At 44.6% G+C, this 72,089-nt stretch overlaps 1 protein-coding gene across 1 annotated transcript; it reads right to left on the reverse strand.

Moving 5' to 3' along the window:
• Positions 1-4,610: 4,610 nt before the first annotated feature.
• LOC138283353 (T-cell surface glycoprotein CD3 delta chain-like) lies at positions 4,611-53,017 on the reverse strand. Its single transcript, XM_069221339.1, has 6 exons — positions 52,638-53,017; positions 34,122-34,136; positions 32,624-32,812; positions 30,347-30,484; positions 29,722-29,765; positions 4,611-5,028 (listed from the first exon to the last, which is right to left on the reverse strand). The coding sequence occupies exons 1-6, from the start codon at positions 52,690-52,692 to the stop codon at positions 4,963-4,965; spliced, it is 507 nt and encodes a 168-aa protein (XP_069077440.1). The 5' UTR covers positions 52,693-53,017; the 3' UTR covers positions 4,611-4,962.
• Positions 53,018-72,089: the final 19,072 nt, after the last annotated feature.

Consider the following 72,089-nt stretch of genomic DNA (forward strand, 5'->3'; position numbering starts at 1 on the left):
TGTAGTGTTCTCCCTTAGCTGAAATTGCATTAGATGGAATAATAGGCACACTATCAGGACCAGTGACCATAGTATGATCTGCCTCTTTGGAAGTCTGCCCCCCAATATGATGAAGGCAACGACTGTGGGGAATAGTTCCAACTATTTGTTCTATTAGTTCTTTTGACCTTGCCCGCATACCATGAGACCGGCCAGTGAAGTGCTGTCCATGCTGAGCCGCAGACTGCCCTGAAACCCTCATTCCCTGCTGCATCTGTGAAAAGTTTGATTTGCCTTCCGGAGACCCTGGGTTCCCTCCAGATTAACATGCCACTAAAGCTGCTCAGGAAACCCAGCCACTGCTGACTCCTTGGGTGAGGCGTACCATATGGTACTTCTCTTTGAGACTCTTGCTTAACCTCGCTAAATGCCTGGTGAATGCCATGCCTGCAGGGATCACAATATTTGTGAAACTGAGGCTGCCCAGGAACTGCTGGGGTTCACCTAGCGTTACCTTTTTCTTTGGCAGCATGGCTTCAATGTCCCACCATAGCTCTTCTACCTTGGGTTGGGAAAGCCTGCACACACCCTCTATTGTGCCCAGTTCCATGCCTAGGAATGATATGCATGTGGAAGGGCCTTCCATTTTTTTCTCTGCCAATGGTACCCTCAGTTCCTTAGCTAGCATCATAAAAGCCTGCAGCAGCTCCTCACACTCACTGGTGCCCACACTCTCAATGAATAGGCAGTCATCTTCTTAAGGGGTGCACCCCGCCCCCCTTGTGAACACCTTGTCAACAGGACCCATGCATGAAGGTGCTAAAGGTCTCAAAATATGCAAATGAGATGGTGCAGCCCATTGGCAAACATTTCTTATTAAAAAAAAATAGCCATCTACATGAAACCCCAACAGATGATAGCTATCTGGGTGCACCAGCAGGAGGCGGAAGGTAGACTCAATATCAATCCTTGCTAACAACTCACCCTTTCCTAATGATTTATTGGATCCACCACGTTCATCCACCGTTGCGCAGGACACAGAGCAGCTACCTGGGTCAAGCCCATCATTCACAAAACCTCCCTGTGGGTATGATAGGTGATGAATCAGTCTGAATTTCCATTCTTCTTTCTTTCGAACCACTCCAAGGGGGGATACTACAACTTTTTTTTAGGGTAGAACCCAAAAATGGGACTGCCACCCTTCCCAAACAGAGCGCCTTCACTACCTTCTGCCTAGCCACTGCTGGGTTGTCTCTGACTGATTTCAGGTTCTTGTACATGCAGTGACCTTGAGGGCCATTGTAAGGGATGGTGAATCCTACCATAAATTCTTCAGCCAATAGTTGCCCCTCTTTCTTTCTTGGGTACTCACTGAGTAAGTATAACAGCTGTCCCTCCACAATTACTGCAGCTATGTCTACATTTGTAGGCCTGCCCCCACTTGCATTCATCCATGTCGTATTGCCAACATACTGTCAAGCGGCGCAAAACCCTTTCTGCTTGCTTTTTCCCCCAGAGGGACAAAATTATGCCCCCACGTGTTCACGCCCTCCCTAGCTGCCACCATGTGATTAGTGAAACCCTCAACGTCCTGTGGTCCCACTCAATGACTGACTACGTCTGCATTTTTTTACGGAACCCTTCGTCAGAGCATATCCATGCATTGCCTTGGTACTTCATCTGTGCACATGGACTCTCTGCTCCTGAAGGAATAGCGCCGCTGCACTCTCAGGGAATTTTTCCTATCTAGGGTTCAGAATGTCCATAGCCAGTTTTCTATAGATCTCTCAACCCTCAGCTACCGCTTCTCTCTTCCATCCTCCTCTTTCTTGTCATGCGTGGTTAAGTCTAACTCAGCCTGTTGCACCTTGAGGAGGGAGAATATATCTATGAACTCTTTTCTCCAGATCCTTTCTTTCACAGTCAGTGGGATGAGGCTTGCAAGGCGTGTTTCCCTGGCCATTATGGGCAGGTCCCCAAGGGATGGTCTAATGTATTCACTCAATGGCTACCCTTACTCCTTCCCCTGGGTTGCCCCACCTACCCAGGCCTTTGTGGGGTCGGTCCCCTTTGAGGGGGGTCATCCTGAACCGCAGCCTGTCCATCTTTCCTGCTGTCTTCCTTAGCTTAGTCCTGTTTGCCCCCAGGTGCCTTGTTATTTGCACTTGACACCCCCGACTCTGCCCCTGTTTGCCTGCTCATACCTGATGCCTACTCAGTGGCGGGCCCTCCGGCGACCTGGCCCTGCCAGGTAACCATACCTGGCCACCAGAATGGTCATCATCAATGCTCCTTTCACTTATTCCTTCGCTTTCCAGAGGGGTAAGCGGGTCGTCCCCCTGATTTGCCTTGTGGTATGAACCCACGTTGGAGGGTTGGGTCCTCGCTATATTTCTACCCCGTTTGGGACCCCGGGCCTCTGTACGCTTGACATGGGGCGCACTGGGGGAGCACTGTTCGTATTGCCCGAGTTGTTTGCTTCCTGCTCCTTTGTCTTGCCCATTCCTCTATCTTTTAGCCAAGCCCTGCTCAGGTAGCCTCAGATCCTTTTTATTGCCCACACCTATGCGTTGTCTGGCCAGAAGCTCCCTTTCTCTCAATAATAGCTCCTCCAGTTCGTCATCCAATGCTGGTTCTGGGTTGTTTCTCTCTCTGGCCTTTCCCATTTGCCCTCAAACTGTTGTTGCCTCGCAATCATCCCTGTAACGTGCGGGGAGCTTTTTTTCACTCTTCCCATGCCGCTGGCTTGCTCAGGTCAGCCACCATACCGCTGATGCTTGGTGAGGGCAAGAGCACGAGCCTTTCTTAAAAGCACCCCTGCTGCAGCTCTTCTCTGCTAGGAGAATGTCCAAAGCCAGCGGGGTTTGTGAGCTGCTCCGGTGAAAAGTGAATGTGGTCCCGTGACCCTCTGACCTGCAGTCAAGTGCTCTGCCACAGAGCTATAACCCGCTATGGTGCTGTCTGCCAGTATGTGTCAGCTTTCACAATAGCCAAGGAGTGAATTTAAGTTGTAAGAATTGTTTTTATTTTTATTATCACCTCATGGGAGTGCCGGGGGGCAGGTATTAGTCCCTGTACGTGTCCTTAATATTTGTTTGCCCAACAATGCAGTCCCCTCCATGCTGTGCTGTCACTTTAAAGCACCAACTACACCGAGGGAGTCAGCCTCTGGTCCCGCCTTACACCCTTCGGTTCACCTCCGTGATGCTGGCAGCCTGCACGCTGCCAAAGCCCTTTGCATGATGTTACTCCTCCGACAATGGTGTAATCCTGGGTCGTCGGTGCACTGCAGACGGTAGTATCCGCGCTCCTAGCTCCACTTCTCCCCGGCTCTTCCCGTGCCCTTCTTGGCCTCGCTTTGCCGCCGCTCACCTGAGGCCCCAATGGCATGCAGCATCCTGGCTGGACCTGGCCGCAGGCGGTCCGGGTTCCTCAACCCTGCTGCAATCTCAGCTGCAGGTGCTCCTTTGTTGATGGCACCTTCACTCCCTTTGCTCACAAACTGCCTTGGAGCTCATTCCATGGCACTGCTTCCACTGCGAGGTCCGGTCTTGGCGCGTCATTGAAACCACTGAGGTGCTGTCTCAATGCTGGAGGTCGCTTATTTTGGGGGTTGCCGTCCTGCACCCCCTTTTAAACTCACGGTGTCCGTTGCCTCCGCACCTGATTGGCAGTTTTAAAACATGCCAGCCAATCAGTGCGCCTTTCCTTCCCAGGCTTGGGCCTCCCGTGGCCAGCTGGTCACGCCCTCGAGACGCATTTGCCGTGGACCCTAAACTGGTTCGATGGGCTGACCGGTCCACAAACCTTATATCGACATTTATGTTCTCCCTTTGTTGAACCATCAGACCTACATTAAAATTGTGTGTGAGTGAGTTAAAACTTTTTACTGTTGTGACCCTACCAAAAGCTTAAAAATAGGAGAGTCGAACAACAGACCATGCTTTTCTATCAACGTGTTTTGGAGCTTGAAGATGGTCCCTGCGGGTTCAGGTGCCTTCCCCAGGACTACAGGTATCTCACATGAGGTACTGTGATACAGTTCCTGGTTAATAGGGTACGGTGTTCCAGTGCATCCAATATATCTCTTTTTTCATAAGATGGGGCAAGCAAGTTGAAAAGGCCATGGGCATGTTCTGCTTTTGAGTTTGTGTCATCCCAATAGCATGAATTACTTCTGGTGTATTGAGTGCTATTGGGATGATACAGACTCCAAAAGAGAAACGTGCTCATTCATTGTCTGTTCAGAATTGGTACCCAGTGATAAGTGGGTTACACCCAGACTGCACACGGGGCGGGGTGCAATCCAAGCTTCAGCCCTGCAGATGTTTGAAAGGTTAAGGGTCACCACCAGTTGGAATCCTTGTAAAATAGCTCAGAGAGTAAGTACCTCGACAGCAGAGCTCTGGTTGCAATCCTACTGAGAAATTCCCAAAAAGTTAACCCCCACCCCCCCACTGTAGATGTAGGCATACTGCGAATGAGACAAATAATAGACCTGCATGCATCGTCGGACACAAATTTGCATCCTTCTGTGGTTCATAAAATTAGTTATTAGAAGTGCTTCATGCTGAAGTCTCTGTCAATAAGCATTAACAATATAATATTTAACTTTTGTTATTTATTGCTATCAAAGCAAGCTCTTAGATTTCCAAATTGCACAGAAATGAATAAATATATATTTTTCGTTAACTCAGGCCTTTGCCAAGTTCACTGACATTCAAGGTCGCTCAGTAATAAGGTTCGGCACACTCCTTGACGCCCACTTTAAGGGCCTTTGACAAACAATGGCCCCCAGTTTGAGGACCTCAGATATTTCGAATGCACTTTTACACATTAGGTACTCTTATGTCATGTGAAGTTTCTAACAGCTGCAGAACAAGTTTCTGAAGGGTGAATAGTGGACGGGGTGAGTAACTGCGGCCATCTTGAGACAAGCCTCTTCCACGCACGTGTGGGATGACGTCAGCCTGCACCGTCGCTTTATTTCCGGCGGGGCCTACTAGCAGTGATGTGACTATAGGCGCTTTCTTCACGGTCTCTCAGTGGCTACCAGAGAAAAACACCAAGAGAATATGTGAATAGCTGACCGTAGGTAATATGTCAAACTGTGAAAATCAAGGCAGGGTCAACGACCTCCGCATCAGTTTGCCTACCTTCGCAACTCCATTCAAACAAACTGGATACTATGTTGAAATAAAAAAAAAAAATACACAAAGGAATATATGCAAGATTAAAGTTGGGGTGCAGGAGTTCGTGTTTATAGATGTGCAAGGATAAAAGAACAAGCATTTGCAATACAATGGGTCTCACGTTTGCTCGAGTTACAGCTATTAGCGTTGTAAATTCCTAACTGGACTTTTCTTGCCTCTTAAAATGAGAATGAAAAGTAAAACATTAGGTGACATTAGCAAGCGGATTCAAAGCTCCATGGACGCCATGAGCGCGAAGGAGAGTCACAAAAGAAAAAAGGAGTTCGCTCACTGTCAATCATATCGCACTTCTGCAATTATCCATGGGGTCAGTCTGCAAGGTGGTAACAAAACCTCCCCAGGGAGGGACAAAAGGAAAGCATTTACCAATAATATCAAACAATTTTTTAAAGGATGGCCCACAAACAAGTGAAAGTGATGGGCGTGAGGTGGGGTTAAGAGCCCACAAGACTTACAACAGGTGAAAGCGCTTGCGTACTCGACCTAAAAATGGGGTGGAGCAAAGGGGATGCTAGGATACAGAGCCTCCATTGATGCGTAAGGGTTATGATGACCAGATATTGAAAAAACGGGACATTCAATGGATATTCAATTAGGACTGCAATTTGGCAGCATCTTTGGAGGCAGAAAATGAAAACTGACACTAATGATGTCTCAATATTGGTAAGTTTGTCGTAATCACACTAGGAAAATGAATAATACTTGAATCACAGCATCACATGCGACACTTACATTTTTTCCTTGTGATCTGAGAACACTCAAGTGTTACCATTGTTGAGTAAAACTAATTAGCGCAATGATGACATAACAAGAAGTGATGTCACATGATATTTGGCAAGGGATGACATTACAGGAAGTCAGTTAAGTGAAATGCTCCAAATGCTCAAAATATTTTTTCAACAATATACAAATACTCAATCTGTCACAAAGCACATAAATAAATGAAAATGACTCTAAGACCTTGATTTTTAGCTGGATTTAATAGTACTTACCACATTCCAGGATAGCGCATAAATTTACTAACGCGTCTGAACACAAGTTAATGTTACATGCAACAATGATCACATGTGCTAAATATCAGACGTCAGTGGTCCATGTACATCACATATTCCTTGTACTGTATATCACATGATAGTTACCACATGCAAAAAATAACACATGTGGTAAATAAAACTCAATTACAAGTATCTGAGTTCATGGAAAACCATCAGAACCTATCACCTAAAATACCTGCAGTCAAAAGCATGTGGTTAAAGTTCCTGAAAATGTAGAGAATTAAGGAAAAGTTGGAACAACAATACCAAAAAACCCAACAACACAACAATGCACAAAAAACAGAGCCCGCACAGTTTGAGCTGAAACGACTCCTACACATTTCCACAGGACCAGAATTAAATAAATCACCATAACTGCAGCAGCTCACAATTCCACTCTGCAATACATCACTGTGGGTACAGCACTCCTAGGTGGACCTTCTGGAGAGAACTGTACTCATCACAATAAATAGGTCATCTTGTATGTCAACTTATCCTTTGTTACAGTATGACATTATTTCTGTATGTCATTAGGTTCTTCAACATTGTTCTAAAGTGAGATGTAAGCCCTCCAATTGTGAAGGGTGTTGGGAGTATTGGAATTTCGGTCCATGTTTTTTTTTTATGTTGGTGAACGTTTGTTGGACATGGCTCACTATACACACATTCTCTAGGGTCAACATGACAATGATGACAGGCACTCACTTTCACAAAACAGAGTCATATACACAGCCACAGCATCACTACTCCTCTCATGTCCATATGTTGGGTTCTATTAACCTCTTAAACACAACTGATATCTTTAGCTGATCAGACGGTTGAGGATTCTCCCCACCTCCTTCACAATTAACTCCTGTCCCAGACCCATTATTGCTACTGCCTGGGGGGGCGCCAAGAGCCTGGCAGCAAGATGGATGCCACACCACGAGGTTCTGTTGGCCATCAAATTAATCCGACATTGATCCGCCATGACTGGGGGTACATCAACACCCTGCGGACCTGAGGCTATGACATGACATTGCTGAAATCGGCTGTGCAATTTGGTTGCCCTGGGACGGCGACTGCCCCTCGCCTGCTTCGGGCCAGTGTCATGCACCAGGTGCGGCCTGATGCCCCAGCTGCTGCGGCTTTAAGCACACTGCTTTGGATGGGCTCCTGATTCCTCTGGGCCTAGACGTGTCGGCCCCCGGGGATGTGCTGCCACCCTGGAAATCTCAGTCGACCTGGCCTGCAGCTGCTGTGCTTTGGGCTGGAGACAGGAGACTCTCGGGGGACACTGGTTTGCCTGCTAGGGACTACTGACCCCATCTTCTGCTTGGAGGGCCCCCACTTTTAAGTGATTGTGCCCCTTGGCCTTGAACATGCAGACAGAGGAGAATAACCTCTCCAGCCCCCAGTTTTGAGCCTACTCACAAGTCCTACCAGATAGGAGTAGGGTGTGTGAGTAGGATCATATCCATGAGGAACAAGGTCAAGACTGATTTGCATATGGCTGGGTCCAAACTGGGGTGGTGTGGTGAGCAAAAAAACAATGGATTAAACCCAGATCTTTGTGACTGGGGGTGAATGTTTGATTTGCTCTGCATTCCGTCAATCATCTGTTCTTTTTGCATTTGTCGCCCCAAGTAGGAAGGGTATGCCCAGACGTGGGTCCCGTGCTCACTGCGCCACTGGATTCAAGCTAGCCTAGCTGATGAAGGGTGATACCCTGCAACCGGTCCTAGGATGCTTGTTTCCGGTCCCGGGAGGACCTGGCTCAGCAGTTCGGGCTGGACTGTTCCCATGAGGAACAGGGTCAAGACTGATTTGCATATGGCTGGGTCCAAACTGGGGTGGCGCGGTGAGCAAAAAAAACAATGGATTAAACCCAGATCTTTGTGACTGGGGTGAATGTTTGGTTTGCTCTGCATTCTGTCCATCATCTGTTCTTTTTGCATTTGTCGCCCCAAGTGGGAAGGGTATGCCCAGACGTGGGTCCTGTGCTCACTGCACCACTGGATTCAAGCTAGCCTAGCTGATGAAGGGTGATACCCTGAAACCAGTCCTAGGATGCTTGTTTCCGGTCCGGGGAGGACCGGGCTTGGCAGTTTGGGCTTGACTGTTCCCATGAGGAACAGGGTCAAGACTGATTTGCATATGGCTGGGTCCAAACTGGGGTGGCGTGGTGAGCAAAAAAACAATGGATTAAACCCAGATCTTTGTGACTGGGTGTGAATGTTTGATTTGCTCTGCATTCCGTCCATCATCTGTTCTTTTTGCATTTGTCGCCCCAAGTCGGAAAGCGTATGCCCAGACGTGGGTCCCGTGCTCACTGCACCTCTGGATTCAAGCTAGCCTAGCTGATGAAGGGTGATACTCTGAAACCGGTCCTAGGATGCTTGTTTCCGGTCCAAGGAGGACCTGGCTTGGCAGTTCTGGCTGGACTGTTACCATGAGGAACAGGGTCAAGACTGATTTGCATATGGCTGGGTCCAAACTGGGGCGGCGTGGTGAGCATAAAAACAATGGATTAAACCCAGATCTTTGTGACTGGGGGTGAATGTTTGATTTGCTCTGCATTCCGTCCATCATCTGTTCTTTTTGCATTTGTCACCCCAAGTGGGAAAGGTATGCCCAGACGTGGGTCCCGTGCTCACTGCACCTCTGGATTCAAGCTAGCCTAGCTGATGAAGGGTGATACTCTGAAACCGGTCCTAGGATGCTTGTTTCCGGTCCAAGGAGGACCTGGCTTGGCAGTTCGGGCTGGACTGTTACCACGAGGAACAGGGTCAAGACTGATTTGCATATGGCTGGTTCCAAACTGGGGTGGCGTGGTGAGCAAAAAAAATGGATTAAACCCACATCTTTGTGACTGGGTGTGAATGTTTGATTTGCTCTGCATTCCGTCCATCATCTGTTCTTTTTGCATTTGTCACCCCAAGTGGGAAAGGTATGCCCAGACGTGGGTCCCGTGCTCACTGCACCTCTGGATTCAAGCTAGCCTAGCTGATGAAGGGTGATACTCTGAAACCGGTCCTAGGATGCTTGTTTCCGGTCCAAGGAGGACCTGGCTTGGCAGTTCTGGCTGGACTGTTACCACGAGGAACAGGGTCAAGACTGATTTGCATATGGCTGGGTCCAAACTGGGGTGGCGTGGTGAGCATAAAAACGATGGATTAAACCCAGATCTTTGTGACTGGGGGTGAATGTTTGATTTGCTCTGCATTCCGTCCATCATCTGTTCTTTTTGCATTTTTCACCCCAAGTGGGAAGGGTATGCCCAGACATGGGTCCCGTGCTCACTGCGCCACTGGATTCAAGCTAGCCTAGTTGATGAAGGGTGATACCCTGAAACCGATCCTAGGATGCTTGTTTCCGTTCCAGGGAGGACCTGTCTTGGCAGTTCGGGCTGGACTGTTCTCATGAGGAACAGGATCAAGACTGATTTGCATATGGCTGGGTCCAAACTGGGGTGGCGTGGTGAGCAAAAAAACAATGGATTAAACCCAGATGTTTGTGACTGGGGGTGAATGTTTGATTTGCTCTGCATTCCATCCATCATCTGTTCTTTTTGCATAGGATCATAACTGGACCTCCTCCTGGTGCACCAGTGTGACCCATTGTTGCTCGACTCCTCAATAATAGGGACCGGGGTATGTGGGCTTGCTTACCTCCCGGTTCATGCTAAGAGAGGCACTTAAAGTTGTAATTGGAGGCGCTTGTATAGCAAAAGAGTCTGGGATACTTAAGGCATTACATGTGCAACTTGCCACACTAGAAATGCACACCTGCACTCTTTAGTTCCACTACTTCACAACACATAATCTGCAAATCTTCGCTGCCCTCAGGCAGCAACTTTTGGCCTGCAAAGAGGAAGCTCTACAGGAAACCCATTACTTCCATAAGGAGGTAGTCGTTAGGTGCTACAGCGGGGGCGACTGCTCTGGGAAGACGCTGGTGAGCCTGCTCCAAAAGTCATGGGCCAACACATATTTGACGGAGCTTGTTTATGACCAGCAAGTAAGTCATACAGGATCTGATGAGTTGGTTCAGATCATGACATTTTTCTGCTCTCATTTATACCATGCTTTTGTCAATCCCAAAGCGATGGATCTGGATGCCTACCCAGACAAGCTCCAGCTTCTCTGACTCGACCATGCACACCAGTATTATCTTGCTGTACCTTCATGATGGAAGACATACTACAGGTGATTCAAAGCCTCCCCAGGGATAAAGAATGGGGCCTGGATGGGCTCACTACATCATCCTACAAGGAATATGCCTGGCTTCTCATCCCATATCTACTTGCAATGTATGAGGACTCTTTTTCCTCAGGCCAGTTACTGCTGTCCCTATGGAAGTTGTCATCATAATTATATTGAAGCCTGACAAGGCTGCTAGTAGATGTGACTCATAAAGAGCGCTCTCAATGATAAATGTTGATAACAAGATACGTGCAAAACTGATTGCTAATCGCCTTCTGCCCATACTGCATGACATTGTCCGGCTGTATGAGTCGGGGTTTGTGCCAGGGTGCTCAGCCACCCACAACCTTAACACAATTTTCGCCCTCTTTCACACCATAGACCCCCAATTGGAAGGGGTTGCAGTGCTACCAGATTCCACTAAGGCATTTGATTCCCTAGAATAGTCATTTCTCTTTCACCTACTCCTGCTGCTCAGTATCAGTCCATGGTTTTTATGCTTGATCAGCCTACTCTACATCTCTCCAATGGTGCTTCCGCTTTAATGGGTTCACCTCTGCCCCGTTATTGGTTACAAGAAAGGTCAGGTAGAACTATCCTTTGTCCCCGATCTTATTTGTGCTAGCAATGGAGCCTCCAGCCACTCGGCTACACCAACATCATGCCCACAAGGGCCTGAACTTTACTGCCAGCCTGAATAAGCTGTTTCAGTGGGCCACTGAGCTGATTCAATATATGTGAATCTTGCTCAGCAAAGGTTTTGATGAGTTGTTTAGGGCAAGTTATGGCAGTACTATGAGCTGGCTGGAGGAGCGTATACCCGCCTAGGTCTAGATTACCTCTGTCTTTGGAGGGGAGGATCGCCATAGCCATAATGATTGTCCTGCCTAGGTTCCTTCACCTATTAAAAAATATCCTGATCCCGCTCACCTCACGATCCTTGAAACAATTCCGCTCTAATCAAGTCTCCCTTGTCTGGGTGGGTAATCAGCCGAATGTAGCTTGGGAAATGCTAGCATTACATTTCCAGCATGGCAGCCTTAATGCTCCCTACATGCATCTATATGCAAACTGCACACAAGCCCAATACCTACATTATTGGCTATATCCCACTAGCCACTTCACTACACCAGTCTTTCAGGCCCACACGCCAAGACTGACACAGTGGCCTGTGCTTGATGGGCCTGGAATGACCTGCGGAGGCGAGCCCAGCTTCACTGTCTTTATGCTTCCACCATATCACTTGCTCGAAATCCCATGCTTCTCCCGCTGATAGATGAGGGGACTTGTCAGCGGGCATTCAGACTGGGTCTTCTTAGGTTTGAGGATCTCTACCCAAATGAACAGTTTTTTTTTCCACCTACTGCACTTGACACCGTCCTCTATCACCACCTCCGTGCCACATTCCAAGCTCTACACGATACATTCCCTGCACTCCCCCATGCTGCATGCTTTACACCATTTTTTAACCAACCCCTCTCCTCGCAAACTGGTCACTCATCTGCATACTACAATCCTGGAGAAGGCACCGGTGTGCATGCCTGCAGCTTAGGCTGCCTGGGAATTGGACACAACCCCTCCTATCTCTGAGGCACAATGGGCTTACTGCTGCAGCCAACCTGCAGCCCTGTTGCCCAATTACAGACTACAACTCATCCACTTTAAATTCCTGCATAGACTCTATCGCACACTTGTTCAACTGTACCAAATGGGTCTGATTACAGATGCATGCTGCATGCAGTGTGCTGATCCACAGGCTACATTCCTCCGCCTTTCATGCCCTATTTTAGCAAACTGCTGGACTAACATTTACAGAAAGGTGACCCAGATCACTGGCCATCTCCCGCCGTGGACACCACAGTTGGCTCTTCTGGGCTATGTACAGGAGATTCTCCCAGAAGTTCCACACTTTACGACCCTGCTAATGCTCCTGGCTAAATGGAGGGTGGTCATTCATTTGGGCAGACAGACAGCACCTGAGGCTGTGGAGTGGCTCCATGACGCTGCATACTGCCAGGAGCAACTTATGAATTATTCGGAGCTTATGCCGGCACGATCCCATCCAACGCATATCTGGGGGCCCCTGGTGCTATATTTGGGTCAATGAGGAGAGGATGGGAAGCAAATTTGCCCGTCATAGGGACCATCCCTCTGTCTGACAGAGACCCTCATTAAGTCCCCTGAGGATTACACCAGACTTTCTGTCCTAACCCCTGGCCATGACCTACACAAGGTATTTGGTCTCTGATTTGTTGTCCAATTGTGATGCTTCATACCTTATGGTGTCCCTTGCCTTTTTTCTACTACAAGGAACTGTGACTTCATATGAGAGGCATGCATACTTCCTACATTTCTTTCCTCCCCTCCTTTGTTCCGGTGTTATTTCCTTGTTTGCTGATTTTTTTTGAAATGCCAATAAACAAACATTAAAACAAAACTTTACTGCCTAACCCCAGTGAAATCCCTGAAGGAAGATTTTGACAGGTTTTTGGTGTTGTTGGCCAAGTGATGCCAGAGATTTGCAATTGATTCTGTTTGTCAATTTTTTAAATATTTGACTCACTCAAAATGTTTGTTTGTGCACTTCCACACAGGAATGAAGTGTTGGTGTGGTTTGAGGCTATCCCAATGTGTTTTGAGTGCTGCTCCGGCTGTGTCTGCTCTCTACATATCATTTTTCTCACTCAAGGGCCGCCAATGCCCGAAAATGGTTAAGTTTTGTGTTTTTTCATGCACTATTTATTGAGTGTGATATTGATACTGAAAGAAGTAAATAACACATGTTCTGCATTTAACAAACACAATGTTGGATTGTCGTTGTTTGTTGCAATACTGATTAAGAAGGCCACAGAAAACAATCTCAGTCACTGTTATTTTACTGAACATACTGAAATCGGTATTCACCAAATGTGCTGTTTGGCGCATTTTACCACCACACCTAATCAAGGCCTAAGTAGATAAATATGTACAGGTGTTCATTGAACATATGGAAAATGATTTATGTAGAGGCCTCTAATATAGGCTTAGAGCCCACCATAGTGGGCTATACCAGCTATTTAAGGCCTGCTCCAGCGGTAAAGGCCCGAGACTAAGGCGAGGGCAGTTAACAAGGGAGCAGGATTTTAACTGCCGGTATAGCCCAGCTACAAAGGGCTATAAGACTATTAGAACATTCTGCCACTAGAGAGATTTCCATTGAAGACAGTGGAGCACTCCAGGCTTCTAATGGCTGATAGAAGCCTGAAGCATCAACATTCCAATGTTTGCTGTTGGTGTGAACAAAGGCCTCATGGAGTCCTAGGGGATTTCAGCCCCCTTGGGCTTCATGAGGCTTTTGTTTTACAAATTAAAACATTCTGCACTCTAGGGGCGAAATGTTCTAATAGCCTTATAGCCTGCTACACTGAGCTATAAGGCTATAGTATGCCCCTGAGAGAGCGTAGATTTATATAACATATATTAGAGTAGTATATCTATATTAATGTGTGATGATACTGCATAGAAAACTGTAATAATAGCAAACTCGCTTAAACATGCATCTGATTTGTGACTACGGTAAATGGCCTCCAATGTATACGCAAACTAATAATAATGAATAAAATGTTTATGTTAGATTCAATTAAGCTTATATTAATGTTCGTATTAATGAAACTGTATTAAAATTCCTCATAGGCCTTAAGTTAGCATAAGCTGCAGTTTAGTTACTCAGCTCTCATATTAAATGCATTTTTCCTGTTTTCCAGTGTGCTAACTCGCAAAGGGCCATGACCCTGCAAATGTTCTTTTTCTTCCAATTTGGAAGATGCATGTATCTTTGTAATTCCGTTCCCAACCGCATATTTGCCGCCTTAGTTTAAGTTTGTATACAAAATTGAAACAAATGTAGATTAATGTTATGTACAAGGTCACTTAAACCGGTGAACGACGAAAACTGCTGACCAAAGAACGTGCCAAGAGATGCCAAAAGATGAAGTAACCTCGGACGTGCCTTCTCCGGAGACATCAATTGTGAAGACTAATCAAAATGTCATGAATAATCATGGGTGACAATTGGGATTACCTAATGCTTAATTTGATAGGTTAAAGATATTGGGGTATAGTAAATGACCAATACAATTTTGGGGGACTGTACTATGAAAAGGGATAAAAACCCATGTCACAGAAGGGTCATTAGGAATTAGGTAGGGAATGCTATTGATTTTATCCAGAAACTCTGTCACTCTGTTCAGTGACTTGAGAATTATTAAAACCATCCTCATCCATAGACTGCCCATTTTTGCACTTCTCCTCCTTATGAGGGAAGTGTCCCCTATGCCTTTAGTTAAGTCCTGTTTGATGGTGTTTGACTGATGTCTTGAAGACGAAGACTGATTGTGGGTGCTGACCTAATCTTTGGAGGGTAATTATGACAATTCGATTTGAAATTTGTCTGTTTGCTTTTCCTTTCTAGGTACCAACTGCTCATTTTGTTAGAGACCATAGTTAGATGTTTTTCCAAATTGATGTTTTAAATTGTTTTGCATGAAGCCCAACATGCTGATGCTAATCTGTGGTTAGGACAGAAGTTCACTTAGACTGACGCAAATAGACCAATGACTGACATTATGCTATGCTGATTTGATACGCAAATGCCATTCTGCTGTATTCTGATCTATGTTTACGCCGTGCTATGTTCTAATGTTTGTGATTCTCTCGTTAATGAAATCTTATCACAGTTGCCATATTGTGACTATGCTATTTTGTTTCCTGGTATTGAGATTGACTCTTTTGCTCGTAGATTGTAGTCAATAGGGAATAAAATACATAAAATTCGAATACAGGTGCGGTTATTCATGACTGAAAGGTCATGGTTGCGTCGCTAAATTTTGATTAATGACTTTGACCAAAGTGAAATGTATTGTGATGATAAATATTGATGACATCATTGATATATTGATTGATATATTGATCAGCTATCTCGTCCTACGGTGTCTCTCAACTGGGTCAAAAGATTCATTGGCCTAAAACGAGTCCTAATGTGTAATAAATTAACATAAAAGGACGCGTTAGCAGTTCTAGTAGCAGAGCGACGGTTTGGCCCTTTTGGGCCCTAGGACGGAGAATCATTGTTTAAGTTGTTTTTCTGTGACAATGCAAATCGGAGGTATGATGGGTTTCTAAGTTCACCATGACTTTCCCGGGATCTCGGAGCCTGCCTAAGTGAGATGGGAATGTTCTCGGCGTCATAATGTGTGTTGTAGGGTTATTGCGCTTGCTCAGCTTATGCCTTTTGCAGGTGAGTGTGAAATTTGTGCGTATCTAGGCCAGGTAAATGTTGTTTTAGTAGGAGTAGGCGTACTCCGCAGTATGAGAGTAGGGAAGTCGGCGTACTTCATATGAGTGTGGCGCTTGATGCTCAAAATTATCCACGTGGTTGGTTGTTTTATGTACGGACCTGTCGTGGTCTAAGACTCCAGAGTATATTGACAAGTGTAGGAGACACTTGGGTTTATGTTGTAATCTGTGCGGTTTAATAGGTCAATCGGGTGTGGTTGACAAGTCGAGATTGAGTCGAAATGTATGTGTGAAACCTTCGATGGAGATTTGGCAAGTTCTAAAGTGCACTAGGATGAGCCATTGACAAGTCGAGAGTAGAATTTGTGGGTCAAATTCTGCTTGCGTATGCGGGGACTGAGAAAGAGAGAGTAGCGGCTGAGGCTTCAAGTGAAATCTCTGTAAAGTTCTGAAGCGAATGTGTTACCCTTCCTGTAGTAAACCGGCAGATTTGTGTTGTTGTTAAAGGTGCTCACAGTAATTTTGCATTAGTTTGAGTGAATCCAGTGAGGGGCGGTCGAGCCGCTAGACTTTGTCAACTGCAGTGTGTGAGTGTGACGTCAGTAGTGCCGCGCTGAGATAGGTCAGTTGTCGAGAAGGGTCGCACACGGATTGGCTGCCGTCCGTGAGAGGCAATAGATTGAGAAAGGTGGGTGAAGAGTGTCCTGGGAACTAAGGGCCATATGTAAAAAACACATTTTCCCATAGACACAGAATGGGTAAAATCCTTTGGTACATCTGGCCCTAAGTCACTTTCTGATTAAATACAAATAAAGGAAAAATCGCTAAATGAATTTTGTCAAAGTATTCAAGAGCGCTCTAAAAGGAGACGCATATATTGTAGCAACCGATGGGGAGCCTACACCACCCGAGGGTACTCCAGCTTACCTTGTTATTGAGGAAAAGGGTGTTGCGCCTTGTTTATGGATGAAACAATGGCGCAAATTAACAGAAAAAGAGGGATGTCTAGCGTTCCCAGAACATGGGACATTCAATCCGAAGGTGCTAGAGAACTTAAGGTGGATGTTAAGTACACAAAAACCACCTCCGAGGCCAGCTCAATATGAGGCTTTAGCGATTTGGGATTTAATGGCTCTTAAACATAGACAAGAAAGGTTTCAGAGAAGATTGAAAAGGGCAGAAAAATCCTATGCAGAAGCTAGATGGGAAAACGAGAACAAAATGTGGAGACGAGGGATCGTTGACGGGTTAAAATTGTTCCCCGCCATAGCTCAAGGAGAAGGGTCACAGGGAAAGAAAGCCTCCTGTAAAACAGATAAAGATTCAAACAAATCTAAAGAGAATAAAAGACATTGGGAAGAGGAAGACGATTCAGATGATGAGGAATTAATGGACCGATTATTACGTGATCGCCCGCCACCTTATGCGGTGAGCAACAATGTTCCAAGCACTAGCATGGGTCCTGGGAACCAGACGCAGGAGAAGGGAGTTGCTGATACGGTACAGACTAGTGATACGGCTTTGATACAGAATGGTGTCAGTGTACCCACTGCACCAGACATACCGATACAGTTGCAACCCCCACCGCAGATACAGAGAATCTACCCAGACGTTCCAGTACTTGAGACTACTACAAATCTGATAGTGCCACCAGACCCGATATATACGAAATCAAAGTTAGTGCAAATTGAGTCAACTCCGAAATTGCTGTCCCAACTGCAACCACAACTGATACCAGGGTATAACTCAGTGGCTGGTCCTCCATTAGTGCCTGTCCCGGGTACTTTGGAACAGACCTATGGAGTTACTGCTCCACAGAGTTTGGAACCAGGTCAGACACCTGCTGCCATATCATTGCCAATTACTGTCGGTCCACCAGTGCCATTGTATGCTCAAGGCAAAACAGACATATGTGACCAGGGAGTAATGACCCATGATGGGATAAGAGGAGGGTCTATAGGAACTCCCCAGATAATGGCCCCGGGAGAACAAGCAGTTGGAAAGCCAAGGTCTTTAATTGACCTTAGTCCAGTGGGAACACCCATGGAAGCAATGCGTCAAGCAGTGCTAGGGGTTTTAACTCCGCAAACAATGAGTACGAACGCTTCACAGTCACCAATGATACATGCAGGGAACATTTTGCTGCAAGGTTTTACAGTACAACAGCTAAACGAGTGGCTGGAAAAAACCTATGCTTCAGAAAAGACTACAATGACTACTATAGAACCGGAAAAGACAGGGCAAGATGGCTACCTGAATTTTCTGAGACTGGGAGTGGAAGCTGCTGGATTAGTGGAAGGTACGATGGGAGTAAATAGATTGGAGTCATACACGGAAGCAGAATTGAGATACCTGTGCCCCAAAATTACTAAAGAAGTGGGCAAGGTGCACCAGAAATTAGTGAACCTGACAGATAAATACAATAAAGATATTGAAAACACTAAACATTTTAAAAGAAGCTACTGATTAGACTTTGATTCAAAAGATTTTGAACACATGAGATCTGCGGGAATGAAGGCACATTTAAAAGAATTGTTGCAAAGCGCGCAAATCTGGGGTGCACTGGAAAAATGGGAAGGCAGATGGGCAAAGAAAAGCGATAAGGAAAAAGGGGACAGTCCAGGGTCAAATCAAGACAAAGCCTCACCCGATGTGGAATCAGTAAAAATACTACCTATGTGAGATACAGCTGGTGGTGTCTTAGTTCATGTACCATGGTCCAGGGGAGGCATTCTATCTTTTACTAATGATTATCCCAGATTGAGGGAGAAACCGATCGAGTGGTACCAACAGACAGACAGGTTTGTGAAACTTGCAAAGTGTCTTTGGGAAGACTTGAATACCTTGTTTGAGATCATTGTTCCGCCTGATTTATGGCTCGAGTGCAAAAGAGGGGTAGATTGGCCAACGAAGGAGCCGGCAAGGGATAAGGTGACCGGGGCACCCTCTGAAGAGGGAATGAAGTACTATCATAAGGTGATTGAGTTTTTGAAACAGAAGGTGTCGCCGAAGGTGACTGATTGGCAGAAGATTGACCGGACCTCACAAGAGGTTAAGGAATCAATACATGCTTACTATGAGAGATTGTTAAAGGCATTCAAACACTACAGTGGTACTGAGACTATTGAGCCGAAGGACATGAACCATCTTGTGTTTAGATTCGTTGAAGGGCTAAGACCAGAGGTTAGCAAGATGTTTAAGAATCATTTGATTTGTTGGCAAGTGAAACCGATTGATGAAGTATTACAGTATGCAAAATACTGTAGTGACGAAATTGAGCTAAAACAGAAAAAGCTGAAAGAGAAAGTGATGGTGATGCAGATAAGGGCTGCACAGGCAGGAATACAGGGAAATGGAGTTCAACAGATGATACAGCAGCAACCGCAAATTAATGGAGTGTTTCAGACACAGCCGAGAGGTCGAGGCCGAGGGTTTGTAAATCGCGGTCCAGATTTGAATACTGTTGTGGTCCAAAATGACATACAAGGGTGAAAAAGATGTCACCATGTCACGCGTGCGGGGGCGTGGGGCACTGGAAACGGGAGTGCCCGAATGTGGTACAGGATGGTGTTGTTCAGCAAAGCACTAATGTCAGTGCATTGCAAAATGTGAGAGGTCCAAAATGGAGGCATCAAAACCCAAATTTTCAAAATAACCTGGTACAGATGCAAGGGGTACAGCCCATGCAGCAGATGCAAATGCCGCGTTTTCAGCCAGCACAAATGCAACCAGTACAACAGCAGGTTCCTATGGTACCTAGACAGCAAAAGCAATTACCAATGGCTCCAATGCTTCCTCAACAGGTCACAGGTCAGGTAATGAGTCAAAATAATACGGTACAACAATTCCCATTGCGAGGTGAAAATGGCATGAATGAAGAGCGGTCAGATGATAGCTCAGATAGCGAAGAGTGCAGGCTTGCAGCATCTTTAGAGGTGGATCAGAGGGGTCCCTATGTGGAAGGAAAAGTGATGGGCTACAAAGTCTCGTTCCTGGTAGATACCGGAGCTACTCGCTCTACAGTCAGAAGTGCGGAGGTTCCAAAATTACCACTTTCAGGACGTACCATAAGGGTAGTCGGAGTAGCAAACCAATATCTGACAAACCCGATTACAGATCCAGTACAGGTTGAGATCGGCAACTTCCAGGGGCTACATAGGTTTGTAGTCTGCGATTCAAGTCCAGTATCCCTACTGGGAAGGGACTTACTGTGTAAGACAAAATGTTTGATTACCTGTTCCAACAATGGAATCGAAGTTCAGACAAATAGTGACGATGAGGGAGATGAAAGTCAGTTTTCAGAGGGGGAAACAGGAACGACTAATGAGGATTATCCTTTAATTACCCTGTTCCCAATGCTTACCATGATTGATCTACCTGTTGAATTACAGGGAACGGTAACAGAGAAAGTGTGGGACATGACAGGAAAGGAAGTAGGACTGATAAAAGGCGTGGAACCAGTTAAGGTGCAGGTAAAGCAAAATGCAGTGTTTCCCCAGGTTCCTCAATATCATATGGCACAAGATGTTCTCATTGAAGTCTCACAAATAATCGCCGATTTTTTGAGACAGGGAGTCCTGAAGGAAGTTTTGAGTAGTCCGTGCAATTCAGCAATAATGGGTCTGAAAAAGCCTTGTGGGAAAGTCCGAATTGTGCAGGATTTGAGAAAAATAAATGAGATTGTGGTCAAATGTTGCCCCATAGTGCCCAATCCAGCAGTAATCATGTTTCAGGTTCCATGTGATGCTGAGTGGTTCACCGTTATAGACCTGTCACAAGCTTTCTTTTCGGTACCTCTTCATGAGGACAGCCAATTTTTATTCAGCTTCAAATTCCTGGATAAGGTGTACAGTTGGTGCAGAATTCCTCAAGGGTTTTCTGAATCACCATCTATCTTCAATCAGATATTGAAAAAGGACTTAGAATCCTCAGTGCTACCTTTCAATTCGACTCTAGTGCAGTACATTGATGACTTGCTGATCGCATCCAAAACAAGGGACAACTGTAAATACGATACCATTGTCTTACTGAATCATTTGGGAAAAAACGGACACAAGGTGTCACCCAAGAAGCTGCAATACTGTCAGAAAGAGGTGAAATACCAAGGGCATCTGATTGAAAGAGGGTCCCGAAGAATATCGAAGGAAAGAATAACAGCCATTTTGCAAATGAACCCCCCGACGACAAAAAGGGACGTCAGAATGTTCCTGGAAATGGTGGGCTACTGTCGCCAGTGGATACCCAACTTCTCGATTATCTCAAAACCTTTGATAAAACTGACAGGCAAGGAGATCAAGGATGAGCCATATACCATAGCTTTGTCCAAAGAAGAGCTTGAGTCATTTATTGAATAGAGAGAGTGCATGTGCAGGGCACCAGCGTTAGGTATGCCTGATTATATGAAGGCTTTTCTACTGTTTTGTCATGAACGTGATGCTTGTTCTTTGTCTGTCTTGACACAGGTCCATGGAGGTGCAAACCACCCTGTAGCATATTTTTCAGCTACCTTGGACCCCGTCGCAGCAGCCTTACCGGGTTGTTTGCGCGCAGTTGCAGCAGTTGGTCAGAGCCTTACACAGTGCGAAGGCATAGTCATGGGATATCCCCTAATAGTAATGGTTCCGCATTCAGTTGAAATTTTGTTGACTCGAACCAAAACTCAGCACATGACAAATGCTCGACTTACTAAGTATGAGACAATCATACTGGGGTCACCGAATGTTTCACGCAAACGATGTACTGTATTGAACCCGGCAACTTTACTTCCTGTTGAAAACACTGAAATTAACAATGAGGAAGAATTCGAACATGACTGTCTTGAGGTAACAGAATTATGTACCAAACCACGACCAGATATTCAGGACACACAAAAAGAAAATGATTGTATCATGTTTGTCGATGGGTCCTGTTTAAGAGATTCTGTTGGAACACTGAGAGCTGGTTATGCTGTATGTACCATAGCTGGTGTTATTGAAGCTTCCTGGCTCGAGAGAGTGTTCTCTGCACAAGTGGCAGAATTGATTGCCCTTACTAAGGTAGCTGTGAACTTGAAAGTCACTATCTATACTGACAGCAGATGTGGATTCGGGATTGTACATGATTTTGGCCAACTATGGTCACAGAGAGGTTCATGACCTCTTCTGGTTCTCCCGTGAAAAATGGTGAACAAATAAAGGATTTGTTACATGCAATTCAGTTACCTCTTGAAATTGCCGTGGTGAAACGCAATGCTCATGTTAAGTCACAAGACTTTGTGTCCATGGGAAACGGTTATGCAGATCAAGTCGCAAGGTTTTGTGCATTGAACTGTATATCGTTCAAGGAACAGTGGGAATTGTTACCGCAAACTGAAAATGACACGTGTTTGAACCTTGCATTAAGGGTGGTTGATACTCTAGATGAGTTAAAAACATTACAAGGTCATGCAAGCAAGGAGGAAAAACGTTCCTGGCAGAGAATGCAATGTGTACAGAGGGCTGATGATTTATGGGTCTCAGAGGAAGGGAAATTAGTCTTACCAAACAGCCTTCTATCTCAGTTTGCCAGGGTATATCATGGACAAGCTCACCTTGGGAGAGATGCAATGATCAGGTCATTTAAAATTGACTGGTTCAACCTAAACTTCAGACATGCTGCTGAGGTTATCTGTCACAGGTGCATCTTCTGCCAACAGATGAATGCTGGAAAGGGAACTGTGGTAACTTTGAGCCACATTGGGGGAGCTGGTGGTCCGTTCAGCAAAATGCAAATGGACTTCATTGAAATGCCTGTGTGTGGAGGATTGAAGTACGTGTTGGTGATTGTGTGTGTTTTCAGTCACTGGATTGAAGCCTACCCCACACGTAGAAATGACAGTCTCACAGTTGCAAAGCACCTACTTAGGGAACTAATACCAAGGTTCGGGTTTCAGGTCTCTATAGAGTCAGATAGGGGCAGACACTTCGACAATGAGGTGATTAAACTCTTGTGTGCCGCACTAAACATCGAACAAAAGCTGCATTGTAGCTACCGCCCTGAAGCATCAGGACTAGTAGAGCAAATGAATGGTACTCTGAAATCGAGAATGGCAAAAATTTGCGCAGCTACCAATATGAAATGGCCAGATGCATTGCCCTTAGTGCTGATGTCGATGAGAAACACCCCTGACAAGAAAACAGGACTGTCCCCCCATGAGATCCTCATGGGTAGAGCTATGAGGTTGCCTGAGGTTGCCTGCAGTACCTGCAAATGCTCTAGTGAATATCACAGATGATATGGTGTTGGACTACTGCAAAGGCATGGCTGATGTGATTCGCTCTTTCTCTCACCAGGTAGAAGCTAACACATTGCCACCAATTGGAGATCCAGGCCACACCCTACAAGCCGGTGACTGGGTGGCTGTCAAGAAGCACGTGAGAAAATCGTGTTTGGAGCCACGGTGGAAGGGGCCATATCAGGTAATCTTGACAACTACCACTGCTGTGAAGTGTGCAGGCGTTCCAAATTGGATACATGCCAGTCACACAAAGAAGGTAACGTGCCCAACTGACGAGGAACTTGAAGTTTCCAGCACAACAGTTCCAGAAAGAGAAGTCTCAGGGCCAGAAAACAGTCAAGAAGGAACTGAGACTGCAAGAGGGCCCACTGAGAACAGCCTCATCCCTCAAACAGTGAATGAGTTCGAGAGAGGTGACAGAGTGCCTATCTCAGTAGAGGCAGCAGGAGCACTAAGTCAAGGAGAGGTTGTCCCAGAAGTAGACAGATACGGGTTAGAACTTGAACCCAGTACAGATCCGGAAGAAGAAGAAGAAGAGCGAGAAATAATATAAAGAGATCAGAGTGTGCCAGCATCCCCTGAGTCAGCCGCAGGTCCATCAAGTGAAAACACCATATCACAAGAGGAGGGTGCTGCCCAGCGTCCTGAAAAAGCACAACGGAAAAAGACGCATAAGGTTGATAACTGGCCAGAGAAACCAATCTTAAGGATAAGAAACATACCAAATGAAACAATAACAGAGGAAACTGATACATCTCGAGTGGAAGATCTAAGTGAAGGAGAACAGCAAGGTGAACGAAGGTTGAAAAGAAAAAGAATCGCAAACAGAAGATATACAGGTCCTGAATGGACGTATGCTACAACATCAGAATGGCAACAAGAATTCCTAGCATTCTGTTTTGATCGAGAAGTACCAGGCCAATACTACGGTACCTGAACTGATTCAAAGGAAAACTTGGTTAAAAATCGAAATTGAAAACTGAGAAAAGATACTTATAGATTACCGAATGTGACATTAAAACCGGATTTGACTTGAGAAACCTGATTACGACAAGCTGCTAACCTGATTTGACAAAAGGGATCCTGGTGCGAGTGAAAACACTGTAAATACACGCAGAGAGCAAGAGAAAAAAAAAAGAGAGTTCTGAGTCATCCTCTAGTTGATTGTTATTCTGCTATCTGATTCTATACAGACATGGCTTATAATAGAGGTAGTAACAAGGGTAGTAAGGTGTGTGGTTGGTTAAGCCTTATAATAGGTATTGTGTGTGCAATAATAATTGTAGGAGTGATTGTGGGAATGCCGTGGTTGGAGAAAAAGACTATTAACGCTACTTCAAAACCTGAAACTACAACCCTAACACCGTGGGAAAGATTTGAGCAAGATGCAAGACACTTGCATGAGGGAACTAATTCAAAAGGGGAACTTTCTACTAATGTCTTCTATCACTTGCTAAATGAGTATGTGGAGACCATGGATGCGAAAGACTGTTATGTGTGCACTAAGATTCCTTCATCTGTGCAAGAAGGGGTTACCTATCATAGCCTTCCTTTAACATACGGGATTTGTTGTAGCCTGCTACTAACCAGATTCTATAATCAAGAGCATGTACAGTACTTTTATTCAAATCTGAATGTTGTGTTTTCTTTTGTGCCTGTGATTGAATTCCTGAATAAGCTAGCTAAGGAACATGATATAAAAATAGTTAGAGGATTCTTTGAGCCGACGCTCACATTTGGAACTGCTTATGCACATCGCAATAATCTGACTTGCTTACTATCACCTGTAGAGAAAAGCTTTTTAGATCACACCGATGAAAGACGCAAAGCTTTGAAAGAAAGATTAGAAAAAGGGCTAGAGAAACGCACGTATGCAAATGATTATGCTTACACCGCAATCAAAACACAAGGCAAATTAGCTATAGATGCATTACATGTAGGCAGGCTTTGTATACATAGGCCAAAATCTGAGCAGGACAATTTGTTTGTGGGAACGAGTGAATGTAGACATGTGTTTTTGTTTCAGAGTAAGTGGACATTTATGCTGAATGGACAGGATCCAGCGATCCCTGGGATCTATTACATCTGTGGACTTAATGCTTATTACCGTCTCCCTAGGGGATGGTATGGGACATGTTATTTGGGGATAGTTTTCCCAAAGATTTACCAGATTGATGACTTAAAACAAATACCTAAAATGTCTGAATTACAACATGCTAGACAAAAACGAGAATCAGTGGCGGCTGTCATTGGTGATATATTTGGAGCTATAATCCCTTCAGTGGGGGTTATCTTGAATTCTATGAAGATCCAGAAGTTGTCTACTATTGTGGATAACATGCTGACAAATTTTACAGGGGCTATACTCCTGATGGATACTGAACTTGCTGCATAAAGAGCTATGACTCTTCAAAATCGGCTTGCTTTAGACATTCTTTTAGCAAAGAGTGGAGGGGTCTGCAAGATGCTCAACGAGCGCCATTGCTGCTCGTTCATTCCGGACAATAGTAAAAAGATTAGAGGTATGCTTACTAACCTAACTAGAGATAGTGCAGATTTGAAGGATTTGAAGGAGCCCGGAGTTTGGGAGAAATTTGGAAAAGGCATTGCCAGAGTCGGGAGCTGGTTTACCAACATTTGGAATGGGGTACTCGCTAAAATACTGATGGGTCTACTAATTGTTCTGGCCTGTCTATTAGGATTATGGGGGGCATGCAAAATTAATGATAAAATTAAAAGAAATTGGACTAAAAGAACCAGAAGGAATGAAGAAAGCGAAAGAGAGAAAATGTTCAATGAAATCTGGGAAAGTTCACACAAGGGACAAGATGTTGAAATGCACATTATGCGCAAGGTGAAAAATTAAAGTGAGGGGTCAGGAGAAAAGTTTTGAGTGATGACGAGCGTCATCAGAGGAGGGACTGAGAGAGCGTAGATTTATATAACATATATTAGAGTAGTATATCTATATTAATGTGTGATGATACTGCATAGAAAACTGTAATAATAGCAAACTCGCTTAAACACGCATCTGATTTGTGACTACAGTAAATGGCCTCCAATGTATACGCAAACTAATAATAATGAATAAAATGTTTATGTTAGATTCAATTAAGCTTATATTAATGTTCGTATTAATGAAACTGTATTAAAATTCCTCATAGGCCTTAAGTTAGCATAAGCTGCAGTTTTGTTACTCAGCTCTCATATTAAATGCATTTTTCCTGTTTTCCAGTGTGCTGACTAGCAAAGGGCCATGATCCTGCAAATGTTCTTTTTCTTCCAATTTGGAAGATGCATGTATCTTTGTAATTCCGTTCCCAACTGCATATTTGACGCCTTAGTTTAAGTTTGTATACAAAATTGAAACAAGTATAGATTAATGTTATGTACAAGGTCACTTAAACCGGTGAACGACGAAAACTGCTGACCAAAGAACGTGCCAAGAGATGCCAAAAGAGTAAGTAACCCTGGACGTGCCACCTCCGGAGACGTCAATTGTGAAGACCAATCAAAATGTCATGAATAATCGTGGGTGACAATTGGGATTACCTAATGCTTAATTTGATAGGTTAAAGATATTGGGGTATAGTAAATGACCAATAAAATTTTGGGGGACTGTACTATGAAAAGGGATAAAAACCCATGTCACAGAAGGGTCATTAGGAATTAGGTAGGGAATGCTATTGATTTTATCCAGAAACTCTGTCACTCTGTTCGGTGACTTGAGAATTATTAAAACCATCCTCATCCATAGACTACCCATTTTTGCACTTCTCCTCCTTATGAGGGAAGTGTCCCCTATGCTTTAGTTAAGTCCTGTTTGATGGCGTTTGACCGATGTCTTGAAGACGAAGACTGTTCGTGGGTGCTGACCTAATCTTTGGAGGGTAATTATGACAATGCGATTTGAAATTTGTCTGTTTGCTTTTCCTTTCTAGGTACCAACTGCTCATTTTGTTAGAGACCATAGTTAGATGTTTTTCCAAATTGATGTTTTAAATTGTTTTGCATGAAGCCCAACATGCTGATGCTAATCTGTGGTTAGGACAGAAGTTCACTTAGACTGACGCAAATAGACCAATGACTGACATTATGCTATGCTGATTTGATACGCAAATGCCATTCTGCTGTATTCTGATCTATGTTTACGCTGTGCTATGTTCTAATGTTTGTGATTCTCTTGTTAATTAAATCTTATCACAGTTGCCATTTTGTGACTATGCTATTATGTTTCCTGGTATTGAGATTGACTCTTTTGCTCGTAGATTGTAATCAATAGGGAATAAAATACATAAAATTCTATTAAAGGTGCGGTTATTCATGACTGAAAGGTCATGGTTGTGTCGCTAAATTTTGATTAATGACTTTGACCAAAGTGAAATGTATTGTGATGATAAATATTGATGACATCATTGATATATTGATTGATATATTGATCAGCTGTCTCGTCCTACGGTGTCTCTCAACTGGGTCAAAAGATTAATTGGCCTAAAACGAGTCCTAATGTGTAATAAATTAACATAAAAGGACGCGTTAGCACCCCCTTTCCCTGAACGCCTGTGCTCGTGTCTGGAATTCTAAGAGTGAATGATGATGTAAAAGAATGTTGATGTGGTTGTGTGGGGTGGAAGCTTGTTGATAGTTCCAGTTGATGAAAGGATAAAGCCTCAACAGAGTTATGTACTTGATGTTGCATTTACGGGCCTAACATGTGAATAAAAAAAATATCCTCCTCTATCTGACTGGCTCCTGTCTTGGGTGATGAGGTGTTAAAGGTTTCTGCATGGGAATGCAGGGAAGCTTATGAGGAGCTATGAAATTGTTCCTGAGAGAGGAGGGGGCTTGAAGACCAAGAAGATGTATCTTGGTGCATCTCGGGCTGGCCATCCTTAACTCTGCAGGTGAGTGACATCAAAGTAAACTTTTCAACATCTATGTAAGACCTATGGCTACAGGCATTCAGTGTTTTGCCACCGTACATAGTATCTATGCAGATGACACCTAACGTATTTTAAAACTTGATTCTGATTAAAATCCCACCAGATTGACCTTTTAGTGGTGTTATTTAAGCATTGGCCACTGGATGAAAGGTCATGCTTTTTAAGTTGAACTCAAATAAAACTAACATTATGAGAATAGGTGGAGCATCTTCCAGCTTGAGCGACAGCTGGTGGCCTTCTGAGTTAGGAAACACACCTATGCTGTCTACTTCAGTAAGCCACCTTGGTGTCCTGCCCGTGAAGGATCTTTTCATGATCACTCTGGGTAACAAGTATCGGACATCTGCATGTTTTTTACTTGAAAAGCCTGGCATTACCTTCTCCTTCTTGCTACTTTTGTGCAGTTCAAGCAAACCATAGCATCTCGTCTGGATTGTTGCAATGCTCCATACTTGGATCCTCCTAACTATGCTGTCAATCAACTGCAGTCTTTGGCAGTCTGGGCAACCGGGTCCCTCTCCTTGCACATCCCTACAGAGCTCCCATCTTCAGTCATTTTGTAAGACTGCAAGGGGCCGTAATTAAGAGTTTGTGTATCTGTTTTAGAGCAGTAAACAACTCAGGCCCTCTTTTCTCCAAAATTAGCGTTCCCCTACTTTCTTACTGGAACACGCTCCGCCTCATCTTCCAAGCACTATTGCCATTATGCACAGGACCTAGCAGGCAGGCCACTCTACCCTTTCAGGAGCCAAATATTTGAAAACTCTCCGTCTACTTTTAGTAATCAAACTGATCTTCTAAGATTCGTGAAACCGCTTAAAGCCTGGCTTTCCCTTTGCTGTTGCATTCTCTCCAAGCTTCAGGACAGAAAGGAAGAAATTTGCAGTACAATATGTAGGAGCGGTGCTCAGTGCCCTGAAGGCTGGCAAGTGCTGGTTTGTCGTTGACCCTTCGTTGGGATAGATCCCAGCAAACAAAATAGGTACTCATAGACAGACGAAATCCTGGTCATATCTCTTGCTTTTTACAACTGAACATATCTGACCTGTACATACTTCTGTGGGCGCTAGGATTCCAGCTCTATCTCCTCAAAGATATTGCCCGATTGTATCAGCAGGATGTCGTTTTTTACTTCTCGTTTCCTGCTTTCATCCTGGTTTGACCCATTGTTATTCTTCCTGAAACTTCTAGGAGACGATTCGAACAGTACGACGCACAGGGAAAGCAATAATTTCTATGTTGCCATATATGTGGTATCAAGGGTAGACAAATAGCGGAGGTTGGGGCAGTGCCATTTTAAGGATTTTGGGGTCCAAAAGCAAGGCATATTTTTGGGGCCCTGGCACAGAACAAATGTAAATGTTATTACCCATTCCATGCTAATTCAAGACCGCATAATGTCAAACAATTCTAAACAGCCTGTGAAAATTTAGCAGGTTGCACCACAAAAACAGCTGCAATATGTCCAGGGACCTACAGAATGCTTAAGGTGACACCGGGCATGGGTAGTGGGGCGAGTGGGAGTCAGAGGTGGGTAGAGAGAAGAAGAAGAGAGGGGTGTCAAACAGAAAGAAAGTTTGTTTTTACAGAAGGCCCCATAGAAAGTGCCTCACTTTGCCCATGCCTTAAAACATATTTGTATCGTTTCAGTGAGACCGAAATCAGATGGAGGGCAGGTTGCACTCTCGGCGCATTCTTCACCTTAACATCTTCAAAATAAGTAACCCGGGGGAGCAGGCAGTTGACACAAAAGCCCGCCCTCTCCCACACCTTTACTGGCGCAAGTACCACAATAAGGCTCTGCATGGACCCTCGCTGCCCGCGCTATCAGTCACCCACCTGGTAGAGTTGGTCATTTGGGATCAGCACCTGTTTGTCTGAAGCTAAAGAGAAGAAAATACATGTTGAAGTTATACAAGTTTATTGAAAACATAAATATAAAAATATGAATGGGGAAATAATGACTTACAATGAAAATGATTAACGTATGAAAATAACCGTTTGTAAATTAATATAAGAGTATCTAAATTAATGGAAATTTGAACCAGAAAATACTATTTTTGATAAAAGGGAGACTATAAAAGAATTTAAAGAGGGAAAGGAAAAAAGAAGAGCGTAAGGGAGGGGGGGAGGATAGGGTGACAAGTATCAAGAAAATATATACTTAACCATATTGATTTATTGTACATAGTAACAGTGCAAATAAAACCGAACATTTACATTGAGGGGGTCCTTAATATCCACTTCATTTCATAAATTTCAATTTCGCCTGCTCTTTGAAATGAAATGAAGGAACACACATCAGTTATTGCAGCATAATGTGGTAGTAGGTAATGTTTTCTCACCTTAAAGTGGAGTATTTATATAGCGCTAGTAAGCACCGGAGCGCTGTACATTACGTGGGGTGCTGGAAGACGGTCAACACATTAAGCACGACTAAGAGGGCTTCTAGGCCCATACTCACATTTGCCGCGTGAGGGTCGCCCCTTTTCGGACCCGGACACGCAGTACACTGCCACAGCGATGAGGATGGTGATGATGACGTCAGCCACCACGATACCCGAGATGGTGCCTGGGTCAAGCTCGATGCAGTTCTCGCACACTAGAAGGACATTTGAAACAAGACCCCAGTAAACAACTACACCCAATAACCAACAACAATCAATAACAGTGGACGAACCACGGGTTCTGGAGTAAAGTGCTGCCAGGAATAAAGTGCTTAAATGCTCGTCGGCGGTAGTAAGTGTACAATTACAAGACAATCCGCTCAAGACTGGCACCACGCCTTAGAACACCACCATACAAGAAAAAGACTGTAGGTGGTACATCCTTCTCCCTCCAAGCAGCCAAAATATGGAATTCATTACCCCCAACTATAAGAGCCACAGATACCTTTCTTGTCTTCAGAAAACTACTCAAGAGTTGGCTCTTTCCTTCATAACCACCTTTTTTAAACAACTATGAACTGCATATGCCTATGTGGATAAATATTTTGTTCAGATTATATGTATATTTCTATTTATTTATAGTTTCTTTGGAAAATATGTATTGCTACTGTCATAACAATAAAATACACACACACTCTTTAAACTTGTCTGACTAAGTATTTTTTACCCATGATTCTAATTATGTATTGTATGTGCATATGTGTGTGTGTATATATATATTTATATGTGTATGTATGTGTATATGTTGTTTCTGTGCTTGGCATGTTCGTGGATCATTGCATGGCTCCTGGTTTTTGGGTTGTTATACTAGATATCTATGAATTCCTGCTCTCATCTTATCACACGTATCTACTCATCACTTTTATGTCATGTCTCATTCAAACTATCCTCCATTCTCACTCTGACTCATCCCAAATCCCTTCTACCACCTTCATCTCCTAAATATCTCTGCCTAAGCTCTTCCCTCCACCTCCACATCTAACTCACCAAACCTCACTCTACCTCTGTGACCTCCCACACAACCCTACTAAATTCTCCTGCATTCATCTCACCCTGCTACTATGCTCTCCCTAACCCTTCCACTTACTCTTCCCCTTCCGCCCCCCTTTATTCACCCCAAGCATTTGGGTTGAGTAAATGAAGGATATACTCCCAATTAACACTTCTGAATTTCTTTCATCCTCCACCCCTCCATTACTCCAGTCAATCTAACTAACAAACTCTCATATCCGCGGCTCAAATTAACTCATAATAATACTAAAACTGTACTCATTATTAAACGATACTAATCCATCACTAATTCTTGTTGGGTTCCGGAGTAGCGTGCTACTCTTCGAAAAGCGCTTCGACGCCTCGTCAGGGGTAGTAAGCGCTATATAAATACGATTACAATACAATACAATACAATAAGGGGTCACACCTAACAGCACAGAAAAAACTACAGATACCAGCTCAACCGCCAGGATCACATAGGGAGCTGGAGATACCCTACAGGTCGGCGCCTCTGAAAGGGGTGTCCCACAAGCAGAATAAGCCACATGAGAGGCTGGAATATGGCTTGCATCAAAGGTCCCCATGACGAGTGTGATCACTTTGATTATGGGTTTGGGTGAGGGGTCGGGGATCAAAGGTAGGGACTGTATCAGGTCAAAACTGGCTGTGATCCCGGGGGGGGGGGGGGGGGGAAGACTGTACAAGTGGGCAGTAGAGATTATAACGGTGGCAGGCTTCAGAGGTCAGAAAGGTGGCAGGAGGCAAGGCGGAATGACATTTGGTCATGGTGTGAACCTCTGAAGAACATATCAGAATTTTTTGTTAAGGTCGGAGATCAAATGGTAGGCTTCTTACTACTGTTCAAAATAAAAGGCGAGTGAGCTTGAAGTTAGAATGTTTGGGAGGGACCCCCAGCCGGCACCTGCACTCAGCACGGCAGCGCTGAAGCAGGGGAACCTCGTACTCGAATCTGCGCTCCCCGCTGCGAAGAGCAAGGCACCACTGACGGGAGGGGCGCCCAACAGTTCAGCGAAGTCTGAACATCATGTTGCCAGTTCTCTATTTTTATTTAACTAGATAGTGCATTCTGGGAGTTGTGGTCTTTGCTTCTTTCAACTGCATCGATTGGTCTAACGAACCGAATGGCACTGATGAAAGGCAAAAAGTCCACGTCTGGATGGGTAGTGTCTGATGAGCATGGAGCACCCCGGCAGCCCTACTCGCAAAGTGCATACGTCACAATATATACAGAATTACATAAAATAAGAGAAGAGGAGGGGCCATGTGGGGACGGTACTCACTCCGCACATAGACCTGCAGGGTGTCCTTGGATTGTGGATTGCCATGTTCACTGCAGCTGTATGTACCCCGGGGGTCCCTGGTCAGAGCGCCCAGGTTCACTTCCAGGTTTCGGCCCCCGGTGTTCCACTCAGCGTTGGTTGCACCTTTGCACTCCAAGACCAGCTCACCGAGGCTCTCCCTCACTGTCACTGCAAAGAGACATGCAGAGGGTCAGGCCGGAAGGGCAGACTCGAATAGACCAGGGTCAGGCCTTAACAGACAAGTGGGGCAAGCAAGCAGTGCTAATGGTCTTCCCTATGGGTAGTGAGAAAGCAACTTAGGGGTAGGCTTGAGAGGCAATGGCATCTTACCTATGGTCTGACCTATTTCTCTGGAAAGGCATGCCTAAGGCGAGGCCCAATGCTAAAAGATAAGCCTAGGGTGAGGCTCAGGGGATTGTGCGGATGAGCCTAGGGCCACACCTAGGTTCACATTAGTGAACTGGAGAGTTAAGCCTAGGATTGCGTGTAAGGAAGCGGGGAGACAAGAGTAGGTAGGGTAAGGGCTGCGCTAAAGAGACAAGCCTATGGCCATGCCACAAGACAGAGGAATCCTAGGGTCAGAGATGTAGGAGGGAGAGAAGAATGGCAGCAGATCTGGGTTTAAAAATGCAATTCTATAATCAGGCTTGGAGGACAGTGGAGACAAGAATAGACTAAACCTAGGAGTCTGATGAAGCAAGCCTATGGTATGAAGGTATGGCCTAGGGGACTGGGAAGACAAGCCTAGTATCAGGCCTGGGACTAAGACAAACTTTGAGTCAAGCCTATAGGACTGGTGGAATAGTCTAGGCTGACCAGGGGTTTAGGTGACGCATCTTGAGTCAAGATTAGGGCACAAAGGAGCAAAGATTAGAAATGGGTCTAAGGAAACACGCCGAAGGGGCTACACAGGGACTGAGGTGGCAGACCTACGTTGAAGGGTGGGTCTAATGTGACAAACTTTATGTCTCTCACGGGGGTCGTAAGGCACTAGTGCCCGGCACCAGAGGAGCATTTGGAGTCGTCATGCCTTGGTCATGGGTCTGACAGACCCTAAGGGGTGGGAAGTGTTAGTCGTATGTCCGAAGCACTCGGTATTTCGAGGGGAAGAGGGTGATTGGCTCGGGGATACAAGCTCTGCCCCTTCTAAGTTTGCATGGCTGTGGGGACCGGCTCATGGACCTCCAGGATTGAATGACCCTCATAGACTGGAAAAGGGATACTGAAATTGACGCCTAGAGGGGGGCATGGGCTTGTGGGATTGACACAGACAGAGCCTGTCAGACCCAGCACTGGACGGGATCAAGTGCACGGGGTTTGTCGCCACTAGAGGTGAATGACCTTGAGACATTAGGATCCAGAATCTGCCAGCTCCACTGCCCCCTGGGAATGGGGGACTGCCACCACTAGGCCTGGAAGGGCTGAGAGGACTGTTGGAGGTTACACTCTATCATCAACATACGTTCACTCCACTCACCGTTAACACCAGAACCTGTCAGGGATGAGAAGAACAGCAGATTATTGAAATGGTTTTTTTCCGGTCTCATTTCCAGATACAGAACATCTTATCCAATATGGCACCCTCTTTGTGAGGCAGTTCCGGATTCGAGGCCCTGTCCTTGCCAGCACTTCCCTAATCTACGGTCCAAGGAGGGCATCATGTGCGCACTGTACCAGGAACTCTTCCTGGGGACCATCATCACAGCATTTTGCGTACTCTCCTCCTAATTAATTGAGCCACGGGGAAGTCATCATTACTATTACATTTTAGCTATTACAATAGTTTTTTTTTCAAAAATGAGCCTTCATATCCTTTCACAGCAGGAAGGGAAAGTACAAACGTTCGATGTGAATCTTTTGCTCGCCTACTGTAAACTGCATTTACACTCGTTTGTTGTTTCATATAAATGTTTTTGTTCATTCATAGTTTGTCAACTGAAAAGCATCTTACTAACAGGATTGATAATACAACAAGAAATATAGGTCATTTTCGTTTTTCCAATTTTAACGTCTAAACCCAATTGCACAAAAAGCTATAAACTTTACCTTCACATTTTAAGTATTTTTAAGACAACTTGTTCCATTAACAAGATGTGCACGCAATTACTGCGAAATGAAAACACTGATGCTGATTAGTGTGATAACTTTAATGAGAAGATCTGTTATTTTCATTATTATTGTTGTTTAATAGTTATTGGTACAGATTTCTACCCTAATAGCCACTTAAGACTAAATTGCACATTTTCAGTAATAGCATAGAAAAGGAGCTCGAGAGACTGAGACATAGAAATATACCATATATAATATGGTAAAAAATACCATATTAGAATAGAGTGCAGACGATGTCGCAGTGACGTATAAGAGTCGATCACAATAACTGGTTCATCAGTGGGGCTTCAGGGTGTCCAGTATCCAAATCTATTTGGTTGACTTTTATTCAGTCGCTGCTGGCGACTCAGCAAAGTGGCAGGACGGGGCGGGGAAAATAAAACAAAAATTTAAAAAATATTTAAACAATTAAAAAACATACCTTAAGCTCACTGCCGCACTACCTCTCTCCGCCGCACTCTAGGCAAAGACTCCCAGCCTGCCCTGCGGCCAATCATGCCACTGCTCAGAGCAGCATTATGATTGGCTGGAGCGCCATGTCTGGACGCTCCAAGGCAGACTGGGATCCTGGGCCTGCTGTCTCCAACCCGGCAACACAGTGCCGGGTTGGAGAGAGCTCTGTGCTCATGTGTGTTTGGCCAGCCCTAGACGGACGGCAAAACATACATGTTCACTGAGGGGAGTGCTCTGTGCACTACCATCTATGGCTGTCATTCCCCCATGGCCCTGCCCCTTACAAATATTACAAATATTATTGTTTTATTTTTAAAGGTTTGCAGCTGCAGCTGCTGCTGCTGCTGGTGGGGTGTCAACACTCCTCCGCCATAGCGGAGAAGAAACCCCTGCTTTTATTGTTAATATTATGTAGACTGGAGAGGAAGGAAATACTTTATTTATGCTGAACAGCTTGATGGAAAGTTTCCACAAAGGCCAGCTATTTGGATGTAGGGTGAGCAGATGTCCCGGCTTTTCCCGGACAGTCCCGGTTTTAGAGGACTGTCCCGGTGTCCCGACACTTCTCTTACTTTTAAATAAATGTCCCGGTTTTGGGAGCAACGGTCAGATTATTAAATAAATGTCCCAGTTTTTGGGACAAAGGTCAGATCATCTAGGGAAGCATAAGTTAAAGAGGCCTAAAAAGTATGAAATAATTAAAGTATTTAATTCCCTGTCTGCTTCCAGCAGAGAGATGAGCGGGGAGCAGAGAGAGCTGGGTGGAGGAGAGTTGAGGGTGCAGGGTGGGAGGTCAAGACATAGCTAATTTTTATATATATATGTAGTCTTGTAAATACTGTATGTGTGAATATATGTGTGTGTGTGTGTATATATGTATACACACGTATAGGCACAAATTCGCAAAGCTACGCAAAAAAACGGGACAGGCCAGATATAAAGTGATAGTAATGTCTTTAGTCCTCCCTTTATGTCTGACCTGTCCCGGTTTTTGCTCCTCAAAATCTGGTCACCCTATTTGGATGGTATGTCCATTTAAAACCGAGAAAGAACCACACTATCATATTCTGTAATTACTGTGTTTTACGTCTTGCTAGCCTTGTTTTGAAAATCCATGATTTATATGGGTAATATCTCCAAGAATTGTGATACATGGAAAATGACAAAAGATCATTATTTTTAAAAAAGAAAAATTCAGGAACCATGTTATTTGTGGCAAAAAGGACTCCTATCATATATTTTAAGAATACTTAAAGTCACCAAAATGTTCTTTACTATGAAGAAGGATGATGCTGAAGGTCGAGTTCATTCATGGAGTCCTGGGACTCCGAGTGCTTACTTTACTCTGTATGATGGGTTGCAATGCCACTTTCTGCAACTTCCAACGCACCCCTCTACTCACAACACACAAATACATTTTTGGTCTCTTGCCCCTTCCTAAATACATAATGGACAATGTGTTTTGTTTCATATATTTCAATGAAGGCTTTTATTTTGCAAACCAGAAATAATATTCGCTGCTGACCCGCATGTGCAATTGAGGATGGTTTGCTGTGCAAATTTCAATAACTATATAGTAATCTACATGGATTCTAAATTATTTTTTTAAAGTATCAATCGCATTTCTAAAAAAAAATAGCCACTTTTATCTTACCTTTAAACACACTTTTCTCCACACTACTAAAATACTTCCACAATATGCAAGTAATTCTGTTCACTTTTTAAAGAAAGTTCTGCCCCCTTAAAAAAAAGAACTTCTGCATTACATTAATTTCTTTGCATCATTTAAAAGAAAGAAGAACACATATAAAAACGTTTACTGTTAAAAATAATGAGCTGTATTTTTAATGATGGCTGAGGACTTCTACGAATTATACTTCACAAGTTTTTTAATAAAAGACTCCTATTCGCTTTTTTTATTTATCCTTTTTGAAAAAATGTACTCCCTTTCAAGACAATCTGGAACATTTTAAACAGTTCTGCGTACCATTTAAAATAACTTTTCACAGTTTTTAAAATAATGGCACAAACATTTCAAAACTGCAGTGCATAGTTACTTAAATATCTATATACACTTTTTAATATTCAATCAAAAACGTTTCAAAACTCTGTACACTTTTCAGAAGATCTGTGTGTGGTTTTAATTCTATTTTGCACACAAATTTTCAATGCTAGTTTTAAAATATTTCTACACTTTAAAAAATAAATCTACATTGGTTTTCAACTGAAGTTTGCACATTTGTTCAAATACTGCACTTTATTTCTGTATCGTTCTTTCAAAAATTCTGCAGTTTTAACAATAATCCTGACCACCTTTTAAGAAAAGTGAAATGAGTTGAACTGATATTGCACACTTTTTCAAACGAATCTTCTAATTTTCAAACAATACTTACTCACGTTTTAAAAAAAGAATTATTTTCATTTTCTAACTGAATTCTGAACATTTTCAAAACATCTTTACACTTTTAAACAAGCATTGGCAAACCAATCGGTCTGAATTGTATTAGAGGACGTGTTAGTAATAACTGGATGATTTTACATGTGCTTTCCCCTAGCTGCCCTATAATGAAAATGCTCTAATGAAGCAATATTTCGGTTGTATCAATGTGGATGCTGCGAACAGGCCTTGGTGCTGAAAAGACTGCGTTAGAAGAGTCAGAAAATGAAGGCTGTGGTGTAAGCGGAGAACTTAAAAATTAAGAGGAAAATATGGCACACTATATAGTTATGAGAAAGGGCCTGTATCGTTGTTGGATCTTTCAAAAAGCCTAATGCCCTCATTACAAGAAGCCCATTAATTCCGATAGGCATAATAACTTTGGATAGCAGGCCAATATGAATTAGAAGCTGTAGTGTTTCACATAGAGATTTCGGCTACTGTGATCTTACTTCGGGGAAAACATGCAGACTCCAGTGTGAAAACACCAATTCTTTCATGTTATCCCCTGAAAACTTGTAATCCCTGTTATGGCCTCACCTTTTTGTTTAGTAAGATCTCTGGTAACAGTAATTCGAGGGTTGGGGAAATAACAAGAGTTTTTCTGGGCCACTCGTAATGAAGGTCTTAGGGCCTAATTGAGAGTTTGGCGGTCGGGATAGCCCGTCTACCAAACTACCAAGAGGGTGGCTGATGCTGTAGTGGCAACCATCCTTCTGGACCTATTAAGTGTTTCCTTCTAGTCTGACGGGCGTAAACCTTGGTTTCCACCCGTCAACCTAACAGGAAATAGGAGGCAACATTGTCTCCGTCTTGCAATGCTGTTGCCTGCAGGGTGCACTGGAACGCTCGCAATGTTTGTCGTCTGCAACAGTGAACATTGCGAGGATGCTGGGCAGGGAGACCAAGTGCATGGGATTTCTTTTAATTAAGGAATTCGATGTGCTGTTTTGAAGCAATTCTGTATAATATTGTTCAAATAATTCAGCTGTTTTTAAAAACACCTCATGTCCATTGTATATGGAAATAATAAACATGCAAAGCATGCTCCATTCTGATTTGAAAGGCTTAGTAATTCAATTCAAGAGTAATTCACCTATTATCAAATGTCTCAGGGAAATGTAATTATTTTAAAGAAAATTTATTGGAAAATAATGGCTCAAGTCATATTTTCTACAGAGCCACAGTTATTCTGTACTAAGTAAAAATCTTGCATAAGACAACTCTACAATTCTACGAAAATGTGGTGGTATACGGTTGTGGGAAGTTTCAGCAGGACTAATATGATGGAAGTTAGAGTCTGCTTGAGTATACACGTACAGACATATAAGAAGACTCATATGGGTGCCATTAAACGTATACTCAGATGTTGTTTATTGTACATGAGCTGAAAGTACAGTTATATTACTCTACAATATGCATGTGTACTTTTTAATATCTCAACTGGAGAAACATTTCATTCTATAAGGCTTTCAATGTTCACTTTTGTTACTCGAATTCTTTTAATTGAAAGATTGTTAACATGCATTGTTGATAATAAGAAGAAGAGACATAAGACAGTGACAGGAGAAGATAGTTAAGATCGTATTCCAGTGTGCAAAGTGTAGCCCAGCTTACACAAGCAGGATGGGCAGTAGAAATGCTTTGGCAGTTGGGGAGGGGGACAGCAGGACTATCAACACCTGGGTAGCAAGAGTTATCTACCAACGCATACACATTAACAAAATTGAAGAAAGAATTACAAACAGGAGACATGTTACAACCAAGAGAGGGGCAGATCCACCCAGGTCATCGCCATAGCCAGTGGGTGGTGGGGGGGGCAGGATCCAGAGCAGAGGTGTAGAACATCCTTGGTGGTACAGGAACCCATCGTTGGCTGGGACATCGGTAGTGGGCATCTGCGCTTAGACAAAGAGCTGGAGGGCTTTGAGCCTAGGGGAGTGAAGCATGTGTGTTCTAAGCGGGAGAGCTAGGAAATTAGGGGTTTCCAGGCAGAAGTAAATGTGCCTTTGGTGGAGCAGAGCCTGTGAGTTAGAAGCTCCATAGTCAAAACATTCCACATGTGAGTGTACCAGTGAGCCATCAGAGGTATGGAGGATGCTCCCGGAAGAGGAAACTTGTTTCTTGGCAGCTCCCAGCATGTGACTAAGTAAAAAACACTCTGCAACCTATAGGATGCTGGGATGGGATAGCCTATTACTCCTTTAATATGGCTGAGAATCCCTTTTCAAAACGTTGCGATTAGTGAACAGGGACCACCAGATGTGTAGGAAGTCGCCTGGCACTGCTGAACAGCGCTAGCAGAGAGGGTGATCGGTGTGGGAGATTAAGTGTAGCCTCGCGGGGGTCATATAACATCGTGCCATTACTTTATACACTGTTTCACATTACACTATGCTTCTGTTATTGCTAGATATATCTCTCTATAGCTGTTCTCACTGTTTCAGGGAGATACCTTCGGCCACCTCCGCCTGCCATTGTTTTTGATGTATGAAGATGGAGAGTGGTGGAATGCTGTAAGGTGAAGTATATGTGGGAGATCAGTCCCTTGAATTCATGGAATGACCTTCCCAACATCTCAAAGGGAGTGAGTGATCGCGTTGCTCCCTGTGCATTGGTAGAGTGTTGGGCCCAATGGCGTAGTTGGTAATATTGCATTCTGGCTGTGGCAGGGAGGCGAAACTCTTTCTAGCACTGTTTGAAGGTTTTAAAAGATTTACCCGCAAAGAGGTCTTTAAGAGTACGGCGATCTCCCTCTTTCCAGTGGGGGAAAGAGTGTGGCTGCCGGGCTGGCTTGAAATCGGGGTTGCGTGCTAAGGGAGTGTTGTAGGATGGGAAAGTAGTAAGGCCACATTTCAGAGCTACCCTATCCCAGATTTCCAGGACCATCTTCATGGGGATTTCGATGTATACACTTTGCGGTCTCCTGTGTTTGGAAAGCCATGCCAGATCCCAAAGAGGACAGCAGGCTTCTTTGTGGCTTTGATCTATGATTGGTATGCCCATGATGTCCTTCGTTTGTCTAATGGTGATTACTAGTGGCTCTGCCAACAGGGCGAATAGCAGGGGGCAGAGGGGGCAGCCTTGCCTAGTGCCTCTTCCTAGAGAGATGGGTAGGACAGGTGGCCGTTGACACGTATTCTGGAGGTTGGAAAGGCATGGGATGCCATTATCCTGCTAATCATCACGGGCCCAAGCCGATTTTGGTGAGGACTGTTCAGAGAAAGGCCCAGCTAACTCTATCATAGGTCTTCGCTGCATCTAGCAGGAGTAGGCATGATGGAATGTTATGGCGTTGGGCCTTTTCAACCAGGTGGGCTACGTGGCGGATATTATCCGCTCCCAGTCTGTCCCGGATGAAGCCAACCTGTTACGGGTCAATGAGACCGGGGAAGCCGGGTTCCAGTCATGCTGCTAATATTTTAGTGAATAGCTTAGCATCAGTGTTCAGGTGTGCGATGGGTTGGTGGGAAAATGCAGAGCGAGGGGTCTTTCCCCAGTTTGTGGATCAGCGTAATCTCAACCTCAGACATGGTAGGGGTCAAGCCAGTTTCTATCGTACAGGTGTTGAAAAGGGTGAGCAGGTGCCTCTGCAGTTGGGGGAGGAACATCCAGTAGAAAGACACAGGAAGACCATCAGGCCAGGGGTTTTGCCCAATGAAAGGCTTTTAAGGATAAGTTGGGTTTCCTGCAGGGTTACTTGGGCTTCCAACAGGTGGGAGTGAAGAGGCTTGAGAGGGTCCAGGTTGAAAGATGTCAGGTATGCTTCATTGGCCTCCCAGGGGGCCTCCTCCTGCTGTATAGGGAGAGGCAGAAGTCCTGAAAGGCTTGTTGTTTGGCCCCCTCAGAGGTTGCCCAGGTGTCTGCTTTGACTCAAATCTTCTAGATATGCGAGCAAGCATGCTGCTGTCAGAGTCTCCAGGCAAGCAAGACTCCCAACTTTTTTCCCCTTTCATAATATTTCTGCTTAAGGGCGAGTAGTGAGCGTTCCACCTTGTTGGTGTGGTATGCTCGTAACTGGCCAAGTAGTAGGTCCAGTCAGTGTTTCTTGCACAGAGAGGGGGCGACCTGGTGAACACGTTCCAAGTCTTTGATGTAATCTGCTAATCCTGTCTCAGCCAGCCAAGATTCCCGGGCTCGGGCAATGGCTATGGAGGTTATGGAGCCTCTGATAGCGGCTTTAAACCCATCCCAAAGTGTGTTGCAGGAGGTATCCGGCTGATCATTGATATCGAAATAGTTAATTATCGCCTGTCGAATCTCTACAACATCCACAGGGTCCCAAAGTAGCCGTTCATGAAGGCGACATTGTGGGCACTAAGCACCCATTGTCCCCAGGCCAGGCTACGTCAACTCCAGATGTGCATGGTCAGATACAGATATGTCGGACATGAGTGTAGAGTCAAGTCCCCCGAGGAGGGAGTGGGTGATGAATACACGGTCTATACGCGGGTAGGACTGGTGAACATGAGAATAAAAGGATTAGTCCCTGGTATCTGGGTATTTGTGGTGCCAGGAGTTGACGAGGCCCAAGTCAGTCATTTCCTGCTTGAGGGAATCTGACATCGCCCCTGTGCCCTAGAGGGAAGTAGTGCTGCGATCAAGGTCAGGATTCCATACTAAGTTGAAGTCCCTCAACCGCTAAATCTCCCTGTTTTTATGTTAGGTGATCTTTAAAGAGTTTTCTAAGGGAGGGGTCCTGAGCTTGATTTTGGGCATAGATGTTGAAGAGAGTTAGAGGCTTCGAGCCACGGCTTACTGTCAATTTCAAGAAACAACCATTCTCGACAAAAAAGTGGCTTTACATAAAATGGCCACCCCGGCGGTCTTAGTGGTAGTGTATGTCCAATAGCGGATTGGGTATTTGGGGTGTCGCCTGTGGGCTCAGTCCTGTCTAAGGAGATGGGTTTCTTGTAGAAAGATTACATTGGGGACCTGAAGGAGGAGATAGCACCATATCTGATTTCTATTGTTATGTGCATTGAGGCCCCTTACATTGAGGCTTTATTCCTGGGGTACTGGCCGCAATGGAGAGTTGTATGGTAGGGCAGCAAGAAAGCCATGGGGGAGGTGAGTGTAGGGGTAGAGATCCTAGGAAAATGCTCATGAAAGAAAGGTATGAGAGAGCCGGGTGTAAGGCCTCTATTCTCATCGTAGGTAGGGCAAATTCAAGAGGAGGAGGGGGATCACTCTCGATCTCTCTAAATCCCACTGCTGGGGATGTAGCTGAAAGAGGATTGTGCAGCGGGAACGGAAGTAATGTACGGCCCCCGCACTGGAGAGCTAGGAACCTGAAAGGGAAAACCAATATAAGAAGGACTGTTGTAACAAATGGCCAACAGAGCCCGGTTGATCCACCCATGATAGGCCTGGTCAGCACTCAGGTACGCCACCCAGACAGGAGAATTCACTCCCCTATGATCAATCAATCAATCATTTGTAAAGCGCACTACTCACCTGTTAGGGTCTCAAGGCGCTGAAGGAGGGGGGAAGGGACTGCTACTGCTCGAAAAGCCAGGTCTTGAGGCGTTTCCTGAAGGTCAGGAGGTCCTGGGTCTGTCGTAGGTGAACCGGGAGGGAGTTTCATGTCTTGGCAGAGAGGTGGGAAAAGGATCTGCTGCCGGCTGTAGTCCGACGGATGCGAGGGACGGTGGCGAGGCCGAGGTTGGCGGATCATAGCTGGCGGGTGGGAGCGTGGAAGGTAAGTCGCTCATTGAGGTAGGCAGGGCCTGCGTTGTGGAGAGCTTTGTGAGCGTCGACCAGGAGCTTGAACGTGATCCTCTTGTTGACGGGAAGCCTGTGTAGGTCTCTGAGGTGAGCTGTGATGTGGTCGCGGCGAGGGATGTTGAGGATGAGGCGTTCTGTATTTGTTGCAGTCACTTCTGGAGCTTGGCCATAGAACCTGCGTAGAGCGTGTTACCGTAGTCCAGTCTGCTGCTGACAAGGGCGTGGGTGACCGTCTTTCTAGTTTCAGTGGGGATCCATCTGAAGATCTTGTGGAGCATGCGGAGGGTGTTGAAGCAGGCGGATGAGATGGCGTTGACTTGCTGGGTCATGGTGAGAGATGAGTCAAGGATGAAACCTAGGTTGCGTGCGTGTGTGGGTGGTGGGTGTTGGTGCGGTTCCTAGGGTGGCTGGCCACCAGGAGTTGTCCCATGCGGAGCGGTTGGAGCCGAGGATGAGGATCTCAGTCTTGTCGGAGTTCAGTTTGAGGCGGCTCATCTTCATCCAGTTGGCGATGGCATGCAGTCCGTCGTGGAGGCTAGTCTTAGCGGTGGCAGGGTCCTTGGTGAGGGAGAGGATCAGCTGGGTGTCGTCTGTGTAGGAAATGATGTTGAGGCTGTGGGATCTGATGATGTTGGCGAGCGGAGCCATGTAGATGTTGAAGAGAGTTGGGCTGAGAGAGGATCCTTGGGGAATGCCGCAGATGGTCGTGGTGGCTTCAGACAGGAACGGAGGGAGGCGGACTCTCTGGGTTCTGCCGGAGAGGAAGGATGTGAGCCAGTCCAGGGCCTTTTGGCAGATTCCAGCGTCGTAGAGGTGTGTGCGCAGGGTGTGGTGACAGACGGTGTCAAAGTCTGCCGAGAGATCTAGGAGGATGAGGTTCTGGATCAGGGGAAGGGCAAGGCAACACCAGTCAGTGTGCTGGCTCCAGGCCCCCCCGGACACAAAGGCCTGTAATATCTTGTTGATGTGCATTGGCAGGTGCATTGGCAAAATGTTAAAGAAGCAAGCAAGCACAGAGAGACGCTGGTGTCCAGCACAATAAAAGGACTGCAACATATGCTGTTCACAATTTGGGTCTCTGGATGGTCCCAGATTATAAAGCAAGCAGAGTCTAGGGAGGAGGATGCTTAGCACAGAGTGATGGGACAGTAGGATAGACTGTTCCGAATTGACTTCCTGGCCATCAACTGCTCTCAAAGTTCCCAGATTTAGGTCAATCCAGGCGGCGATGGGATAGGAGAGGGAGGTCGCTCCAGATTACGGCGATGTTGAATGATGTACTTCTTAGCCTCCCGTGCAAGGGTCTCCTTAATGTGTCATGTCATGTTCTTCAGAGGTACCTTGGGCCATTCTGGGCGTAAGTTCACACATGGAGGGGAGCCGGGTAGAGATGGTCTGCCCTCTCCTGTGGCTGGTTGGAGTCCTAAAAGGCAAAGCACCTACCCGAGAGATCTGAGGGCCCGACGTCTGGCTTCCCAGTCAGAGATGATGGTGAAGGGGTGGCCCCACTGGTAGCAAATGTTTAAGTCTCTAAGTTTGTTAGTGACAGTTCGAGAGTCTCTGGGACTGTGAAGTATGGTGGGTGCAAGGTCTTAATATATCTAACCTTATGGCCTGTATAGATCAACTCCGCCTTCTTCAATAATGCCCTCCGAATTGCCTCCTTCTCTGTGTAGAAGTGGACTCTCGTCCAGATGTCAGGGGTCAGGTCAGCGCAGCCAGGAATCGGCATTCGGCGGGCCCAGTCCAGCACTGGGGGAGTAGCATCTGGCTCGCCTCGAATGGAGGTGTAGGAGGTCTGCCGTGAAGGACACAATATCGGGTCCCTCCTGTCCTTTAAGGATTCCTCTAATTTGCATGTTGTTTCTCCAGATCCTGTTCTCCAAATCATCTTGTTTTAGTAGGAGGTCAATATGCTGGTCTTGTAGGATTGCAACTCTGCACCATAGTGCCTCCTGGTCCTCAGTGCGAGAGTCTAGAGTGTGTTCAAGGCAATTCACTCTTTCACCAAGCCCATCTACATCGCTTTTCAGGTCATGGATACAGGATTTGACCTCCACCTTAAGAGAGCTAATTTCAGTAAGCAGTTCCTTGGGATATCCATTCATATAGCCCTGAGTGATGGGGGCCGCAATCTGGTTTGCAGAGGTGGGTTCCAAGGCAGCCACAGGAGGATCCATGGTTGAGGGATGTGGTTTGTGCCACAGGGAGGTTACCAATATTTCCTTGGAAGAGTAGTTAGATGTGTCTCTCGCCGCGCTTCCCCTGTGGCATGACAGGACGACAGCGTAGGAAATGTGAAGCAGAGTGAGTGGTAGCAGGGGTTCTCCAGTACGTTGGTTAAAGTTGACCTCCCTGCAAAGAAGTGACTATAGCCGGGGGCTCCAGAGGGCTGACCAGGAGGGCTGCAGTGCAGGGCCGATGACTAAGAGTCCCACCATGGCGGGTGGGGATGCAAACAACCCTGGTTGTGAACAAAGCCACCGTAGGATGTCAGGGATTCAAGATTGTGCTCCCTAGGAGTCTTGGCACAAGCGGAAGTGATGGGCAGGTGGAGGCCAGCTGTTGCTGTGCTAAAGATTCCCAGTCCCAGCAGGGTGGAGTCTAGTCCCAAAGGCAATTGAAGCAGGCTTGTGCTATGAGCATGGGCGCTGATGTGAGGGCTGTACACTGTACACTGGGGTTGTCGCACAACATTGCGCTGCACAGGCTGGGGCGTAGTAATGGGTGTTTAAGTGCGGGTGACATAGGAACCCTCACAATGCTCGCAGCAGCCATTCAAAGGGGGCCCAGTCACCAGGGAGTCAGGTAGGGGGAGAAAGGCATGGATCACCCTCTCCCCAAACCCCCTCTCCCCACCACTTCAAGGCGCACTATTTTCTCCACTTGTTAAGCGCCATCGTGCTGGAAAGGTCCTTCTGGAGTATGCAGGCCTTGGGTCCCCACGCAGTAATGAAAATGGCCCCTTTGGGTCGCCGGGTGTCCAAGATGTGTGAAAAAAATTCCAATGTCTCTATGGCTATGGGGCCACCGGCGTATCGTTGGGTCCCAGATTCAGTCAGTGGGGGCCCCCAGCTCATCCAGTTCGGGCACGACCTCCTGTTGGTGCCAGCAGGTTCATCCGGGGCACCATGGCCCCCAAGTCTGCTGTCCCGTCTCCCCTGAGGCCATTGCTCTTTTTACTGAGACTGACTCACAGGATCCAGCTCCGACTGAGCTCTCTGCCTGCCAATGGCTGGGGAAAAGCCTACTGGGTCTGGCCGCCAGCCCGATGCCAGAGTGTTGTGGCTGTAACCGGGAGGTGTGGGGCCAGGAGACCCAGTCCCAAGCCCTAGGAGGCAATGGGGGACCCGGGGGTTCAGAGCCCCATCTGGAGAGTTTGGCAGTGGCAGATAGACCCAGGGTGTCAGGCTGCGGCCAGCGCGGCTCCACTTTCAGAGTAGGCTGCACCAGCACAAGTACGGAGAGGGGGGCCCCTTCGTGGCCAAGGCAAGCTCTTCCACTGTAGCGGGGGTCCCCGGCTGTAATCTGCCAGCTCGGGCTATTTATCATGCCATTTGTGTGTTTGTTGGCGTTAGGTGGGCTGCAGAGGTCTGGAGCCCAGCAGAAATACGTCCTACGCCATGCCGCTCCAGGCCACACCCCCAACTTTCATTTTAAGGAGAACTATTTAACTCAGTGAGTCCCCCTGGGCTTTACTGACATGATAAAATTGCTGCATGATGCAAACCAAAATGCAGCACACTAAAAATATTGATGACATTTTCTACTGCAAAATTCCTCACTTGCAGGAAGATTAAATAAGAGTTATGTGTATACTCTCCCTATGTACGTTTGTTGTCCCAACTTCAAATCCACAGTATGTGATATTTTATTGAATTGCTATTTCTCCATATTGATGGCCAGTCTTTTTAAAGGTGTTTATTGTTTTGTGGACACATGATTGTGGACATTCTTTGATCATACCCACAAGAAGTACACTGGCCTATGGACTGTTGTATCACTCACTTGGAACATCCCTTGTTTGAGGATAGCTGAGTTGGTGAATATTGATATAGGTCTGGTTTTAGTTCCTAATCCAAAGCTGACCAGCAGTTATACAAGTGTAAGATTTTATTTTTTTTAAATCACATTTACCATTCACAATCCTAAGTCACAGAAAAAAATAACACATAAAATCAAACTGACAAAACACAAACAAGTATAGAAATTAAACACCTTAAAATGATTACTCTTAAAATCATAACAAAATATATAACTTCAAATAAAAACACATTGGTTATTAATAAAACATCAAATTCATAACTTAAAAACATGAATTAAAAATATCAATGCTAAAACTACTTTAAAAAAGAAATATACAAAAAATAAATAACTATGCAAAACATAAAAATAAGCTTTAAAGTTAAAAACCACTTAATTAAAATATATATTAAAAATGGTAACCAAATACAGAAAAATATATAAACTCTATATAAAATATTAGAACACATAACTCCCAAAATGAACAAACAACGTCACTGTTTAGTAATGAATAAACAATATTTAAAAGTAATAAATAATATATTTGTCAACAGTTCCAACCCTACCTTTATACAAATACAATAAAAGGCCAAAACAAATAATAATTGTTAAAATGTATCAAACATTATCAACACAAACAGAATATAAAGATATGAATTAAAAGAAATAATAATAAATGTTTTCGAATTTTTCAAAATGACCAAATATCCATAACATTTCAAAATTAAAAATGTAATAATTTACCTCCTTATTAAAAATATTAATAAATAAAAATAAACTAGTAGATTAAAACTTTTTTTATATATATCCGGGATGTGCATTTAAAGAGATTTTTTTATTTGCCAACACGTTTTGACAAAAAAAGTCTGCATCACATCCCCAAAACAACAACACTGTTGCTTTTGGGGCCATGATGAAGACCTGTGTGGTGGAAACAGGTTGCCAAATAAAAATGATTTTTTAAGTGCACATCCCAGAGTGCGAGCTTCTGTGATTGTGGAGGTCACAACACAGCTTTATATATACATATATATATATCCCCATCTCTCTCTCGCGCTCTCTCGCTCTCTCTCTATATATATATATATTTAAAAAAATTCAAATCCAGCAATCGTAGGAGGGCCACTGATGCAGCGGTCCGTGCCGGGTGCAGGCAGCCCAACAAATTATGCAAAAACAATCCTTCATCAGAAAAAGTAACAAAGCATGAACTCCTGAGTCCAGAAAATATATCAAATTTATTGGATGTCTTCACCAACGCGTTTCAGCCGGAGGCTTGATCGCGGTTCAACTCCGGCGAACTTTGGAGTTCGTGCTTTGTTCCTTTATCCGATAAAGGATTGATTTACGTAATATCTATCTATATATATATATATATATATATATATATATATATATATATGTAAATATACATAAATATGTATATATGTATACATATATATATATATATATATATATATATGTAGTAGAAAGATAGATAGATAGATAGATAGATAGATAGATAGATAGATAGATAGAGCCAAACATGGCCATAAAATATAGTAACTGAAATTCACACATACATGACATTAAAAATACTATTTGATAAAAACATTTTAAGAGTAATACATAACAAAAATACACAAAAACGTAACTATTACAGTTAAGTCCTCTACACAATTAATAATCTTTTCAAATTAAATTTAAAAATAAAAATATAATTAATAATGTATTAAGTATTATGACATACACACTTGTATTCATACACTTCCTAACCTACACCTCTACAAATCCAACATCCCGCCAACAAATTAAAAAAAAAATCTAATTAAATATTATTCTTTAGATATATTTCCAAACAAATAAAACGAACTAATTATACTAAAATAATTACAAGGCATTAACAATTTTACAAAATGAAAACACTCAAAAAATAAAACAAACTTAAGAAACAATATTCTTACCTGCAACATTTTGTCCGACGATATTATGGACATAACAATATTTTTGGAATTATATTACAGACCAACATTATATTTTAAACAATTTGAAGGTCAAACACTGTCTTTTTCCGGCAGCAGTACAATCAACATTTAAGTTTGCATGGATAAGGGTAGATGTAAATGTGAAAGCAAGAAAACAACCAGGTGCTTTGCAGGGCCATGCAGGGCTATAGCATGCCTTTTGGATGTGGATTTCCAATGCCTAAGAAGACATTTAGGGGAGGGGTGAGGGGTGTAATGCAGGCCTCCACAGCTCCTGCGGTGTGGGGTGGGGGCAAGGGTTCCTTGTTTCGGAGGGAGCACATCGCCCTCTAAGCCATGTCATTGCATGCCTTGCAAAATGTGTGCAATGGCATGGGATAAGAAATACTTAAACTTTTCTGGAAAGCCACTCTGCTTTAACAAGAAGGCCCCTGCAACGAAGAGGGGACAGGGTGCAACCATTCAAGGGGTCTCCATTGAGCCCAAGACCAATGAATATCTGTGCAATCTGGGAGACGCCAGGGTCCCTCATCACATTTTGCAGAGGGATCCATCATTTTGCATTATGCCACTGGGAGGAGTGTCTGATGATGGACACATGGCCAAAATTCCCACTAAAAATATAGAAAACAGGTCACTTTTGTTTGAAGGCTGGCCCGAGTAGAAGATAGGAATGCATACAAAAAACTGAATCCCTGTCCAAAACACGTTCGAATCCTGGGCATAATTTCACAGACAGTGGGATCTTATTCAGGGTGGCTTACATTTTGCTGAAGATTAACATCCCTAAGGATGGTATCCAATTGTTCCTAGGCAGAAATGTAAGAAAGCATGAATCTGTGTAAGATACTTACAGCCTTATTGCCAGCACCGAGGGGTAGAGTTACTGGAGATTCCAAGCGAGACCCTGTCGGTCCCATAAGCAATGTAGAATAAGTGGATGAATCTGTAATTTATCATGGGGATTCTGTTCTATTAAATACGACCAATCCTTGCATTTCTCATCCAGAACTTTAGAAAACATCACAGAAGAACTTTTGAACAATTTTCAAGCCTAGACAGGCAACCCTAAATTATGTTCAATGTGTCCTCTGTAGTTGCTCATTTCATCAAGGATTCTTGATTTCCCTTTGATTGATTTGAAAAGTGTATATCTTGGGAATCCAATGTATTCAGTATTTTAGGGCAATATCTCTAGACCAGGTGATCTGTCTCCTCCTTACCCCCACCTCTCTAGTGATCTTTAAGGACAGTTAACAATTGTGTCCATTTTGCATCTTTAGTAGAACACAGATGTGCAGCACTTAGATTTGGCAACATAAAAACATATAATCCAGACACATGCTCAATAACCTCTCATATAGTTAATGTCTTTTTGTCAGTAAGGGCACAATTATGTCACTGGGTATGACGTGAAACTCATAGTTTTGCCTGATTGTACGTAACCGTTTAGGTTAGCTACAAAATCTGTGTATCGAAACTGGTAAAATATGCAACTATCGGAAGAAGCCAGGATATCTTTTTAGTATAATGAAAACACAGTTAAGCCTGCCTTTTAAGCATAAAAGGCACTGAAAGTGTGAAAATGTTCATTTTTTTCCCTGTGTGCACCTAACCATATTGTCAGCAGGGCCTACACTATATCTCTGTGCTGTGCTGAAAAGTGTGGAAACTAGTTTGTACGTGCGTGTGACTACTCACCAAATTACGCTTGAGTGGGTTTTCATCACACTGCAGAAATCTCCCAGTTCATTCTTCATACTTGTCCTTAGAATTTTCTCAATTGTAAAAGTAGGAGAAAACAATTGTTTGTGCAGAAGTTAAGCTCGCCTGAACAAAATCTGGACATTTATTTTGCATTCCTGTGTCTCATGCATAATTTACAATCACATAAAAACTTGAAACTTGGGCCCAAGCAGTTTCTCGGATTTTTTGCAAAAGTAGCAGATTGTTGTATATTGCTCAGTTAGCAAGAATCTCTTGTTCCCTGACAATTTTGCTTCCTCGAGGGATCATGGGTGCAACAGCACACAGGATTGTATCGAACAGTGCTCAATTTGTAAATAAAAAGGTGCCGGTGCTCAAAGTCCTCCTCTGAAACACGGGGCTGCTGCAATTATGCGAGCACAGAATACTGAGGCAGCGTAATCCTGAAGCCATCTCGGGCCTCTTCAATCCATTTAAAGTCACTCCCTGCCCCTTTCGTTTTTCTCTTTCTAGGTCTTTCCCAGATGTGTCTTTTGCTCGCAGCAAATGGTTAGGGCAGAATAATAAACGCCGGCGCTCAAAAATAAGTGCCGGTGCTTACACAGGAAACAACAAGCACAAATTAAGCACTGGTATCGAACGTGTGGATTACTAGTACAAGTGTGTTAATTGTCTCTTATTGCTCCTTAGCGTCTGTCATTGAAAGCTTGTTTAGGTCTACATTCCAATTTATGATTTGATTTTTTTTTAATTGTTAATTCAGTTACAATCCCTAATGCTTAGGAATTTTGACTTTCGTGTAGTTGATTTTTAATAGCATAACACTTTTTGTTTAATAAATGCATGGCCTACATGAGTTAAAGTTAATGACTTGTTCTTATACCTTTTTACTGGTAACAGAGCATACATTTAAAAAAAAAAAAAAAAAAAAACCTTTAAGATACACTCATTCGGGGGCCTGACGTTACCTTACGCTTCCATTTTGTTCCAATTTAAAATCTGAAGCAAAAGTTGTTTTTAAAAGATCAGCAACCCCAGCCAAACTTTTAAAGGAACGGTCGTACATAATACAGGCATCAACAAATGAGGTGTAGGAAAGACACACTCCTTTTTCCTAAATATTATCTAGAGATATAATATGTAAATGCACTTGAAGCACGCTCCTCCAGCTGGGTATCTCCGGCTTCTCTGCGCGCATTGCGAAGAGTGCATGGGGACCTTAAGTTCATATATAGAGCAATAAGGGTTTTGTATTTATAGCGCTACGGGTGCCATCCTGGAGCATCTAGGAGCTGAACAGAGTTCCTAAATGGACGGACTGGATATTTTATTGACCTTGGAAGGTCGAAAGCCTGAGTGAGAACTGTACCGACTTGTTTTAAAGTAACACGGAGATGTCTGCGGCAGGTGTGTTTGCCGAGTTGTTCGATGTACTTTGCGAAAGGGAAATAAATAAGTTGATATTTTGGTCACTGATAAAATGCAAACAATTGGAATTATTATAACGGTCATCGGTGTAGAGAACAACAGTTAACAAACTGGTGATAAAATAACGAGGTTTTTCAGTGCTTACCTAGGCCGAAAACCGCCAAAAGGAGCAAAGCCAGAGCGCGTCTTCCTAGTCCCATGGTGGCTCGGTGTGTAGTTTATAGGATGGCTACAGGAAATCCAAGCAAGCACTGGCAAGACCCAATGGCGAGCGTAGTCCTGATGCAGTGACTCGCTGGGCTCGATCCACCCTGTGCTGAGATACAGGCCCACTCCGGACTTGGTACATCAACCCCCTGAGCTGAAACTCATGGGCGTAGCTTAGTCAGTAAGACGGGGAGGGAGGGGGACATCTTGTGAGCTTCAGATTTTCTAATATTCACGCTGGCACAAAATGTTAAAATACATTGTACGACAAGTAGGAGGCAAGAGGGGCTTAAGGGGCAGTGGAGAGGGATGCGGAAAGGTAGGGTACTGAGTGTGAGAAAGCACTTTTTTATGAAATAACTAACATTTTTTAAAGTTTTTCCAAACACAGAGAGAGGGACAGCGAGTTTGTGCGTTTTTGTCTTTGTGTGTAAAATTCCTAGCGAAATCCAAGAGACGCCGCATTATACGTAACTGAAAGCACCTGTACCCAACCAACTATTTATCACGAAATACATTTGGGGTGTAGGAGCACCCCGCCCCGAGGCAACGCCCCTGCAGAAAAAAAAAACACACATTGAGCTTGAGGCAACAACACCCTATGCTGTAATACAACCACACACTGGGATCGATCCAACAAAACCCAATGCTGTAATACAACCACAGGTTGGGCTCGTCCAATCCACACCCTGTGTTGCAATACAACCACACGCTGGACGTGAGGCAACAGCAGCTTATGCAGAAATACAACACACTGGGCGCGGTGCAACCACACCCTATGCTGAAATAAAACCACACAATGGGCTTGAGGCAAGAACACCCTATACTGTAATACAACCACACACTGGGCTCGATCCAACCACACCCTATGTTGTAATACAGCCACACGCTAGGCTCCATCCAGCAGCACCCTATGTAATACAACCACACACTGGGCTTGAGGCAACAACACCCTGTGCTATAATACAATCAAACTGGACTCGAGGCAACCACACCCTATGCTCTAATACAACCACACGCTGGGTTTGAGGCAACAACACCCTATACTGTAATACAACCACACACTGGGCTCGAGGCAACAACACCATGTGCTGTAATACAACCACACACTCGGCTCGATCCAACCACACCCTATGTTGTAATACAACCACACGCTAGGCTCCATCCAGCAGCACCCTATGTAATACAACCACACACTGGGCTTGAGGCAACAAAACCCTGTGCTATAATACAATCAAACTGGACTCGAGGCAACCACACCCTATGCTCTAATACAACCACACGCTGGGTTTGAGGCGACAACACCCTATACTGTAATACAATCACACACTGGGCTCGAGGCAACAACACCCTGTGCTGTAATACAACCACACGCTAGGCTCCATCCAGCAGCACCCTATGTAATACAACCACACACTGGGCTTGAGGCAACAACACCCTGTGCTATAATACAATCAAACTGGACTCGAGGCAACCACACCCTATGCTCTAATACAACCACACGCTGGGTTTGAGGCAACAACACCCTATACTGTAATACAACCACACGCTGGGCTTGAGGCAACAACACCCTGTGCTATAATACAATCAAACTGGACTCGAGGCAACCACACCCTATGCCCTAATACAACCACACGCTGGGTTTGAGGCAACAACACCCTATACTGTAATACAACCACACACTGGGCTCGAGGCAACAACACCCTGTTCTGTAATACAACCACACGCTAGGCTCCATCCAGCAGCACCCTATGTAATACAACCACACACTGGGCTTGAGGCAACAACACCCTGTGCTATAATACAATCAAACTGGACTCGAGGCAACCACACCCTATGCTCTAATACAACCACACGCTGGGTTTGAGGCAACAACACCCTATACTGTAATACAACCACACACTGGGCTCCAGGCAACAACACCCTGTGCTGTAATACAATCAAACTGTACTCGAGGCAACAACACCCTATGCTGTAATACAACCACATACTTAGCTTGTGGCAACAACACCCTGTGCTGTAATACAACCATACACTGTGCTTAGGGCAACATCCTATCCTGCAATACAATCACAACACTGGACCCGATCCAACCACTCCCTATGCTGTAATACAAGCAGGTGCTGGGCTGGAGGCAACCACACCCTGTGCTGTAATACAACCACACACTGGGCTCGATCCAACCACTCCCTATGCTGTAAGACAAACAAGCACGTGCTGGGCTGGAGGCAACCACACCCTGTGCTGTAATACAACCACACGCTGGCCTCGATCCAACGCTGCACTGAGCTGTCCCTATCCAATAACGCACTAGGTGGATCCAATGATCCACTGGACCGGAATACAACGGCACTCGAGCCTAGTTTTGACGATGCAGTGGGCGGGGGATCAACAAACAGATGCGCCTCATTCAGCATAGTTCGCCAGGATTCAATTACACACTTTTGAGGGTCAAAAGATGTGCTGAGCTATCAAAGCTCTAGTCCAGATCCAACGAGGCTCCGTGGTGGATTAAAAGACACACTGAGCTGGATCCAACAAAACACCTGTCTGGAGCCGATGGAATTCTGGACCGGAGCACAACAGCCTGCTAGGTCAAATCAATGGCTCACTGAGCCGCGATCCAACGCCACACTGTAGTGGAACAAACAATACACTGGGCTGAATTAATTGACAAACTAGCCCGAATTTAAAAATGCTTTGATCTCGATCCAACCTCACTATTGAGCTGGATCCAACACTGCATTGTTTAGAGCAGGCACCATACTATTGTAGATCCAATGATGCTCTGATCCAGATCCTATGATGTGCTGGGCCCGATCCAGCGATGCACCAGGTGATATCTAACAGCCAAACTAAACTTAAAAATGTGCCACTCCAAGTCTAAGGAGAATCTGGACCGGCTCAGCCAAAGCACTTGATGCAGGCCAGCGATCGACCAGACGAAATTCAGCAACATGGTAGAGCAGCAACAACTGCACACTAGGGCAACTACAACAGCGCATCAGTCCAAGTCGAACAAGGTACAAGCTAAATGAAACATAGAGCTATGCCGAGTTTATCCAAGGAAGCACCAGTCCAGATACAATAAAGCACAAGGATGTGCTAGGGTGAGATCAAGTGAGGTGTAAGAAGTGCACGACCAAACTTGCAAACCAGCTCTCACTAGGCCACAACCCATGATATGCTAGGCCAGTCGTAGGAAAGAATAGACCAAACTCAATTTCTTTCTAGGCCGAGCTCGATGACTCACGAGGTCAGATGCGACAGTGTGAGAGGGGCCAAATCCAAATTAAGGTTGTGACAAATTCTAGTCAAATGGCACCTTCCACGACGATCAAGGCCCAACTCAACGCGGCACTGAGCCGAGCCCAGCAGTCACACTAGACACAACCGAAGGTGTGCACTGGGCGACTGTGTTTCGGTGCAGAGAGGTGCACAGCCACCTCCCACCCCACATGTCGATTCTTCCAGCCCTCCCACCCCTCCTCGCCCTGCAGCGCAGGTGGTGTAACGCTTTTTCTGCGCACACACCTGCGGCGAGGTTCCTCGGTGCGCGAGCGCGTGAACAGGAAGCGCTTCAAGGGGCTCGAGGTTTCTCCCCTCTGCTGCCAGGTTTTTGGGGGACCTTGTCAGCGTTATTTTGCACTCCAAAATGTAGCGAAATCGAGACAATTATCTGGGCATGTTAGCCCAACGCTGTAGACATGCTAGGATTCGTGGCTCCGTATTTGGCAGTGTAAGAAAGGCCACATACTCTTACGTTGTAAATATTAAAATTAGTTGTGTTTTTGTTCCGAAAGTTACCACTCGCTCATTTTAAAAGAAAAGTCATTTCCACAATTGGGCGACGTTTTATTTCGAATTGTTATTCTCTCAGCGACTTATTAACAGGCATTCACAAGTGCAGTTTTCTTGCAGGCACTAGGGTCTTGATTTGAATGGTGCAGCACAAGCAGTGGCAACAGGCCCAAAAGTTGTCAGAACTCCTCTAAGCACCAAATATTGCTATATTTTAGTACTAAACAGGCAGTCACAAATGTAGTTACATTGCAGGCAGTAGGGTCATGGTTTGAATGGTGCAGTGGCACCACAACCAAAAGTTGTCAGAACTCCTCCGAACACCAAATATTGCTATATTTTACTACTAAACAGGCAGTCACAAGTGCAGTAATCTTGCAGGCAATAGGGTCATGATTTGAATGGTGCAGCAGGTGCAGTAGTACGGGGTCCAAAAGTTGTCAGAACTCCTCTGAACACCAAATATTCAGTGCTTAATTTGTAAATAGAAAGGTGCCGGTGCCCAAAGCGCTCCTCTTAAACACGCGCCTGCTGCAACTAAATGTGCAAACACGGAATACTGAGGCAGCATAATCCTGAGGCAGCATAATCCTGAAGCCATCTCGGGCCTCTTCAATCCATTTAAAGTCACTCCCTGCCCCTTCAGCAGCTTTCTACTTTCTCCCTTTGTGATGCTTTTTCATTTTTCCCTTCATCTGTCTTTCCCATATGTCTTTTGCTTGCAGCAAATACTTGAGGCAGAAGAAAAAGCCACAGCCCTAAAAAATAAGTGCAGGTGCTCCGCACCGGTAACAACAAGCACAAATTAAGCACTGCAAATATTGCTATATTTCACTACTAAATAGGCAGTCAAAAGTGCAGTTACCTTGCAGGCACTAAGGTCATGATTTGAATGGTGCAGCAGGTGCAGTAGCTTTGGGAACAAAAGCTCTAGGCACCTCACTAAACACTTATTACTGTTATATTTTACAACTAAACCAACAGCCAAAAGTGCAGGTATCTTGAAGGCACTTGGGTCATGATTTGAATGGTGCCGCAGGTGCAGCAGCACCAGGGCCTAGAGTTGTCATAACTACTCTAAGTACCAAATATTGCAATATTTCACCACTAAACAGGCAGTCATAAGTGCAGTTATCATGCAGGCACTTGGGTCATGATTTTAATGGTGCAACTGGTGCAGTGGCACCAGTGCCACAAGGTGTCAGAACCCCTCTAAAGAACAAGTTACTTACCGTCAGTAACACTTTTTGTGGTGCATTGGGAGTATTCAAAAGGTGAGGAATCCACAGGTAGCTGTATCTATCAGAACACAGATTATTGCTACATGTTACTACTAAACAGGCAGTCACAAGTGCAATTATCATGTAGGCACTAGGGTCATGATTTGAATGGCGCAGTAGGTGCAGTGGCACCATACCCAAAAGTTTTAGGAACCCTACAAAACACAAATTATGACTATATTTTACTTTTAAACAGGCAGTCAAAAGTGCTGTTATCTTGCAGTCATTACCGTCATAATTAGAATGTTGCAGCAGGTGCCATGGCACCGGGGCCAAAAGTTGTCATAGCTTCTCTAAACGCCAAATATTGATATATTTTACTATTAACCAGGCGGTCACAATTGCAGTTACCTTGCAGTTAAAAGGGGCATGATTTGAATGGTGCAGTAGGCGCAGCGGTACTTAACTAACTATATATTATTATATTCTAATACAATGCCATATTGAATATCGTACAAATTACAAGTTTGGAACCCTGGGATATTAATTCAACATACTTCACAACATTAAACAACTATTAACAGTTTAGCAAATTTAAAACAAACATTATTATAACCTTGTTCTACTATTTATAATCCAGTTAGTAAGATAGAATGCAAAAGAAAAAAACAACAGAAAAACATATTGGCTTGGCCAATGCTTGTTTTAATTATGTTTTTTTTTTCAGGTAAACCCTTCCTTTTCTCTTTGGGTCTCGTAAAGCAGGAGACCTAGTCCCTAGGTTCAATGTCATTGACAGCTCAGCTTCCCAGATTTGGTTTTGACCTGTGAGCCCATTATGGACTGTACTGTCATTGCATTTAAATAGTGCTTCATATCCATAATGAGGCACTAAGGCACATTAGCAGTGAGGCAGCACTCGACTCCATGGGAGTGCTGTGACTGAAAGCCCGTATATTACTCATATGAGTTACATGCAGGGCCACAAAATTATGCAACTCTGAGGCCACAGACTTTTCTGCAGATGCCAAATAACCCATCATCTGCTGCTCAATGTGCAGATTTTAACAAAAATTACTGAAACCATGGTGACACATGTTCCTGCATTCTCATAGGTTAATTAGCCATTTTTCAATTTCTTATTGATGTTTTTGGGTGTTTAACTGGTACTAATAAGGTGAAATATTTGCTCAGACAGTATTATCATGTGTAAAATGCCAAAAGAACAAAGTAATCCATCGCAAATTGTGCCACATTATGCTGCATACCTTTTCTTTTCTTGCTACATAATTTAGTCAACCTTGCCGCATAATTTGGTCCTCGTCTGCTGCATAATTCCAGTGGCCTTGACTGTATGGGTAGTGTGTGATACAGTGTGTAAGGACCAGAGTTGTGCTCATATCATATTTTTTCTTCTGATCCTAATTTTTTTTTTTACCAGTATGAGAAAATAATGTTCAAGGCAGCTTTGAATCATGGGCATTTTGCATCACTGCCCCCGGAAGAAATTGCCTTGGAGAATAAAAAGTTTTCTAGCTATCGCGTCAAGAATTTTCAATTCTATTAAGGACACGGAGGCGAGGATAATGCTTTCTCTTTCTTTACTGACTTAAACAGCAGCCAATCAAATACAAGTAACAGAAAAAACTACATCACCCAGGATGCCTAACATCCTGTCACATGGTCCAATCACCGTCCATGTCCTCTGCTATGAGTCCTTTGACCTATGAAGTCACTTCCTCTTTCTTTGTTCAAAACAGATAAGATCAACTTGATAACGAAACTTCTTACGCCATCCCGAAATCCGGAGTCATGAACTTCTTCTCCATACTGAAGAACCGAATCTTGGATAGCTCCATGCCGGAGAAACAACCGGTTAGAACATTATAACCCAAACTTCCTTGAGGTTATGAATTTCAGGCGTTCTTCTGATCAGAAGCTGTAACAACAAACAGGTAGGTAATATCCCAATAAAATAGACATTGTCTCAAACTCTATAATTGAAAATAAATGGGAGGGTTAAATGACAATATATCATAAGATATGCACAATAATTGATAATCAATATTCATTATATATAAAAAGGGAGGGATAATACTCGCCTCCGTGTCCTTAATAGAATTGAAAGTTCTTGAGGCGATAGCTAGATTTCTTTTTATTCCATGTCAGGACCGGAGGCTCCGATTATGCTAGTTTAAAGCTGTTCCATCACCACACTAGCTACATCCAATACCGGTTTATGATAAAACTTACGAAAAGTATTTTCTGAAGACCAATCTGCCTCTTTCATTATGTCCTCTAAACGATAACCTAAGGCAAATGATTTTGAAGCCATAGTCCCTCTATCAGAATGGGCCCCAAATACAGAGGTATCAATATTTGCTTCACTCATCAGCCATCTCATCCATCTAGCTAAAGTAGCTGAGGAAACTGGTTTAAAAGGTTTTTGCAAAGCAATTAACAATTGACCTTTAACATCCTGTCGAAATTCTTCTGTGACAACGTCATAATCCTTTAAACACTGAACAACACATAATTTTGAATTTTTAGTATAAACTGGATAGGATACTGACCTGCAATTTGTTTTAGTTCTTCTTGTTACCGAAAAGGAGACTCCTTCTGGTGAAAAAGTTCTACCTGCTAAATCTAAGGCTCTGACGTCCGAAACTCTTTTGCAAGAGATAGTTTAGCTGAAAGTTGCTTGCGAGACAAATACCTGTTGGCAGGCCAAGAATTTAGGAATTAAAAAATGATATTAACATCCCATAACACAGTATATTTAGCTTGAGGGGGTTTTGAAAGACATATACCCCTCAAAAGCTTGCAAATTAATGGATGTTCTCCAATGGGCTTACCTTCTAACTGAGAATGTCCTGCTGAAATGGCAGATCTAAAATTGTTGATCGTCCGAAAAGCTAAACCCGAACTAGCTAGTTCTGCTAGAAAGTTAACAATCAAACCAATATGTGCTTCCACTGGATTGGCACCCCTTCCATCACACCAACTAGACCATCTGCGCCAGGCTGAATCACATCTCTTATGTGTACTACTAGCCCAGGCCTGTTTAATGTACTCCGCAGCTTGTTGCGAAACATCTGGGGTATTCCATCTCGACCTGAAATTAACCAGACTAGGAGTGTTAACTTCCCAGACAAGATCAGAGGATGTTGAAGGCCCTCTGGACTGAAGAGAATATTTGGACGAGGAGGAATCAGAAGAGGAGAGGCACAGGCTAAATGAAGAGCACTGGGGAACCAAGGCTGTGCTCTCCAAAACGGAGTCACCAGAACAATCTCTGTTTTCTGTCTCCGCACTTGAGACAGAACTCTGGCAATCATCAGAAAAGGAGGAAATGCATAACCTCGAAATTGGGACCAGTCCTGAAGAAAGGCATCTGTCTTTAATGCATAAGGGTCTGGACGCCAACTGTAACATTTTTGAATTTGGCAATTGAGCAGTGAGGCAAACAGGTCCACTTCGCAACTGCCTCATTCCTTGACTATCTGAGCAAAAATCAGAGGATCCAACTTCCAGTCGCTGGAGTCTGATAGGTATCTGGAATTCCAGTCTGCTATGATATTCTGGTCCCCAGGCAGGTATTCCGCTATGACTACTAAACGCTGAGTTAGGCAATAATGCCAGAAGTCCTTGGCAATCTCCACCAGGATTCTGGACTTGGTGCCTCCCAATTTGTTGACATACCTCACTGCTGATATGTTGTCCATCCGTAATAGTATGCAACAATCTGTTTTCTGCGGGGAGAGGCTCTTTATGGCAAACAAACCCGCTAGAGGTTCCAGGCAATTGATGTGAAGGGATTGTTCCCATTCTGACCATCTGCCCCCCATCACTAGGGAGTTGCAGCGAGCTCCCCAACCCCATCTGCTGGCATCGGATTCTATCACTACCTCCGGGCGAGAGCTGAAAATCGCCCTGCCATTCCAGGCTTCCGTGTGATGAAGCCACCATTGAATTTCCGATCTTACTTCGGTAGTCAAAGGAATTTGTTCTGAGTAACTCAGACCCTGTTGCAAATGTCTGATCTTGAGCCTTTGAAGTGCTCGATAATGTAGGAGTGCAGGGAATATCGCCTGAATAGATGAAGCTAATAAGTCCCCTATTCTGGCTATAGTCCTCAATGATACGGTCTGGCAGGTTAAAACCAATCTCAATTCCCTCTTGATGTTGCGCATCTTCTGAGAGGGAAGAAGAAGTTGACCTAAAGTGGAATTTATGTGGAATCCCAGAAACTCTATTACCTGTGAAGGTTTCAACAATGACTTCTGTACATTGATCAGGAAACCTAATTCCTGCAGGAGACTGATGGTCCAATCCACGTGCGAGATTAGGACTTGAGGGGACTGAGCCATCAGCAGAATATCGTCCAGATATATAATCAATCTCACTCCCTTGGTTCTGAGGCATTCCATCACTGGTCTCAGTAACTTCGTGAAGCACCAAGGGGCTGACGATAGACCGAATGGGAGTGCCCGGAACTCCAGGCTTTGACCCTTCCACTGGAATTGTAGGAATCTCCTGTGGGGAGGAAAAATTGGAATCAACAAATAGGCATCTTTTAGATCCAGACGCACCATCCAATCCCCTTCTAACAGGATGCCCCTTAGCATGTGGATACCCTTCATCTTGAAATGTCTGTATAGGATCCACTGGTTGAAATCCTTTAGGTTCAAGACTAAGCGGTGACCTCCTCCTCTTTTGTCTACTACAAAAATAGGGCTGAGGAAACCAAAAGGATGAGGGGAAGCAAATTGTACGGCCCCTTTGTCTAAGAGAGCTTGCACTTCTTTGTCTATAAAATCTTGATTTGCTTGGGAAAAACACATTCGTAACGGGGGGAGAGTTGTTTGGGTGTACTGACAAACTCCAGTCGAAATCCCTCTACCGTCTGGAGAACCCATGGATCTCTGGATATCCGTTTCCAATTTGCTAAGCAAGATGCAATTCTGCCCCCAAGTTTGACCTGAGAAAAAGGAATAATGCTCACCTGTGAAACTTGAGTCTTGAATGGCTCCTTGTTGCCCTCTGCGATGACCCCTGCAGAAGCGGGGTCGACCCCCTCTGGGTCCCGTGGGGTATAAGGTGGAGTCTTGATCTCCGTACCAACCACCTCTGCCTCTTGGGTAGTAGTTTTGGGGACTGTTAAAGGAGCTGTGGCCGGACATACGTTCCCCGTAACGACCGGCCCTGCCAAAAAGGCCTAGTTTGAAAACCTTCTTGAGTGACATTTGTGCTTTGTCAAGAGAAGAAAAAGTGGAGCAGAACTTGGCTAGGTCTTTGATGAATGAGGATCCAAAGAGCAGTCCTTCAGCCGAAGGCCCGGCTTCTGAGGACGCAAGATCCGATAATTTGGGATCAATGCGCATAAGTACCGATTTCCTTCGTTCTGCTGAAATGGCACAGTTAGAATTTCCTAATAGGCACACAGCTCTTTGTGCCCATCCGATAAGGACATCGGTGTCCACCGGAGAACCAGATTCTTTGGCTACGTATGCCAACTCCAGGATCTTAGTCAAAGGTCCTGAAAGGTCCAACAGTTTGTCTTGGCAACTACACCTTTTTTGGGATCTTTAGCGAATTATTTCATGAAGGTGACCATGGTGGGGTCTATCTCTGGAGTCTCAGAAACCTTGCCCTCCAGGTCAGGTCTGGGGCACTCTGCTTTCAGGCGTGACCTAACTTATTTATAAAAACTTTTTCGCAAATTGGCTTGAACATATTGCGCTACTTCAGGAGGGGGAACCCAATTGGAGGACCTGGGATGAATAATTTCTGTAGGATCAAAGTCCAGAACCTGGAATGGGGGGGGGCATTTTCGTACTTTTCTTACTCGGTACAGGAACATCAGAAACATCTGAATCGTCAGAGGAGGAAGTCTTATCAGAGGAAGAGGTAGAAAGGGTGGTTCTTTTTTCCGAACTGTAATTGTGTTCGCCACTGCGTTTTTTCCGCAGTTTCTCGAAAGCATCAGCATGAACAGAACTGACCTCTGCTCCTTATTTCCAGATTTTTCGCTTTATCTTTGACTTTTTTAGGTTCTTGTTGTCCCTGAGACCAACGCTGTGATCGAGCGAAGTGAAATATTTGCCCAGAAAATAGGCCCAGAGCTCTCACTAGAGCATCATTAACTGATTGTTGGACCCTGGTATCAAGGGCTTCTACCAGATCAACTTCAAGTTGATTGCCCAACTCCTCTGTGTAGTACTCGGCTTCTTGCTCATCCCATTGAGCCATGATTCAATAGAGCAGCAACAGTATTGAGGAGGAATTTTTTTTTTTAAAACAAGCAGAAACCCCAAGTTCAGGCCAGGAAAAAGAGCCCTTAAATTAAAGTGTGGAGGGAGCAGCCTGAAATGCACTCTAGGCAGCAGTCTGATCTTTATTTTACAACCCAGTCAGTTTTTTAATCTGCTGGGCGTCAGGGAGCAAGGTTTTACTGAGGGAGAAGGCACAGACGAGCACGCAGCACACACGAGCCGATCGATTCCAAATCTGGAAAGAGATTGGCTCCATAATGCGCGCGCACGCTAAAAATAAAAAAGAGACTGCCCGAGGGCAGCTCAGGTCCCGCTCCACAAAAATTCGGGCTGAATCTATTGGCAAAACGCCAATAATACTAAGTGCAATGGCGCTTAAACACATATAATGAAAGCGCGCTGAATCGCGACGCTTATCCAGGCAATTTAAACAATCTAAAACACTCTTAAAACACCAAGAATATCGGAGAGAAAATAAACGTGTACTTATCTGCTGCGAAGCAGCAAAGAAAGAGGAAGTGACTTCATAGGTCAAAGGACTCATAGCAGAGGACATGGACGGTGATTGGACCATGTGACAGGATGTTAGGCATCCTGGGTGATGTAGTTTTTTCTGTAACTTGTATTTGATTGGCTGCTGTTTAAGTCAGTAAAGAAAGAGAAAGCATAATCGGAGCCTCTGGTCCTGACATAGAATTCAGGATCAAACAAATCAAACCATTTCTTAGTTTTATTTCTGCTTAGCGTGATTAAAGATACTAAACCCAAGCCCTTGATTAGCTGAATGTGAAAGATAAGCATTTCTGAGTAAAAGATTTATGTTTTATGGTGCAATATAACTGAAAAAAGTGTTGTTTAAAAAAACAATCTATACAATGAAAGTGAGGTTATTTCTTCCGTATTTGCACTGGGCACACTTCCTTGTCAGCACAGTTTATCGTAGAAGCCAATTTTATGGAGATTTATTAATTGTTTCTCCTTTTAAGATACATGTGATGGGTGATTATTAAGTTATTTCACCCATATATGCTTCTGCTGTACCCATAAGGCTTATTTCAGTCAAATGCAAGCAATATTTATTTGCAGGCACACTAGCATGTGTTATATCCTTTATGCAATTAATATTCATGTCACTTGAATTATAAAACTTCAAAAAACGAATAAGAGCTCTCATTTTGAGTAATGTTACATTTTCCAGTGCCTGTTTAGTTACCTCAGTCATTTAATATGCCCTGTGAGGAGAAGTCCGTTACCTGCAAATCAGAGGTTCAGATTTCAGTATAAGTAGCAGTCGCTGCTCACTGCTATTCAAAGGGGAGGTGCGGCGTGAGTGGGGGGAGCAGGGATGGAACATTTAATAAATAAAAATATTATAAAGAAAAAAACGTACCTCCTCTGTTGCCACCGCTCCTCTGTTCCTTGTCTCTCCAGCTGCAGACACAGGCTCCCAGCCTGCCCTGTGGCCAATCTTGACGCTGCACAGAGCAGCGTCAGGATTGGCTGGGAGCACCCAGCCAGGGCACTCGTAGGCAGACTGGGAGCCTGTGTAGGTTCTCTCCAGCCCAGCAACTGTGTTGCTAGGCTGGAGAGAGCCTACTGCGCATGTGTGTTTGGCCAGCACGAGATGGCCGGCCGAACACACATGCGCTCTGAGGGGAGTGGTCTGTGCACTCCCCTCAAGTGCTTGTCACGCCCAATGCCCGACCCTTTTCAAGAAAACGATAATAAACACAGTTTAATATTCAAGAAATCGATAATAAACACAACGTTTTCTTGAAAAGGTTTTGCAGCTGCCACTGCTGGCAAAGGAGCAACACTCCCCCGCCCTAATGGAGGAGCTGCCCCTGATAAGTAGTGAGGTTTCTAATGCACCTGCTACAGAGATCTTATCAGTTCTACAGACCATTAGTTCCTATTCCCATGAAAAAGCTCAGGGAGTTCATTTACGTACCACAGAGATCCATGTGCAACATGGAGGTCAAATGCTCCAATTTCAGTAAGATACCAATGTAAATTAATTGTTCTGATGCCTGGATCTGTGTACTGCATTGTATAAAGTATATATCATTTACTACCCTGATGTGGGATGCTGAAGATACTACTCCAATGGATAGCAAGTTACGACCTGAAAGGGGCAGACAATGTATGGGTGGGTTTGAAAGGGTGCAGCTATTACTTGGAGCCTATTTAGAAGTTTTTTCAGAATGTGCGTGATGACCACGTAGGTGTGGTTATCGTGTTATGGGACGCAGGCCGGGTAATGTAATGGGTGAGGATATGTGAGAGACAGTCATGCAAATTGTAAAGGGTGGTAAGGAGAGAAGACCAGTAATCCATATGGTGACATGCACCAGGCAGAGATTCTGTTGATTAAGCAAAAGCATATAAAAAGGACAATAATGGGAATTGACTTGAGTTATTAGTTAATTTATTTTCTAACAGAAGGGATTTCGCCAACTGCTGAATACATTCACCTGATGGAGGAGGAAGGAAGTGTAAAAGCAATCAAATCTGCAACTTGAGCAGAAAGTACACAAAAGAAACAGTGTGGTTGTGATGAAAGGAGACTTACTCTGTTTTCATTGTTTCGGCTAGGGCAGCAGCATGGCACTGATTTGGCAGCTCTCAATTTGCTAAATCTTAGCCCAGCTCTTCTCTGACCTGTGAGCCTTGTGAAAAACATTAGATAGATAGATAGATAGATAGATAGATAGATAGATAGATAGATAGATAGATAGATAGATAGATAGATAGATAGATAAGTTAACTTCCCTTCCAATTTCTTATGTCTGGTCCCTTACCACTCCTCAGTGAACTCTGATCTGCCTCTGGTCAGTGGTCTTTGAACTAAAACAACAGCAACCAATAAATGTAATCTCATCGATGACTCCTAATGCAGCATCTTTGGATGCAAGCTCAAGCCAGCAGAGTGTTTTGATTGGGCCTACTGGAAAGTGCCCTGGGAGAGCAGATCTTTTGCCTGCCGTGTTCATCCAGGAACTCTGGTATTGAGTCATACATGCATGTTATATGTAGGGAAAATTAAACAACTTCTTACTACTTTAAGGTTGCTCATGATGTTTGGGGCTAGCCTCACTGATTTCTCAACAATTGGGCACATCATGCTGACCCTTTGCATTGCAAATATATGACCTGCAACCAGCCTGTATCAGAATCAGACGATGAAAATACTGTATTGTACTTTATTGTAGCATTTGTATAGCGCTTACTACCCCTACGTGGGGCACTGAAGCATTTAATTATATCAGTGTGCTCAGTCATACCTGCCAGGAAAATCAGACCACCCCATACCACTTTAGGATTGGTTGCTTTCTTCCTCCTATTTTTTCAGGTCTCTTTTTGCTGGTTTATTGTCTCTGCGCACTTTACCACTGCTAATCAGTGCTAAAGTGCAAGTGCTCCCTATAGAAATTGTGCTGTTGATTGGTTTATCCATGATTGGCATATTTGAATTACAGGTAAGTCCCTAGTAAAGTGCACTAGAGGTGCCCAGGGCCTGTAAATCAAATGCTACTAGTGGGCCTGCAGCACTGGTTGTGCTACCCACATTAGTAGCCCTGTAAACATGGCTCAGACCTGCCACTGCAGTGTCTGTGTGTGTAATTTTAAACAGCCAATTCGACTTGACAAGTGTACCCACTTGCCAGGCCTCAACCTTCCCTTTTACTACATGTAAGGAGCCCCTAAGTTAGGCCCTAGGTAGCCCCAGAGGCAGGGTGCAGTGTATGTTTAAGGTAGGACATATACTAGTGTGTTTTATATGTCCTAACAGTGAAATACTGCCAGATTCGGTTTTCACTGTGAAAGGCCTATCTCTCTCATAGGTTAACATGGGGGCTGCCTTTAAATATCCTTAAAGCGCGGATTCCCTTTGAGAGTAGATACAAATTTGGAGTTTAGGGTTTCTGAACTCACAATTTAAAAATACATGTTTTAGTGAAGTTGGTTTTTAAATTGTCTGTTTGAAAATACCACTTTTAGAAAGTAGGCATTTTCGTGCTTATACCATTCTGTGACTCTGCCTGTTTGTGGATTGTCTGTCTGGGTCAGTTTGACAGTTGGTCTGTTTTGCACCTCTCTAGACAGTGACACAAAAGGGGGCGGGGTGTAGTCTGCATATCCTGATGAGCCTTCTGAGCCAGAGAGGAGGAAGGAGTGGTCGTTCACACCTGAAAGGACTGTGCCTGCCCTCACACAATGCAGTCTCCGACCCCCTGGTGTGCGTCTGGGGCCTGGCCTGGACAAGGAAGAATCTTGCAAACACTTGAGACTTTGCTTTGAAGTTTGCCAACTTCAAAGGCAGAACTGGGTATAAGAAGAAGACCCAAAACCCCAAACTTTTAGAATCTTTCTGGAATCAAGAGGAACCTCTGCTCAGGAGAAGAGCTGAAGAGCTGTCCCTTTGCTGTGTTGCTTTGCTGGACTGGCTTGCAGTTGCTGCTTCTACCTGAAAAGAGTGCAAAGGGTGAAGTTTGCTGTGTGTTCTGCTTGAGAAAATTCTCCAAGGGCTTGGAGTAGAGCTTGCCTCCTATTGGAAGTCTCAGGGACACCAAAGACTTCAGTTTCCTCGACCTGCAGCACTGGGAACTGTGTGTTTTGTGCTGTTCAAGAGGAGAAACCACTGCGTCGCCACCAACGACGCTGCTGGCCTGCACCGTGACCTGCCGACGCCACACGGAGTCGCATTGCCCGCTTCGCACCGCGACCCTGGTCTCCCCGACGCCGTCATCGGACAACTTCATCGAGCCGCTGTTCGCACCGCGACCTGTGGGCCCCGCAGTCTGGCATCGCCTGCTCGCACCACAGCCTGGGCATCCCAGACTACGACGCTCCTGCTGAAACCGGCGCCACTGCCTGCACCGTGGCCTGTGAACACCGCTTGTGAGGGTCACAAAGCACCGTCCCATCCTGCACCGCTGGCTTGGGCCTACCGACGACAGTGCTTCAACAATGACGACGCTGCCTGCACCGTGGCCTGTGGACACCGCACGCCGCACTGGCCCGCTTCACACAGCAGCCCTGGTCTCACCGACGTCGCTGAATGCCGTCACGGAGCCGCTGCCTGCACCATGACCTGTGGACACCGCACGTCGCATCGTCCCGCTTCGCACCGCAGCCCAGAAGCCATCCACGCCGGCGCACATGACTTCATCAGCCTGGAGTTCGATCTGCAACGTGTGTGACCTCAAGGGCCTGATGACTCCTGCACCGACACCGCGACGTCAGTGACGGCGCTCTCCGCAGCTTACCGCGAGGATCACGACGCCCTGCAAATCCAAGGTAGTTTGCGGGTTTTCCCCACACCGTAGCTGGCCTGCAACACCGTGGCCAGCCTGAACTGTTGGTTTTGTTGATCACTACGCCGTGATATCCCCATGCGGAGCTATCGACTTCAAGAAAATGTATTTTTGAGTAAATCTTGCAGAATTTATATTTTTATTACTGTATGTTGGATTTTTATTGTATTTGGTCTTGTTTTATATAGATAAATATTTGCTATTTTTCTAAAACTGGTGTGGTGTCCTTTTGTAGTGTTTTCACTTATTACTGTGTGTTATGTGCAAATGCTTTACACATTGCTTCTGAGATAAGCCTGACTGCTCATGCCAAGCTACCAAGGGGGTGAGCAGGGGTTATCTGAGCTGGTATCTCCCAAATCCTGACTAGAATGAGGGTCCCTACTTGGACAGGGTGCAAACCGACTGCCAACTAGAGACCCCATTTCTAACACCCCCAATGTGCCTTTATCGCGGAGTCCTACAAGCCAGGAAAAATTACCTACCCCCTACTATATTAAGGCTGGTCACCTAGTCTTAGATTATCATTTCTATGACCCGCAATCTGCCTTCAATGGAATTAAAGTATGTCAAGCGCTGTCATGCAGGAAATCAGACTCTACCCTACCCCTCTAAGGGTGGTCACAGTGTCTCGAACTAGCCTGGCAAGGGCACTTGGTCCTGTCCTGCTAACCCACAACACTACATAGATGTTGCCCACAACTGCAACTGCTGATCATAGTTTATTCAAAACAGACAGCAGTATGCTAATGACCAAGCTCCAGTTTCGTGTGTAATCCGAGGAACACAGATTGGAACCCCAGTAAGAGAGCTTGGTGGGTTAATTAAGGTGCTCTGAATTATTGAGAAATCTGAAAATCACATGCTTCAAATCATGAACGTCTGATTCAACCTTTCATCCTACAGCTGCTGCTAAAATTAGGATAACCAAGCTAAGAACTGACATTGCTTTTCGAAGATTTTCATACCTGTAAAGAAGGTGTGGGACTCTGTGATAAAAGGGAACAAAGGCGAGCATCTTTAGTAAATGGGCAGAAAGCGTGAGCATCTATCGTAAATAGGCAGACAGTGTGAGTCTGTGGAGAAATGGGCAGATAGTGTCAGAATGAGTCATAAATGGGCAGAAACTGTAAGTGTCAGTAGGTAAGTGGGCAGAAAGTGCAAGTGTCTGGGGCAAATCAGCATCTGTGAGCATCTGTTGCACATGGACAGATAGTGCAAGCCTATGTAGTACATTGGCAGTAAGTGTGAGGATCTGTGGTAAATGGGCAGACAATGTAAGGGTCTGGGGCACATGGACTGACAGTTTAAGGAGCCTTTGGTAGACGAAGCCGATGTCAAAAACACAAAAGGCACGAACATAACATGTAGGAAGGGCGAGGATAATTAACTAATATTGGGAAACATCGGGAGCTTTTGGCACAAAGACTTGGGCACCAGGGCGGGACTGGCCAGTCTCACATCCTGGCATTTACCCCGGAGGCAGCAGCCTACGGGCTACTTTCAGAACATAGTGAACTGCCACAATCCAACCATACTGGCATTGTCCCATTCAGGGGCATTGTGCACTCCCCGCTTTAGCAGCTACCACGGGGTTGGGGTTCTTTATAGGTTCCTTGTGTCTGACTCTGGGCAGACAACGGCTGAAAATGAACCAGGGGTTGATGTGTGGATGGATGAGTGAATTAAAGGATGAGCAAATAGATAGATAGATCGACAGGTGAAGTTATTGAAGAGTAAAAGGAAATCTAATACAGGGAGTGCAGAATTATTAGGCAAATGAGTATTTTGACCACATCATCCTCTTTATGCATGTTGTCTTACTCCAAGCTGTATAGGCTCGAAAGCCTACAACCAATTAAGCATATTAGGTGATGTGCATCTCTGTAATGAGAAGGGGTGTGGTCTAATGACATCAACACCCTATATCAGGTGTGCATAATTATTAGGCAACTTCCTTTCCTTTGGCAAAATGGGTCAAAAGAAGGACTTGACAGGCTCAGAAAAGTCAAAAATAGTGAGATATCTTGCAGAGGGATGCAGCACTCTTAAAATTGCAAAGCTTCTGAAGCGTGATCATCGAACAATCAAGCGTTTCATTCAAAATAGTCAACAGGGTCGCAAGAAGCGTGTGGAAAAACCAAGGCGCAAAATAACTGCCCATGAACTGAGAAAAGTCAAGCGTGCAGCTGCCACGATGCCACTTGCCACCAGTTTGGCCATATTTCAGAGCTGCAACATCACTGGAGTGCCCAAAAGCACAAGGTGTGCAATACTCAGAGACATGGCCAAGGTAAGAAAGGCTGAAAGAAGACCCCCACTGAACAAGACACACAAGCTGAAACGTCAAGACTGGGCCAAGAAATATCTCAAGGCTGATTTTTCTAAGGTTTTATGGACTGATGAAATGAGAGTGAGTCTTGATGGGCCAGATGGATGGGCCCGTGGCTGGATTGGTAAAGGGCAGAGAGCTCCAGTCCGACTCAGACGCCAGCAAGGTGGAGGTGGAGTACTGGTTTGGGCTGGTATCATCAAAGATGAGCTTGTGGGGCCTTTTCGGGTTGAGGATGGAGTCAAGCTCAACTCCCAGTCCTACTGCCAGTTCCTGGAAGACACCTTCTTCAAGCAGTGGTACAGGAAGAAGTCTGCATCCTTCAAGAAAAACATGATTCTCATGCAGGACAATGCTCCATCACACGCGTCCAAGTACTCCACAGCGTGGCTGGCAAGAAAGGGTATAAAAGAAGGAAATCTAATGACATGGCCTCCTTGTTCA

This window comes from Pleurodeles waltl, chromosome 3_1 (genome assembly GCF_031143425.1).
Source record: "Pleurodeles waltl isolate 20211129_DDA chromosome 3_1, aPleWal1.hap1.20221129, whole genome shotgun sequence".
Lineage (NCBI taxonomy): Eukaryota > Metazoa > Chordata > Amphibia > Caudata > Salamandridae > Pleurodeles > Pleurodeles waltl.

Coding starts and splice junctions, on each gene's coding strand:
- LOC138283353 (XM_069221339.1), bottom strand. CDS start 52,692: ATGGGACTAGGAAGACGCGCTCTGGCTTTGCTCCTTTTGGCGGTTTTC. Junction 30,485..32,623: donor CCTGCAGGTCTATGTGCGGA/GTGAGTACCGTC, acceptor ATGTCCTTCTAG/TGTGCGAGAACTGCATCGAG. Junction 29,766..30,346: donor GCGACCCTCACGCGGCAAAT/GTGAGTATGGGC, acceptor TCTTCTCTTTAG/CTTCAGACAAACAGGTGCTG.